Source organism: Gigantopelta aegis, chromosome 1, assembly GCF_016097555.1.
Source record: "Gigantopelta aegis isolate Gae_Host chromosome 1, Gae_host_genome, whole genome shotgun sequence".
NCBI classification, from domain to species: domain Eukaryota; kingdom Metazoa; phylum Mollusca; class Gastropoda; order Neomphalida; family Peltospiridae; genus Gigantopelta; species Gigantopelta aegis.
This window is the reverse complement of record NC_054699.1, coordinates 17,774,664-17,846,752: the sequence shown is the minus strand read 5'-3', so window position 1 is coordinate 17,846,752 and position 72,089 is coordinate 17,774,664. Positions and strand designations below refer to the sequence as shown.

Sequence of the window (72,089 nt, the reverse complement as noted above, 5' to 3'; positions counted from 1 at the left end):
TAAAATTAAACCAAAATTATTCATTGTAACTACTGAATAAACACTTTTAAATTTAGCCTAAAATAGTTTTTAATTGTCTGTAATAATATTTTTAATACGATTATGACAAAATTTCAAAACATTTGATGAAAGTAATGGACTGTGTACGAAGTATAAACGATCATGTGAAACCAGTCTATTTCGTTTCCAGAAACCGGTTCTGTTTGTTGATGAACATTTTAGTCTTGCATGCGTAACCAGTCTAAGGCAGGCGAAGATGGCGGCGAGTTGTTGTGGTGTTAAAAGGCAGAAACTAAACAACTCAATGCCTGCGGTTTGCTGCAACGGGTCGAGTGTCCATTCCAACTATCACAAGAATGGATACACTGTCGCTGTTGCCGATATGTGCTTTTTTTGTTTTGACGTTCTTCACAGCCACTTGTATAGTTACGAACAACCCAAGTCCCCTATTTTTACTAACGAATCATTGTGAGTATGGTCCACCGTATCTTCAATATTTTGCTCATTGTTGTCAAGAGTATTGTTCGGGAAATACACAAACTTACAAGGTTGACGCAGTTATTAAAGTTCATCACATGCGCACTCACAGTATTTATATTTATGTTATAATATTTCGTGTTTTGTGAGTTGCACTTCATTATTCTGCATGCCAATTGGATGAGTCTATTATTTGTGTCAGGGATGACAGCACAGTATATGATTAAATACAAATCTGAATTTTTTATAATACTGCTTACATCCTCATTATAAGATTTCCCACCTTATTAAATATTGATTACTGATGTTTAGATTATTGTAGACTATTATTATTAATAAACATCAATAGACAATTTCAGCCAATTTAGGCGTGGTAGTGTGAAGGGAACAAAAATGTCAATATTGATGCATGTTACAATGATGTTCTCGGATTTCCACCAGCGTTTTCTATGATCAAATCCATATTATTATGGAAACTGGTCACTCCTTTAGTCATATAATTCTGCTATTTTGCTGAGGTTAACTTAATTATTCCATCCCCCATCTTTTTGGTATAACAAACAGGTTTCTTTATTCTGTAAGTTGGTAGTTAAATATAGTTGTGAGGTCATTTGTTGCTAGCCCTACTCAGCTATGAATGACCTACATGTATGAGTTTGTCTGTTTTAGGATATTCACCTGTTGACCTTTTGGACACCACAGGGTTTAACCGGTGGTCACTGCTGTGTTCCTTTGTTAGCTACATATATATACTACTCCATGTTGTTTGTTTTTGTTCCGTTATCACAGACTATGGTTACATTTCAAGTAAACATATATGTGATACACATATAATATTAAACAAAAGGGATAAGGAATAAAATTGTAAATTCACACCTATAATACTGCTGTGAGTGTGTGTATATATATACTGGTCAGTTTATCATTGTGGGGGGGGGGGGTACTTTTATTTTTATAAATATTTCTTAAAACTACATTTACTACATTACTAAAATGTTCTAGAGCAATACAATTTTATTTATTTTAGCAGTTGTGCAAAACTTATTTTTTTTAATGTATTATCTTAAATTTAATGAAACAATATATATATGTAACGCTGATTCATAGTCACTTTATATACCTTAGGTCATTTTTATTTACTAGCCCAACATTGAATATCACTAACCATGGGTGTGGGACTACCATAATCTAGAAGCCCTGATATAGACAGTGAATCGACCATATAATAATTAAAAATATATATATATATATATTTTTACTTTATTTTGACAGTTATTTCCATTTTACCTGACCAGAGCCTTATTTAGTATTTACTACCAACTGCCAACTTATAGGGTTGTTGGTTGTCACTTAAGTCAATCATATAGCAATGCCCAGGGACCAATTTCACAAAACAATGTAAGCCTAGTTTTGCATGTAACCATACATTTACGACTAAACCACATTTCTTATTACTGTTAAAATACAATAGATACAGTTAGAAGTAGACATACTTAGTATTTCATTTTCTTTTGTCCGTAAAATTGTCTATCTTGAAGTAATTTTCTGTGTGAAATAAATGACTTGGTTTATCAAATCAAAACAAAATCTAGAAAAAAGCCAGTTGCAGGTGGTTGTTTGCATCTTATAGATTTAATGTTATTTTGTCAAATACACATTACAATTTTTACCGGCCTCGGTGGCGTCGTGGTAGGCCATCGGTCTACAGGCTGGTAGGTACTGGGTTCGAATCCCAGTCGAGGCATGGGATTTTTAATCCAGATACCGACTCCAAACCCTGAGTGAGTGCTCCGCAAGGCTCATGGGGTAGGTGTAAACCACTTAACCGACCAGTGATCCATAACTGGTTCAACAAAGGCCATGGTTTGTGCTATCCTGCCCGTGGGAAGCGCAAATAAAAGATCCCTTGCTCCTAATCAGAAGAGTAGCTCATGTAGTGGCGACAGCGGGTTTCCTCTCAAAATCTATGTGGTCCTTAACCATATGTCTGACGCCATATAATCGTAAATAAAATGTGTTGAGTGCGTCGTTAAATAAAACATTTCTTTCTTTCTTTCATTACAATTTTTGTTATGGTACAATATGACTTTCAGTTATGGCATGAAATGATCACGGTATGAGATTACTAGGCTACAAAATGACTTTTTGCAATGGTACGAGATAACCAGGGTACAAAATGACCAAATTAGGTATACAATGACTGCGGTATGAAATGACCATAGTGTGAAGTGACTAGCAACCATAAAGCCTAGCATGGCCTGTTAAAAAGTTCCTACTGTATACAAGAAGTTTGTTTTGTTTAACAACACCACTAGAGCACATTTGTTTATTACTGGGTAATCATCTGCTATTGGATGTCAAACATTTGGTAATTTTGACATATATAGTCAGGGCCAGCTCTGGGTAATCAGAAAATTTTGCCAAATCATCTTTAAAATGCAAAATCTATAGCTATTTTTCAACAAAATATTAAGTATTATACACATTTCCCCCCCCCCCCCCCCCCGCATGTGTTCTTAAAATGTGCAGTTGGCGAATTTGGCGAGTACCAGAGCTAGCCCTGATAGTTTTAGAGAGGAAACCTGAGCTATATTTGTCCATTAGTAGCAAGGGATCTTTTATATGCACCATCTCACAAACAAGATAGCACATACCATGACCTTTGATATACCAGTCATGGTGTACAGATTGGAACAAGAAATAACCCAATGGGCCTACCCAGGGCTAATTCTGGCACTCGCCAAATTCATCAATTGCGAATTTTGAAAGTAGTTGGCGAAGTTTATTTTAATTTGGGCGAACTAATTTCATATAAAAATTAAAAGATTTTAGAAGTAAATTTCTGCAATTTTTGAAGTTTAATACACAATTTGGCGAAACATTTCACTCACCCAGAGCTAGCCCTGCCACCGACGGGGATCAATCCCAAACCGACTGTGCATCGGGCGGATTCTTTACCACAGGGCTGTGTCCAGCTACCCCCTTTAAATAAAGAAAATGAAATAACCATGTTGTGAACAGGTTGGAGAACAGCTGCGAAACCTTGATAGCTTTGAAAATAACCCCCAAAATTTAAAGGATGCCCATGGTCCTAAAATAAGGGGGTGACATTTAGCTCACTTGTGAGGCTCAGTTAGTCACCCGTAATGGACTAAGGTTTTTCTCCCATTCCGACCAGTGCCCCACCAACTGGTACATCAAAGGTTGTGGTTTTACCATAGTTTGACGTCCAATAGCTGTTGTATTTTTCGTGCTGGGGTGTCATTAAACGTCTGTTCTATTCAAAGGCTGTGGTATGTACAGTCCTATCTATGGGAAAGTGCATATATAACGTATCCCTTGCTGCTTCATCAGTAGGAGTATTTTATTTGGTGGCAGTGTGTTTAAAAGGTGTTTATGTTAAATAAATCTTCTATTGCATTTCCTGGCCAGGGCAAGATGTAGACCAGTGGTAAAGTGTATGCTTGATGTGCAGTTAGAATTGATCCCCATTGGTGGGCCAGTTTGGCTATTTCTCTTTCTAACCAGTGCACCATGACTGGTATACCAAAGGCTGTGGTAATTAATAGAAGGATTTTGTGCTTGTTTAAATCCAAAATTTTGTGTCAGACGGTACCATTTTTTTAATGGGGGTTATATCTGTGAAAATGTCCTTCACACGTGAATTTGAAAGGAGAGTCTGGCAACCTTGAGCCATATCACTATTGTTTTACACTGTGCCGCCCCTGACAAGCATAAGATTAGGTGATGGAATCCCAAAATATCTATATTTAACAGGGCTTCTAGATTATGGTAGCCCCACTCCCATGGCTAGTGATATTCAATGTTGGGCTAGTAAATAACTACTATCGAAATGCCCGATGGCTAGTGATAAAAAAAGTTGCATTTAAGTCTTATTTTGTAAATATGAATATCCAAATCGAAGGGTTTTTAAACTCTATCTCCCTCTTTAGGTGACATATATCTGATTATTATTAGTAGTAAAATTGTATGGGCTAGTGAATTTTTAATCATGGCTGGTAAATTTTTAAAATCAATGATTCCCATGGCTAGTGGATTTTTATAAAAAATTCTAGAAGCCCTGTATTTAATAATTTTTAGCATAAATGAAATTCCTAAATTTAATGCTTCGTTAATGATATTCCCAACGAAAAACAGGTACCCAAACATGCGTTCCGTTGAAATTTCATGTGTCATATTCAGACGTTTTTTTGAGAATGCTATCGTGCCACACATATTTACTCGTTTTCAGACAATATTGTTGTTATTTTGTGGTGAACACCAATAAACACACACAAACTATTAATACAGGGCTAGCTCTGCGTTAGCAGAAAATTTCGCCAAATTATCTGTGAAAATTGAAAAAAACAGTTATTTTGTATCAAAATATCAATTATTACATATTTTTTTCCCGCCAAATTAAAATAAAATTCGCCAATTGTTTTTGAAATTTGCGAATTTGGCGAGTGCCAGAGCTAGCCCTGTAATGCGAACACTCCAGGTGATAACTCTGGTAATAAGAATCGCCATCTATTAAGTATTTACATCCTCAGGAGGGATAGGGGTTTGGGCATTATGTACAAAGAGAATACTGCGGGAGCAGGGGGGTGGGTCGCTTATAGACAATATCTGCTAAGCTCTTAATTGTATCCAGTGTACTTTTCAGTGTGAAAGAAGGATGTACACCCACAGAGTCTTGTGGTGTTAATAAACATGCAAAAGATGTACATGGGGGGGGTGGGGGGTGGAGAAGCAGCAATATTTCACTAAAACTTCTGTTCTGTTCACAGGTCACCGTCAGTTATGCAAAATCCATTATTCATTCTGAAAGTCACTTTAAAAAAAATTTAATATGCATTTTGAATTTCATGTGAATCGACTTCCAGTTACCTAGGGGCTGGGTGTAGATCAATGGTACAGAGCTTGCTTGCTGTGTGGTCGGTCTGGGATCGATCCCTATCAGTGGGCCCACAGGGCTATTTCTCATTCCAGCCTGTGCACGACTGGTATATCAAATGTCATGGTATGTGCTATCCTGTCTGTGGGATGGTGCATATAAAAGATCCATTGCTGCTAATCGAAAAGAGTAGCCCATGAAGTGGCAACAGTGGGTTTTCTCTCAATATCTGTGTGGGCCGTAACCATATGTCCGATGCCATATAACTGTAAAAAAAAATGTGTTGAGTGCGTCATTAAATAAAACATTTCCTTTCCTTTCTGATTACCTAAGATCTTGAAATATTGTCCCCTGAGAAATTCACAGATTTTGTGCCCGGGTTTCTGGATTATGGTAGCCCCACTCCCATGGCTAGTGATATTCAATGTTGGGCTAGTAAGTAACTAACTACCATTGCCATGCCCGACGGCTAGTGATTTGTTTTTGGGTCAAATGTTGCAGTTAAGTCTATTTAAGCCCTGTGTGCATCCATATTTTATGAATGGCTCCTTACTAGCTAAAACCTAAAAAAAAACTTAGTATATTTTGATATAACTGTTGTTTAGCTTAGTTTAGTAACTGGTTTAACATGTCCATATACCACTAGGGTTTCGAACACGCCTATCCCGAGTCTGGCCTCCGATAGGATCGGGGGTCTGACTCGGGACAGGGATAGTATAACTGTTGTAACACAATCATGCTTTTCTTTCAGTCCTTTGTTTGTGACATGGAAAATCGGCCGGGACCGTCGTTTGAGAGGCTGCATTGGAACTTTCTCTGCAACCAGCCTACACGGAGGCCTTCGGGAGTATGCAGTGACCAGGTGAAGATTCCATCTCTTCAGTTTGTTTTTTAACAAAATAACAGGATTGATGCATTTTGTTTCCCAGTACTGTCAAGGAAAATTGGTAAACTTTATGAATTTTGTTTTCCAGTGCTGTCAAGGAAATTAGTAAAAATTATTAGTTTAGTTTTTGTAATGATGACCAGGAAATTATTTAAATTGTATTTAGTTTTCAAATGCTGTCAATTAAAATTAGTAAAATTGACAAACACATTTTCAAGTACTGTAAATTTAGTTTTTCCAGTGCTGTCAAGGAAAGGAAAAATGAGTAAACTTAAAAAAAAATGTTTTCCAGTGCTATCAAGGAAAAATGATTAAACTTCATGAATTTTGTTTTCCAGTGCTGTCAAAGACAGTCGGTTCAGTCCGATTTTAAAGGAAGAGTTCCACAAACTGCACTGCTCCGTCTCCATCTTAACCCATTTCGAAGAAGCAGGTGACTGCATGGACTGGGAGGTACTCATTTAAATCATAAACTTGTTAATTACCTGCACCCATGACAGGTATTCCGACACCATATAACTATAAATAAAATGTGTTGAGTGTGTCGTTAAATAAAACATTTCCATGACAGGTGTGTACTACAACAGCTTGCTCTGATTGTGCATGTTAAGCCCTATGACCTGACCTGACATGACCTAATTACAGTTATTAGTTGCACCGAGTAACAGGGCTTGAAATAGGACATAAAATAATGGCCAGCTGTTATTATTATTATTATTATTAAGAGAAATATGGCTTTCTAAGAAAAAATTCTAATTCAACACATTTGTAAGAACGAATCTGATTGGATCGCTGCTAAATATTTCAGGTGGTAAAATCACTGATATACCGGTCACAAATTTTCTGGCAGGTTAAGCGAAGAACAGGGTTGTTTTGTAATGACGTCATAAATACAATTTTTGTAGCGTTCATATTATGTACACAAATAGTTAAATACTGTTTTAGTTTTTATGTCAGAAATGAACATCATATTCTTTATTAGCTGTTATCTAATCATGATAGCAGATTAAATATGTCAAATTACACATCTGTGTTCGAGCCACTAACTGTCCGACCACCCATCGTCTGTTAATGGGCTGCCTAATGACATCACCAGCTGGTGACGTTTATAGGCTTATTCTTACTACAAATGTGACAATTTCCTATTTAAAATCAACCAGCAAACAGTTTTATTAGAATAGGGATAACCCTACTGTGTTTTCCGATTTGCGTATGTATATCGGTGGTTTTACAGTAGCAAATTTACCGTTTTATTGGCTCCACTAACGCGTTGCCAATAAAACTAAAGTAACAGTATGGTTATCCCCTAAATATAGCCTTGCAATAAAACAGCACAGATTGAGGGAAGAATTTTCTTTTTCTTTTTTAAATTAGGCTGGGTTTCTGCCAGAGGGTAAAACAGGTATGGTGCCATATCCAATTTGTTGGGGTTTTTTGTTGGTTTTTAAAGTTAACCTTTTGACAAAATTAATTACTCTTATCATTATTGTATGATTTCCTTAACCCTAACACTAAACTTAACCCATTTTCTTTCTGAGGGAGGCCCCTCATACCTCCTGTTGACTGGTTGCATTTAATTCCATAGTGCCAAACCTAAAAATTTCTTTCTGGCAGAAACACTTGTATGTGCTGTCCTGCCACTGAAAAAGATCTGTACTATAATAGGTAGGAAGTGAGTAATCTACAAGTATGTGGCTGCAGTTGGTTTTCTCTTATACTCCAGACCAAGTGTTGAAAAACTAGTATTCCTTTTATTCCTCTGAGATGGGGGCAGGACGCAGCCCAGTGTTACAGCGCTCGCTCGATGCGTGGCCGGTCTAGGATCGATCCCTGTCAGTGGGCCCATCGGACTATTTCTTGCTCCAGCCAGTGCACCATGACTGGTATATCAATTGTCATGGTTTATGCTATCCTGTGTATGGCATGGTGCATATAAAAGATCCCTTGCCGCTAATCAAAAATAGTAGCGACAGAGGGTTTCCTCTCTCATCTGTGTGGTCCTTAACCATATGTCTGACGCCATATAACCGTAAATAAAATGTGTTGAGTGCATCGTTAAATAAAACATTTCATTCCTTCCTCAGAGATGTTTTGAGAGCATTATGGAATTAAAATATAACAGAATCACAAGCTAAATAGCAGCTGAGTTTTTAAAAAGTATGACGACCGGCCTCAGTGGCGTCGTGATTAAGCCATCCGTTTATAGGCTGGTAGGTACTGGGTTCGGATCCCAGTTGAGGCATGGGATTTTTAATCCAGATACCGACTCCAAACCCTGAGTGAGTGCTCCGCAAGGCTCGATGGGTAAACCACTTGCACAGACCAGTGATCCATAACTGGTGCAACAAATGCCATGGTTTGTGCTATCCTGCCTGTGGGAAGTGCAAATAAAAGATCCCTTGCTGCTAATCAGAAAGAGTAGCCCATGTAGTGGTGACAGCAGGTTTCCTCTCAAAATCTGTGTGGTCCTTAACCATATGTCTGATGCCATATAACCGTAAATAAAATGTGTTGAGTGTGTCGTTAAATAAAACATTTCTTTCTTTCTTTAAAAGTATGTTTTTTAGATGATTTAGCCTGTTGGGTCTTACAATGGATTGCTTTTTGGGTTCATTTCTAAAACCTCAGGCATTTCACAAGCTGTAATTTTGAGCCCTGCAGTAGCAACAAATATTAAATCCTTGTTTAATTAAAGTAGTAGTAGTATTCTTAGTTCTATAACAATAAAACTAGTTTAAATTTAAAAGAATTAAAGTTTTTGATAGCATTAGATAAGATTTAAATTTTAGTTTGCAGTTGAAGAGAAATTATTTAATGTTTTAAGAATTTATTACAATCAGGATTTGCTCTTGGTTGCAACATAACATTAACAAATTTCAAATTAAATTAGTTTTAAGAATTTTTTTAAAACTCATTATCTGCACTTGATAGTGATGAAATATATTTAAGTGGAAGGACGACAATTTAGGTTTTAACCTGTTATAGTTATTCTTAGAATGCTCAACTTGACATGTCTTTCACTTCAGGTGGGCATTCATGGCATTAGGATAGAGTTTGTGAATGAAAAAGGTCACAAAAAAACTGCCACATATCTCCCAGAAGTGGCAGTAGAACAAGGTAAGCTAAGTGCTCTCAAGACAAAGAAGGAATTTAATAACAAACTCATCACTGGTTTGGACATTTGGATTTCTTATTGTAGTTGATTCTGTACCTAGAAGTTTTTTAAACAAAATCTACAATTATTTTAATTAATAACATTGTAAAATTATATGATTTCCAGTTTTTAAAAAAAAACAGGCAATTAAATGGACATGGGGGGGGGGGGGGAATCCGAAATTTGTGGACTGTTTCTGAAAAGGTTTTTTGGCACATTTAGAACAATTTAGGTTTTTTTTCTTCTATTTATGGCTTATTAAAAACTGTAAAATTTTCTTTTCAGGTTGGGATCGTATTCAAACGATAGACTCACTTCTGCACAAAGGAGGTTTTAAGGGACCCATAACTCACGAAGTGAGAAAAAGTATACGACTAACACGATATCGTAGTGAAAAAATTACTGTTAGTTATCATGATTACCAGGCAGAGAAACTGAGCAAGCAGCGTGCATGATGACAAGTGTACAGTCCAACATGGCAGCCAATCATCTTTGTTGATTTGTCACAGGCAGAGGTCAGTCCATCTCACTGGCAGGGGGTGTCAGGTTGTCCTGAACCATACACTCGGTCACGTGAGATGGGCCACACTCTATTTTATATATTGCAGGGATTTACATCATCAAACCATTTGTGCCCAATTTTTTCATTCTTATTATTGCTGTCATTTCTTTATGTTTTTTGCACATTTTTTTTTTTAGATTGCCTCTCTAAAAACAAAACGGCTTAACTCACAACTCAGTTTTATGTTTTGTGGGTAAATGGACTGTCCTGAGTTTGCATCCATTGTAACACGTTATTGACTAACAGCGTTTTCTAACAACTAAGATTACGTATTAAATACATTAAATGTCAGTGTGTGTATATTCAAAGTCTGTCTTGTCGTCGTAATGTTTGTAGTGGCCCAAAACTACATTTTACCATCAAATAATTTTGTACATACAAATGTGGAGAAGTAAAATGAGGTAATACAGACATTGGGACAATAAGAAAGACATTTGATATACAAAAACTGATATTCTAACCAATAATCTGTATTCAAGATGAATGTATATTTGTTACAAATGATTTATTATTTGGAAATATGTTACAATGGTTGTAAACTCAGGATCGTCCCTTTAAGCTAGTAACACACATCTCTGTAAATGGTCCATTTATCGAACTGTATCCAGCAATGTTTAACAGAGATTGGCCCACATGCCGACTAGGTTTTGTTTTGTTTCATATGAGTTTGGACACTGTTAAAAATGCTTCACGGACCTTTAAAAGTGTCCTATAAATGAACCATTATACAGAGCGATATGTGTTTAGTGTTAGCCCTGTTTATAATTCTGTTCCAACTATGACAAATACAAATAAAACTTTCTAAGCAGCATTTAAGGTACAATGTATCCCATAATTTTTGTCAAACTAGGCCACCTTTACGTATTTGACTATTTTTATATTTCAGACATTTGAGTTACGTATTTAAGTTGTGGTTTGGTTTGGGGTTGTTTTTGGAGGGTTTTTTTGTTTTGTTTTATTTTTGTTCTTGGTTTGTTTGTTTTTTGTTTTTCTTTGTAGCGCATAGTTTAGAAAAATTAAATTTTTAACTAAATCTGAAAAATGTTTTACAACTTTAATGCTAAACATATATGTAAAAAATAAAATAAAACTGGGTCATTGTGACATATGTGTATCATAGTTTGTTAATTTTAAGTTTATTTATTGTTGACGAGAGACCAATGTGCACAAGTGTTTGAATCCTTTTGTTTTTCATTTTTTGGGGGGTTAGTATTATATACCGCTAGAATGAAAGGGTTACCTCAGGTTGGGGATCTTTTACTCTTTAGGCACATGTGACGGCTTCAGAATATATTTATGGGATGGATAAATTATATGAAATTACATTTTAGGGATACAAGAAGGGTACTGAATATTGATGGAGAAGAGAGGCATTTGTGAATTTTGGGGGTCTTTTCGCTTTTTAGGGATAAAATATGGAGTTACATTGAAATTAAGGACCTTTTGCATTGTAGGAATATGTTTTTAGTGACATGGATGGGGATGAATATAGATGGAAGGGGAGGGGTTATGTGGGGTTAGGGATCATGTATTGGGAGGCATGGATGGGGGTTGAATATAGATGGAACGGGAGAGTTGTGTTGTCTTAAAGATCATGTATTTTGAGTGGGAGGAGGGGAATGGATGGGGAATGGATATAGACATAATGGAGGATAGACTACACAAGATTAGAATCATCACGTTTTAGTGATATGTTGGATTTACAGCCGAGTTTCACAGCATTTATTTGTTAGAGACGTGAACTCAAGAGACTTCAGGGGTGTGTAGTTTGTGAGGAGTATACCATGGATTGTGTGTTAGATGTACGTGGATTGAAGGGAACATTTAGGATTTAGAGACATGAACTTGAGATATTTTAGGTGTCATGGTTTGTGAGGAGCATACCATGGATTGTGTGTTAGATGTACATGGATTGAAGAGGTCATTTAGGTTTTAAAAACATGGGTTGAGTTAGGATCATTTTCTATTTATACTTTTCTTTATAGCCTCATATAGGCTAGTTTTTTGGGAACAGACTGGGCTTTTGAGTGATTGTTATCTACAAGGATTTTTTTCCGGATAACATAATAATAAGGATGTTAATAACAGTTTTCCTTTTTAAAATAAAAACATCAGGTTTTACGTTTAGTGACATGATTGTTGTGTGTTTGATAAATGTTTCTGTTTTTTCATTTGTTTTGAATTTTTATTGTTGTTCTTTTTTCCGGTTAAGCTCCATTTAAATAGTTTATTAACTTTAATTATTGGAAATACGATTGTTTGTAATGTTAGGTAAACAGTCTGGTGGTCTAGCAGGTAACTATTTAATTGAATACTCTTACCTACTGCTCTCTATGGTTGAAAAATACCATATTTAAAGAGGAACTCCGTGTACATGTACAATGTATTTTGATAAAGACTTGAAAACTGGTTTACAAAAATATATATAATCTGATAACTTCATCTTGTAAATGTTTTGAATAATACATTAAAAATTGTTATATTGTGAGTTTTCTTCCTTTTTTTGACTGGGTGGGGGTTGGGAGAGAAGTAAGCATTTTTCTCATCCACATCAGTTCTACTGTTAATATTTCATTTTTTCAAAGTTAAGAACGGCAAAAAAACTGAAGAAATAATTTTACCCCCAATCCAGTTTGTAGTGACACACCTAAACCTGTTTATAGTTAGTGAACATAGACCAATTATCAGTCTTATATCAAAATACAAGTTGTGACATGTTTGTATTTGTGTGAAATCAAATTTTAAAGTCTACTATATATAAATTAGAATTCAAAATGTGGTACAGGGCTATTCATCAATTACATAATGCTTGTAAACTAAGAGTGAGTATGCATTGTATTGCTTTCCTTCAAAATACTTGTTAAGAAGCATTATAGGGATAAGAGGAAGGTAAAAAATTTGCTGAGTTTGCATTATGTAATTGTTAAATGGTTCCTGTATGAATCCCTAGCAATGATTACTGTTCAAACTGATCTCAAAATACAGTTCACATGTGTCAGCTTGATTTCTTTTCAAATTCAGGTACAAGGTTTTTTTGGTAATAATGTTGGATTCACACAAAAAAGTACCTCTTATTATCAGAGGCAATGTTAAAGAAAATTTCACAAAAAAATACCTTTAATCATCAGAGGCAATATTACAGGAAAGTTAACAAAAAAGTACCTCTTATCATCAGAGGCAATATTAAAGGAAATTTAACAAAAACGTACCTCATTATTATCAGAGGCAATATCACAGGAAATTTCAATAATTCATTTTTGTTTGCAGGCACATAGTTGGGTTCTTTTTAAAACAAACTTTGAAACTAAATTAAATAATAGATCAATCAGAAGATATTTGCAATCCATTTGCTTTTGATTGGTCCATTATTTTGAACGTCATAGTTTCTTGTTGAGACTAGTTTTTTAAAAATGTGACGGTAAACAACTTGTTCACACACATACACACACACACAAACACAAACACATGCATACAACTGGATCTGATATTGGTTGGCAATTTTGTTACATTTGCAATCAAAAATAATTAATTTCATGGGTTTATGCCTGAATTTGAATAGACATCACATCAATGGATAATGATCACCATGTTAAAGTATTTGACTATTTCTGTTTCTGTTGTTGGTGTATATCAGGTCGTGCTGTTCACAAAATCATTCAATGTTAAAGCAGAAGTAAAATTGTTTAATGTCAGATTAAAAAAAATTTATGATGCACATTATTGTGAGAAGATAATGGTACATGTAGTAGCATTTAAAACACAAAATACATTTTCCTCGGCATTAAGTTTTCGTCATTGTGCCAAATCAAGGCATGCTAAAGATGTTTCTTCTGAAATATGATTTCAGGTGAGCAGTCACATGAAGCTTCACATAAAATGTATTTAAAATAAGTTTTTCCATTGGGACTAGTTTTCTTGTTATAGCCAGTGCACTACAACTCAAAGGCTGTGGTATGTGCTGTCCTGTCTGTGAGATGGTGCATATAAAATAATCCCTTGCTACTAATGGAAATATGTACCAGGTTTCCTCTCTCAGAACCATTTGTGACACCCAATAGCTGATGTGTATTTCTGTGCTGGGGTGGCGTTAAACATTCATTCATTCATTCCTCTCTAAGACTATATGTAAACATTACCAAATGTTTGACATTCAATAGCTGGTGATTAATAAATCAATATGCTCTAGTGGTGTCATTAAACAAAACAAGTTTTTTTAACTTTTAATTTTGCTGAGACAGTGTGTTGTTTGAAATGCAAGGCCATATATACATACATATATATATATATATATATATATGTATATATATATAGAAGATATACACAACAATAGAAATATTTGATTCAACTTGATTTTAGACAATGTAGCTCATGAGCTCTGTTTTCAAGTATTTGTAAATTGTGCTGTTTTCTTGTAACTTTTGTCTGGTATTGTTAACGTTTTGATGAACAAGACCAATTTGTTTTGTAACAACAAGCTCCACTTTCTGAATATTTAACACTACAAGTAGTATATTCATTTTATATAAAACTTTTGATTCAGAATTTTTCTTATCTGTCAGTTTGATTTGTTCTCCATTTTTTTTTTTTTAAGTTATAAAAGATAGAGATTAAAAAAATGTATGATTATTTTTAACATCGAAAAAAAAAGAAAGAAGGTAAACGGATGATATAGAATTGAAAAGGAACTGTTTGTTTAATACATTTGACAGGGTGATATAGAATATTTACCATATCATACATTGAAAATAAGCATAAGTTAATATATGGAGTACTTACTCTATGACATATGGGGGAAAAAACATCAGTTAAATACATCTTGACAAGTTGATAATATAAACAATGATATAGAATACCTACCATATCATGTTTGGAAATAAAAGAATAGTTAAGAACATCTGACAAGTTAATATATAATACCTACTGTATTGTACATGGTGAAAAAAGAACACTTAAATACATCTGTTAAGTTGATATAGAATACTTACCATATCAGCATGGGAAAAAAACAACAGAAATGTTAAACACATTTGATATGTTTGACATAGAATACCTATCATATTGTACACTGGAAAAAAGAACACTTAAATACATCCATCAAGCTCATATAGAATTCCTACATGTATTTTAAATGGGGGGAAAATAACAAATACATTTGATATTGAATACCTATCATATCATACAAGGGAAAAAAACCCCTAATTAAATACATCTGATAATTTGATATAGAATACCAACCATAGTGTACAATGGGAAAAAATAAATACATCTGACAGATATAGAATACCTACCATAGTGTATAAGGGGAAAAAACCCCAATAAAATACATCTTGACAGTTAGATATAGAATACCTACCGTATTATACATGGAGAGAATTACACACTAGAAACCTCATTGGACATCTGAGGGACCAAGTGATAATATCTATGCAAATGATCTCTGTCTGTGCTTGTCATTACCATGTTGAATGTGTGAGTTGTTCAAACTGTCAAAACTGAAATATAGCTCACTCATGAACAACATTCACAATAGACACAAAACGTGCAAAGAAGCTTTGTCCAGTTAATGACTACAATATTCAGCACAAGAACTGAAAAATCTCGCCTGAAGCTTTGTCCAGTTAAGGATTACAATATTCAGCAAGAGAAGTGGAAAATCTCGCCTGAAGCTTTGTCCAGTTAATGACTGCAATATTCAGCAGAAGAATTGGAAAATCTCACCAGAAGTTTTGTCCAGTTAATGACTACAATATTCAGCAGAAGAATTGGAAAATCTCGCCTGAAGCTTTGTCCAATTAATGACAACAATACTCAGCAGAAGAACTGGAAAAATGTGGCCTGAAGTTTTGTCCAGTTAATGACCACAATATTCAGCAGAAGAAATGGAAAATCTTGCCTGAAGCTTTGTCCAGTTAATGATTACAAAATTCAGCAGAATAACTGGAAGTCTTCCATGAAGTATGTTGTCCATTTACCAACGAAAATATTCAACTCAAGTACTGAGACCTGTTCGTCTGTACTAAAGGATTTTTTATCCAGTGAACGAAAATATTCACATGGATGAGACATACCAAAGTGTTGATAGTAGTGTGCGTACAGTGCTATGCCAGAAATACTTGATGCTGGAAAACCTAGTATGTCATAAATTGGAGAAGATATTTCTCAACCTTAGATTCTCAGCTGACATGTTGTCCAGCTGACTTTAATTTGATTTAATAATTAAAGGAAACAATGATTGTTAAAGCGCACACATCTTGATCATCTGTGACAATCAAAATCATATCTCCCCAAAGCCAAAACAAAAATGTATTAAAACAATTTGTCCCCCCGTTTTGAAGTAAAAATGTTATGATTTGAAAGTTGACCAACTTAAAATAACAACTTTTATTCTACTATGGAGGAAATTTTTAAATAATTGCAAGGTAAAAATACACGTCAATATAGAACCATTTATTGAACTGAATAGCATGACCCTGGGTGCTCTTGTAAATAAAAGTAGGCATTACCAAAGAAGAAGAGGTGATGTAATTCTTCTTGTTTAGATATATATATATATATATTCAACATGTAACATTTGTTTATGACAATGTTTGATTATTAAAAAAATCATTTCATTTGTAATGGGGTTTTATCATTTGAATTACGTATTTAAAAAAGAAAAATGCATTTAGTGTAATTTTAAAATAAAAGAAAGGTAATGGAGATTATTCTGATTAACCCATGAAGCCATCTTCTGCAGCATAATTTTCATCAAGCCGATATGTCTCACTACTTCTGTAGGCCTATATTATACAATGAAAATTGTTCCACTGAAGCCATCCTATTTTCAAATATTTGGATATGAAATTTAAATACAATAGTTAAAATTGAATAATTGATTGTCCAGTTTTTAATGTTTATTCCATTAAACATATTCTTTCCATATATTGATTGATGAGATGTAGAGTGTCGAAGGCATGTCAGTATTCGAAGTATTTCATAATAGAAATTGTTCAAAATGGATTGTGAAATATCATTTCAAGGAAAAACGTTTGCCCTGTAATCTCTAGCCTATTGTCCGAACCAAATTGTTAACAACTACAAAAAATTACTCTCCTGCCTTTAATTGCCGTTAGATTTCCTCCAAACTCACTACAAATATACAGATTCCACACACGAGACTGCAACGATGTCGCCGATATCATCTTTGTTGAGATTGCATAGGGAAAAATACATGCAGTTTTCTGCCGTCTGCCATGTTTCTTGTTTATGGAATACTCTTCAAGAGGGGTGAAAGCCTCCAAAGTATGTGACACAATTAATATGAAATTAATGATCTCTAGTGGTATCATTAATTTTTTTTTAATAATAATAATAATAAAAAATAATAATAAATAACATGACGTCATCACGTTTGCTTTTATATCATAACATGTTATGACGTCATTAGATTAAGTCCTATCCTTTCACCCCTCTTGAAGAATATTCCATAAAAAGTCAAAATGGCAGCTGGCACAAAATGACATGCTGTTTGCCCTATGCGCTCTCGGCGAAGTCGATATAGGTGACATAGTTATCATCTGGTATGTGGAATCCATGTCATTGTAATGGGTTTTTTCAAGATTTCTGTCTGGACAAACTTTGGAGGAAATCAAACAGTAATTAAAGGTAGGAGAGTAATATTTTGTAGTTGTTAACAATTTGGTTCGGACAATAGTATTTTTAAAAGTTAATATTATACTTTTCTGTTTATTTTGTTAATCATAAGATGAGCACTTAAAAGTTAAAAATTAATATTTTTAAAATTGTTTCTTTCATCAAAAGACATTTGTCTTTTTTAAGCTGCAATCTCTGTACTATAACATTTACTAATGCACACCATAAACACAATTACAGTTTTGTTAAACATGTAGTAAGTTGTTTTTTTGTTAAAGGACTCTACAGTTTGCAGCCATCATACAGTGTTATTTAATAGAATTACAAAATGTTTGAATTAATAATTTTTTGACAGCTAATTATTTTCCTCAAGTGAGTATATAAACAAAACAAAGTTAACTTTAACAATGTTTAAAGGGACATACCCTTGTTTTTAAACACTACAACATATTTTTCACTATTAAAGCCGTTTTTGATAAGTTAAATTACAAGTACTCACATTTCATTAGTTAGAATATTAACTTACATACACCTGAAGTGTTCTGGTCATCCAGGTTTTTGCAACATCCTAAAATGCATTTTTCATAATTATAAAAATGCACGTTCGCCAAGCTATAGGTATTTTTAGACAGTATTTCCCTGTTTAAACACCACAGATTTTAGCTTCTCTCTGCTATAACCGTATCCAAATGTATGTTGCAGGTTTGTAGATTAAATAAACTTAGTGTCCATTTTTACGTGCTAAAACTAGGGTACACGTCTTTTAAATGTTCGAGATTGCAGCATTAAAATGAATATTTTTCAAACTGTTTCATAAAAGAACGTTTTTTCTCTCTTAATTTTCTTTTTCCAAAAACAAATTCTTAACCCATGTTGCCTTTAGTACTGAACTAGAGCTGAGTTTGTTCTAAATAAAGTGTGAAAGGTTTAATGTCGAGTAAATGAAGCTCACAAGATTGAACTAACCAACATATTATATATATATATTGAATGCTATATTCCCATCAACTATTTGTAAGTGTGGAATGCTCATCACTTGGAATATGTAAATGACCATTTCTGCCATGGAAGACTGTACCATGTGTAAACATTGTTTAAATGATGTGTATGTAGAATTTGATGATGCATTTTCTTTTTGCACCTCTGTATGGAAACTTTTATCAGTTTTAGTCATTATTATTATACCACAGATATTGTTTTGTAGTCTTAGTAGACCATTTTAAGTAGGTCATGTTCTTAACCTCAATGTCAGTTTTTCTTTGCTCCTGGTTCACTTCCACATTTCCTACCAGTGGTTATCTCCCCTGATTGACAAAACCTGGCTAGATTTAACAAGGTAAAAAAACATTGGTTGAAATTGTATCAACGGCAAAACAATTTAATTTTTTTAAAGATAAAATAAAAGAATTTGTTTTAAAGGTGGTTTTAGATTTCTGTTCAATAAATAGGTCACTAAAATAATTTACAAAACTGTTGTGTAATAAGCTTGTCTTTGACATTTACATCAGGCAATAATTTTCAAGATTCCAAAATATGGTACATGTTTTGGTATTAGTATTAATATATTAATGATTTACAGTATTTTGACATGGAAAGTTCACAATAATATAACCACTAAATTTCATCACAGATGTAGTCCAAATAAAATGCTGAAAAAATAAAAACAATTTTGACCTATAGTCCGTCCCATCCTTCTATAAAAATGTTTTTTGTAAATAATTTCAGTTTGGTTTTATGTAAGAAGAAAAGTAAAAGTGTTTTGGAAATAACAAAAACATACTATTTTTGTGTGCAATTTACAAATTAGTCAGCTCAGAATTAAATAACTTGCAGTAAATTCTATAGCATGAAAAAAGACGTTCTCTGTGGAATGGACTATAAATATGTGTATGTATTTAGATTTTAATTAATAAAAGGAGCTCTCTTGACGTAAGACAGCCTTATGAATATGGAGTAGCAATATCCTGTTTTAAGGTACATGTATTTTGTTTCACCACTAATAAAGGGGCCCAGCAAAGGTGCTTATCACAGGGTAGAAAGTGTGTGATTGTAGCAGATAGGAAATGTGGAAGTGCAACCCTGGAGAGAAGAATATATTACTGTTGTTATACATTATAACTAAAATAAATATATCTATATATCTATGACTGTTCCCCGTTATATGTTTAACTGTGGCAATAGCTCATTGGTAAACATACCAAATACAGTTTTGGTCAGCAACTAATTTCTTTTCTGTTTTTCTGTTTTATAGATTTGCTTGAACACATTTTATTGATATAAGCACATTAATTGCAGGTGTTCATCCCCCATTTTGTTTAATGTGTGATTTTTAAAAATTGCAGTTTTTAAGGATGATTTTAGGCGATAAATATTTTTTAAAGGCATCAAGTGCACTAAATATCTTGTTAAAAAAAAAACGAATTAACAAATAATAGTGTTTGTATGTCAGTATTAGCTTAGTTGGTAATGAGCATTGAACATCATCTAGAAATTTCAGTTGAAGTTTAGTATTGAATGTACCAATCTAATTAAAATTAGATCCACTATTACATGTGGATCTAACACCAGCCAGTTGGAGCTCATGTCCACCAATCAAAACCTTACTTGCAGAATCCTGCCACTGATTTAAAACTAACAACACTGCATAGTCCCCAATGTCCAGGTAACATTTCGTCTGTAAATAATAATTTAAATATTGACCAATCACACTTCGCCTTTTATAACGTTATTTGGGAGCATACAAATTCTAAAAATATCGGGCGAGTCTATTTTAGTGGCCGCAGTACAGCGAACCATACCAATATGTACGGGATGGGTTATCAGTCTTCAGTTTTACATTACAAATTATTTATTTTATAAAATAAAACATGTTTTAAGACATTCGTAATTCACACGAAACATGTCGTATACCCTCAGGATAATTCGGAATGTTTTCAAATTATTTTTAAATCACTGACAGGATTCTGCAAGTAAGGTTTTGATTGGTGGACATGAGCTCCAACTGGCTGGTGTTAGATCCACATGTAATTGTGGAGCTAATTTTAATTAGATTGTGAATGTACTGGCTGATTTCATTCATTTCAACTTATTTTCGTGCTTATATCCAATTAAGGTTCAAGCAGACTGTCCTGGGCACACACCTCAGCTATCTGGGTTGTCTGTCCAGGACAGTGGGTTAGTTGTTAGCTGGTTAGTGGTTAGTGAGAGAGAAGAGGGTGTAGTGGCCTTACACCTACCCATTGAGCCCTTAAGAACTCACTCTGGGTTGGAGCCAGTACCGGGCTACAAACCCTTTCAGACCTGTCAACCTTTAGTCAAGAGAAAGCAGGAGGTGTGTGTTGAAAAAGCAGGAGATTTTGTCAAAAAGCAGGAGATTTTTTAAATTCACACAATTTAACCCAAAATCGCAAGATTTAAAAAAAAATGTATTACAATAAGTTATATGAATACTATATAATGTCATATATACTTCTTAACCTTAGATCTTGGCATTAAAAAAAAAAAAAAAAAAAATTTAAAACATTTTTTTTTTTTTAAAGTTTAAATATTATTATGATTTAATACATATTTTAAAAAATAATATTATTTTATCCAAAAATGTTAAGAACATGAACAAGAAATAAATTTTTTATTTAGTACATTTACGGTATTACACTTACAGCCTTACAGGTTGCGTTACATTATCATTTGTGGTTAGTGTAAGTACCAAAGACAAATTTATATAAATCTTATAAATTAATATTCAGTTTTTACTATAATGAGGAACGGTGGCGTGGTACTTATTTAAAATCATTATAATGATGCAATAAACATTGTATTTTCATTAAATTGATTAATCATAAGTAAAACCTCATTACGGACATCGTGTGAAATATACCGGAATTATACCCATTTCCGTGCGTAACTTTATGTCAATGTCAAACACAACATTTTTTAATTGTACAAAAATAATTTCTTGAAGAGTACCCTTATAACCAACATTTTACTGCACAAACATACAAAATTAACTGACACAAGTATGTTTATACAGCTAGTTGGTCTTTTCGTTGTCTTGCTGTGACGTGTGATTTTAACATGCATCGTCACGATCGTGTGTATCGCTGTCAACTCGGGAGTCTGGCAGTTCAGATTCGTCATAGTTGCATTATGTAATCCAGTGGGAAGACATTTTACAATTCAGAGGTGTTATTAGTGGATAGTTTTTTGTTTTTGTTTATGCAACACTGAATGTCAATACACAGCCTGTTGAATTAGCGGCAACACGCTTCGTAGCCATTACGATGACAACAAACATTATAATAACACATCATTTTATAAACTCCATGTGCTTTTTTAACAATATAAATAGGCTATCCCACAAATCTCACTTCGGCAAAGGTTAAACAGTCGGGACAATTCGGCCTGTTACATTCTCAGAAAACAAAAGTAGTCGACATTTTCCGAATGAGAAAAAAAAGGTAGAGTTACTTCCCTTATGTTATTTTGACAAAAGAGGATCGATTTTTTTTTTATGCTTACAAAAATGTCATTTAACAGGAGAAACTGTCTCCCGCACAGGAGAAAGGAGATTTGATCAAATACCGGGAGACTCCCGCGGAATCCGGGAGGGTTGACAGGTCTGAACCCTTTACCTACCAGCCTATAGTCCAATGGCTTAACCACTGCGCCACCGAGGCTGGTACTGGCTGGTTATGTGGTTTACAAGCATGAGCTATTGCCACACAGTTGTTTGTTTTCAGGTGTGGATGTTTATAGATTTTGTATTTTAACACATGTTAGTCGTTAGAAGAGGTAACTCTGGTGTAGGGGAGATCACTCTCATTAGATAATATTTTCTATACAACAAAGCATGATATGTGTAGCAGTGTAGCAGCTGTTCTCATCATTACTGCTCTTGTGTTTGCCTTTGGTCAGTCTGGTTTTTGTGTTGGGTTTAGAAGTATCTACTATTTCTCAGTGTTCTGTATTTTTCTCACACTTAAGTGGAGTGCCTTTCTCTGTAATTTACCATAGTTTGACAATAGCCGATGTATTTTTCGTCCTGGTGTGTCGTTAAACATTCTCTGTAATCAGTATTTGATACAAAAAAATTCATCTATCTCTATTAGCATAGTTAAGCAGAATTTGATATCACAAATTCATCTGTATCCATTAGCATATTTAAGCAGAATTTGATATCACAAATTCATCTGTAGCCATTAGCATATTTGAGCCAAGCTAACATGTCATATCTAACCGAACAACAAAAGAAATGCATTTTTGTTGTTGTTTGGTACAGTTGACCTTTCATTCAACCAATCATTTTTGTTGTTGTTTGGTACAGTTGACCTTTCATTCAACCAATCATTTTTGTTGTTGTTTGGTATAGTTGACCTTTCATTCAACCAATCATTTTTGTTGTTGTTTGGTATAGTTGACCTTTCATTCAACCAATCATTTTTGTTGTTGTTTGGTATAGTTGACCTTTCATTCAACCAATCATAATGCTGTTGTCATAAATCTACATTTAGGTCAAGGCAAAGTAACTGTTTATAATGAAAGGTCTTATGGACATATTTGAAAACTAAAACATTGGTTCTGGTCATTTAAAAAAAATGAGAAAAAAAAACCTAAATATATTTGACAATTGGTTTAACTTGTTTTCATAATAAAAAAAAAAGTGTAATCATGACATGTTTTAACTGAAGTTTATTAATCCAGAAATAATGAACCTTTCACTTTCTGTGTTGTTGCGTTATGATGTCATCGTTATTTTGATACATTCTGAAATAGAACAACTTCTCAAACACCTAACTGCCATATATTTTGATCTGATCAAACACTGATGCATTTCTTTTTTTTTACAACAAAACCCAGTATTGACTAGATGCTCTATGCTCAGGGGTGGAAATTAAGCACGAGTATTTTTAGTGAGTTCAGCTGTATACACTATTAGCATGTTCAGGGTGAGTGTTGGCATGTGCTCATAATCGACTCGGTACATTTTGTATTGAATTTATTATAATTGCTAGCGGCCATCTTGAACATGCAACATATCATGTGCTTGTTTAGCCATAAACCAATCCTTAAAAGTACATTATCTTCTAAAAACAAAGTATGGTATCTCTTGTTGAACTTTCCAGTTTGTTGCTTAGAATATTTATTTCTAAACATCCGATGTCTATAGAAACACAAGACATTGTCTTGATGTAACCATTGGGTGATTGTGAAAATTTTTATGATACAGAGTTGTCACTACCTTTTAAAAATACATCCTAATTAGTTAATTGCCAAGATGTTTGAAAATTCTGAAAATTTTGTCTCATAACATAAGCATTTACTAATCTCTAGAAAAGATTTTAAATTTTGTGCAGTGTTGGACATGTATAACTTTTGCGGATGATTAAACAATTGGAAAAGTTATTGAAATTTTGGATGTTGAAGTATCAGACATACAAATTTTGTGGGTGATTATATAATTAAAAATAAATGTTACATAACTAGATGTGATACAATAATTTCAAGTAAAAAAAAAAAAAATCACAAACAACCATTAATTTTTACTGATCTCCAGATTTTTTTTTAAATTTTGGATTGTGAAGTGTCTGAAATAAATATTACATAACTAGATGTCATACAAATTACAATAATTTTAAGCAAAAAGCTGAGTTTTAATCACAAATATAGCCATTAATTTTTACTAATTTTCAGAAAATATTTAAAATTTGGGATTATGAAGTTTTGGACATTTAAACTTTGTGGAAATAAATATTACGTGACTAAATGTCATAAAAATTACAATAATTTCAAGCAAGAAACTTTTAGAAAGTTTTAGAAGTCTTACTGTACACTGTTCAGAGAAGACTGTGTACCAGTTTTGACCATCATGTAAGGATAATCTCAAATGTTCTATATATTAAGTGGTCAGGGTTATGAATGACCTTAATGTTGTCATCTTCCATCAGTGTAAGTGTTTCCTGTACGTATGTGACTTTCACGATTTAAACATTGTGTGATTTAAAGACGTGAACATCAGACATCTATGTAATATTTTATTTTTATCTTTCATCTATATAAAAGCCATTGTGTGAGTATGGTGCTGTGGAAAAAAGAAAAGAAAAAGAAAAAAAAAAAAACGAAAGAAAAAACAACATACATTGCCCTTATAACTGGAAGTCAAAACATGATGCATCAATGGAAATATATGTAATACCTGTTTTTATCCTAGTCCAGCTTCCTTTTTAAGATACACGTGTGGATCTATGGGCTATGTGTCCCCTCTACTGGAATTCAAATGGCCCCCTAAATCCAGTGTTTAATGGATGAATATGACGAATCTGTTTATTTTTACGGAGGAGATGTAATATTAGGATACTTTTTAATAATACAGGTGTCCTTTTTTAAAGTTAAAACCCTTCTCTAAAAATCTTTGCTACAATTGCTCATTGGTTAGGTCAGGCAGGGCATTTTCGAAGTTATGAAATGGTAAAACTATCGAAGGTTGTGATGCCACTACAGTACACACCATAGTGACGTCATAGCTTACGATGGTTTTACGAGTTCATAGGCTAAGATTGCTTCGAAAAAATGGGCCTAGAACTGTAAGAGAGTCGGGTTATTAAAAATGCCAGCTAGTGATAATTGTAACATCACAAAATGATTATCTCTTTTAAAAATCTTTAGAATATCTTGTTATCTGGAGATTATGACTATGAGGGTGGGTGTGTTTACCTATAAGCACCTGTAGGCACCAGTGTTCAGTGATTATGCATAATTCTTACATTTGCATATCACTGAACCAAGTACAAATCTTACATACAATGCATGTTGGTGTACTTGCAATTCTGTAGGTGCCACCCCCTTTTTAAAACAAAAATCACCCCCCCCCCCCCCCTAGAAAGTCCACCATCCACCCCTAGATGGATTTATTTTAGTAAACTGCAGTTTGTGTATAGGCTGCTCCCAAAATCTTGAGAGTGACAGACAAATTATAAAAAATGTTGATGTTAATGTCGAGACTTCTTGGTTATACTGGAGTTGTTTGGTTTGAAGTGATCTGTTGTCCCGGACTACACCACAGAACTAGATGATTCATTGTGTGTTGTGTTTCAATGTATCTATGTGATAGAACGGCAATATAAACATGTATGAATGAATTCAGACTTTTCTTTCTGTTTTTTTCATCATTGGGGTTGAGGTGTACCATGTCTCAGTGGTAAAGGGATCGACTGAGAACCAATTAGTCATATGGTTCATACGTTTTATCAGTGAATGAGGTTTTCATCCCTATTTCAAACAGTGCTCCACATAGAGAAGATCAAAGGCGATGGTATCATATATACAAGCTGCAAGACACTATAGTCTATTTTACCGGCATCGTGGTTAGGCCATCCGTCTACAGGCTGGTAGGTACTGGGTTCGGATCCCAGTCGAGGCATGGTATTTTTAATCCAGATACCGACTCCAAATCCTGAGTGAGTGCCCTGCAAGGCTCAATGGGTAGGTGTAAACCACTTGCACTGACCAGTGATCCATAACTGGTTCAACAAAGGCCATGGTTTGTGCTATCCTGCCTGTGGGAAGTGCAAATAAAAGATCCCTTGCTGCCTGTCGTAAAAGAGTAGCCTATGTGGCGACAGCGGGTTTCCTCTAAAAACAGTGTCAGAATGACCATATGTTTGACGTCCAACAGCTGATGATAAGATAAAAAAATCAATGTGCTCTAGTGGCGTCGTTAAATAAAACAAACTTTACTTTACTATAGTCTATTTTAGGATGTATGCTGGGATTCCACTTTGACAGGGGTGGGACGTAGCCCAGTGGTAAAGCGCTTTCCTGTCAGTCTGGGATCGATCCCTGTTGGTGACCCTAGCTCCAGCCAGTGCATCATGACTGGTATATCCAAGCCATGGGATGGTGCATACAAAAGATCCATTGCTGCATTAGGAAAAATGTAGTGGGTTTCATCTGATGACTACGTGCTGGAATTACCAAATGTTTAACATCCAATAGCCAATCAATGTGCTCTAGTGGTGTCGTTAAACAAAACAAACTTCTTTTTCATTCGGTGGCCCAACGGACTATTTCTCGTTCCATCCAGTGCACCATGACTGGTATATCAAAGGCTGTGTTATGTGCTCTCCTGTCTGTGGGATGGTATATATAAAAGATCCCTTGCTACTAATGGACTGTCAGAATTACCAAATGTTTGATATCCAATAGCCATTGATTAATAAATGAATTTTCTCTAGTGGTGGTGTTAAGCAAAGCAAATTTTTCCTCTCTGCCAACATAAAATGTATAATGCTAGTATTATCTAAAATAAGATACTATCTGCAATACACTATAGTTCATTTTGAGATGGGCTTAGCCAAGTGATAAACTTTTCACATGATATGCGGTCAGGCTGGGATCAATCTCCATTGGAGGGCCCATTGGGCAATTTCTTGTTCCAGCCCATGCTCCGCAATTTGTGTAACAAAGGATGGCATACATTTATGTACTATCCTGTATGTATTTAATGACATATGGCACATTTTAATTATGGTTACATCAAATTGTGCATATTGGTTATACGGGCTACACAGATAAAAGGAAACCCACAACCATGACCTATTCTTAGAAAATTTATTTCTAATTTTCATTATTATTCATACTTACCTAGTACTAGCACAACAACCATTCTATACAACCTGAATTATCTCCTCCACTTTAATGGAGGACTGCAGAATTGAGAACAATGGTCTGCCCATGCACAGTTATGGATATACATCCGGCAAGGGAAGACAATTCTGCAGTGGAGGAGATGACTCAGGTTGTATAGCATTGTTGTTGTGCTAATACAGTAAGTTGAATAAGACTATTTTCGATTAGCAGCAAGGACTTTTTTTTTCTTCTTTTTTTTCCCTTTTTTATATATACATGTATATTCATTTCCCTCCTGACAAGATAGTACATACCATGACCTTTGTTACAGGCTGGGATCAATAGTTGTGGTGCAATGGTGGGGAGTTTTGAATGCTGAGATGTCAAGAACACACAAAGCATATATCTAGCTCTCTTCGATCATAAAAGGGGAAAATCCTAAAATAAAACAGCAACGTAAAGTTTGTTTTGTTTAACGACACCACTAGAGCACATTGATTTATTAATCATTGGCTACTGGATGTCAAACATTTGGTAATACTGACATTGTCTTAGAGGAGAAACCTAAATTTTTTCCATTAATGGCAAGGGATCTTTTACAGTATATGCACCATCCCATAAACAGGATAGCACATGCCACAGCCTTTGATATACCAGTCGAAACAAGAAATAGCCCAATGGACCCATCGACGGGGATCGATCCTAGACAGATCGCGTGCATCTGGCGAGTGTTTTACCACTGGGCTAGGTCCCGCCCCCCAAAACAGCAATGTCTTTGTAAAGCAAAACTCTAGAAACCACAGATTGTTTTGTTCCCTGTTTATTGCTTGCATTTATACAATTAGACGTAACATGATAATAACTGGATGTGTTTGTATGTATAAAAAGCAAATAAAAACAACAAAATTACTGAAATAATAATGCTGGAAATATGCAAAATGTATAAAACTAGTATTCTGTCTTAAGTAAAATAAAAAGGCAATGATTTCATAAAGCAAAACCACAAATTTAATGCAACTGTTTAATGGTTCCATTTATAAAAATACAGTGAAACCCCTAAAAACCTGACCCTCTGTAAACCAGAATTCCCTCAAAACTGGATGTTTATCAATGTCCCTCTTTGAATATTGGTACAGAAGAGAACCTCTCTAAACTGAATACCTCTTAAACTGGACTTTTTACTTGGTGTCCGGTTTAGAGGGGTTTCATTGTACAGTGAAACCTCTCAAAACCGGATCCTCTATAAACCGGAATTCCCTCAATACCGGAGGTTTTTCATAGTCCCTTTTTAAATATCTGTGCAGAAGAGAACCTCTCTAAACTGGATACTCCTTAAACTGGACTTTTTGCTAGGTATTCTGGGTGTCCAGTTTAGAGACGTTTCACTGTATAAGCTAACATAATGACAAAACTAGATATGCACCATGTTTTTATCAAGACAAAAATTAAAACAATCATAACAAAGAAAATGAATGTAAACTAATACTGAAAGAAATATTTTGACCAATACATGCTGGAATTCTACTTTGACAACACAAAATGTACGTATCATGCTAATATTCTAAGACCCGCTTTCCATTAATGCTTTACTTTACTGGTACAATATTAATACTACAAATACTCTACGCAAATATCACATATATTCTAATACAAGGAAACTTTGCCATTACAATATTTATTCCTGAAGGACATATTACAATTATACACTGACATCACAATAAATGGTAAAATATTTCTTTTAAATTGTATGTAAAGTAAAATTTATTGTACATGTATACCCAATCAAGTTGAGCTTTGGGCTTTTATTTGCCCTAAATCTGTATTGTATAACTGTCATGATTATATTTAACAAAATCAAGCTGAGCTTAAGGGTCTAAAGCTTCAAACTTTATTGTGCTTTAAATCTGTATAATGATATAACTGTCATGCTTACATTCAACAAAATCAAGCTGAGCTTGAGGGTCTAAATAAAGCTTTAACCTTTTTGCATCCTAAATCTGTATAATGGTATGACTGTCCTGCTTACATTTAACTAATCAAGTTGAGCTTGGAGGTCTCAAGCTTGAAACTTTTTTGTTCCCTAAATCTGTATAATGGTATAACCAGACCTGTCAACCCTCCCGGATTCCGCGGGAGTCTCCCGGTATTTGATCAAATCTCCTTTCTCCTGTGCGGGAGACAGTTTCTCCTGTTAAATGACATTTTTGTAAGCATAAAAAAAAAATCGATCCTCTTTTGTCAAAATAACATAAGGGAAGTAACTCTACCTTTTTTTTCTCATTCGGAAAATGTCGACTACTTTTGTTTTCTGAGAATGTAACAGGCCGAATTGTCCCGACTGTTTAACCTTTGCCGAAGTGAGATTTGTGGGATAGCCTATTTATATTGTTAAAAAAGCACATGGAGTTTATAAAATGATGTGTTATTATAATGTTTGTTGTCATCGTAATGGCTACGAAGCGTGTTGCCGCTAATTCAACAGGCTGTGTATTGACATTCAGTGTTGCATAAACAAAAACAAAAAAACTATCCAATTTAGTTCTAATAACACCTCTGAATTGTAAAATGTCTTCCCACTGGATTACATAATGCAACTATGACGAATCTGAACTGCCAGACTCCCGAGTTGACAGCGATACACACGATCGTGACGATGCATGTTAAAATCACACGTCACAGCAAGACAACGAAAAGACCAACTAGCTGTATAAACATACTTGTGTCAGTTAATTTTGTATGTTTGTGCAGTAAAATGTTGGTTATAAGGGTACTCTTCAAGAAATTATTTTTGTACAATTAAAAAATGTTGTGTTTGACATTGACATAAAGTTACGCACGGAAATGGGTATAATTCCGGTATATTTCACACGATGTCCGTAATGAGGTTTTACTTATGATTAATCAATTTAATGAAAATACAATGTTTATTGCATCATTATAATGATTTTTAAATAAGTACCACGCCACCGTTCCTCATTATAGTAAAAACTGAATATTAATTTATAAGATTTATATAAATTTGTCTTTGGTACTTACACTAACCACAAATGTAATGTAACGCAACCTGTAAGGCTGTAAGTGTAATACCGTAAATGTACTAAATAAAAAATTTATTTCTTGTTCATGTTCTTAACATTTTTGGATAAAATAATATTATTTTTTAAAATATGTATTAAATCATAATAATATTTAAACTTTAAAAAAAAAAAAATGTTTTAAATTTTTTTTTTTTTTTTTTTTAATGCCAAGATCTAAGGTTAAGAAGTATATATGACATTATATAGTATTCATATAACTTATTGTAATACATTTTTTTTTAAATCTTGCGATTTTGGGTTAAATTGTGTGAATTTAAAAAATCTCCTGCTTTTTGACAAAATCTCCTGCTTTTTCAACACACACCTCCTGCTTTCTCTTGACTAAAGGTTGACAGGTCTGGGTATAACTGTCATGTTTACATTTAACAAAATCAAGTTGAACTTATGCCTTAGTATCAGTGTTAAGTTCTAAGATCACTACCCATCTGACACCATCAGACAACCAAAGAGACCAAGTGAAAAACTGATTTTATTTCTAACTACAGCAATATATAAAACAAGCAAAGAAAAACAGTATGCAAATTAATGTGTGCTGACAAGGTTAGCCCTTCCTCCCTGGTGCCAACAATTAAACATAAACGCTCTTATCTCAGCACTGAGAGAGACACGGGTTTGCTAATTACACACATCCGGACCAGTATCTCCCCTCCCAAGTAGAAACTATTTTATATGGCTTAATTTACCCCCTTGAACTTGAACTACGAATTTAAAGTTAACCCCATATATTCTAACAATGATTAACCCCATATATCCTAACACCTCCACCAATAAAACGTAAACTTCTCTTCAGAAGTTAACGCCAATAAAATGTACCTTTATTTTTAAGTAAATTGGTACTCACCCTATAATCATTTTATAGAATTACACTTACTTATCCATTGTCTAATACTTATCCAATTGAAAATATTGTTTATCACTGTTCATTATTTTCCTTTTCACATGCTAGACTGTCAAACATTTCACATGCTGGATAGTTAACACTTTTCACATGCGGGATAGTCAACACTTTTCACAACTAGTAGATTCTTGACAGACTGTCTGCATTTCCATTATCAGTTCCTTTCTTGTATTCTATGATGAACTCGTATGCTTGCAGGATCAGTGACCATCTTAACAAGCGCCGATTCTTCGCCTTCAAGTTGTTTAACCACACAAGCGGATTGTGGTCAGTTTGGATGGTAAATGGTGTTCCCGCCAAGTAGTATGATAGGGATTCTACTCCCCATACAATTGCCAAACACTCCTTCTCAATTGTGGCGTAGTTTCGCTCTCGTGGCAATAACTTCCTGGACATAAATGCCACTGGGTGTTCATCACCTGCTTGGATTTGACACAATACAACTCCAAGAGCATGATCACTTGCATCAGTCTGCAACACAAATTTCTTACTGAAGTCTGGATTGATCAACACAGGTGCATTGGTCAATGCGTCTTTCAGTGCTCTGAAATCTTGTACACTTTTATCAGTCCAATGAACTTTGTTTGGGCAATTCTTTCTCAACAAATCGGTCAAACTAGCGGAAAAATTTCGGCGAAGTTTTTGATGAATTTCCGGTAGTAGGATGTCATTCCCAAAAACCTTCTGATATCTTTCTTTGTGATGGGCAGTGGATATTCTTTCATGACACTAACCTTGTCAGGATTTGGCTTTACCTGACCTTGTCCAACAATATGTCCAAGTACCTTAGTTTCGGATGCTCCCAGCTCACATTTTGATGGTCTAACTGTCAGCTTAGCTTTCCGAAGGTTATGGAAAACCTCCCGAAGGCTTTCCACATGGTCATTCCACTCCATACTGTGGATTATGACATCATCGAAATACGTTTCTACATCTCTCACCGATCCCAATGCCAATTTCATCAATCGAGCAAAACATGCTGGTGCTGTTTTCATTCCAAAAGGCATAACAGTAAACTCGTAGAGCCCAAATGGTGTAGTAAATGCACTCTTCTCCCGTGCTGATTTGGAGAGAGGTATTTGATAGTACCCCTTGGTCAGATCAAGTCGGCTGATGAAGTTGGATCTCCCCACAGCTTCGATTGTTTCATCAATCCTTGGCATGGGGTAACTGTCAAATACTGTAATGTCATTTAGTTTCTTGTAATTGATACAAATTCTTAGTGTCTTGTCAGGCTTTCGCACAAGAACGACTGGAAACGAATATGGACTTCTTGACACTTTGATCAGCCCTTGCTTTAGTAGATCGTCAATGGCATTCTTGACTTCACCCAACTTAGAATGGGGAATTCTGTAAGGCGCTTGACAGATAGTGGTATCAGATATTAACTTGATATCATGTTCTATCAAGTCTGTACAGCCAGGCTTTGAAGTCAATACATCTGAGAATTCTTCACAGATTGCTCGCAGTTGTTCTTTTTGTTCTTGTGACAGCACCGGATTGATTCTGACATCTCGGTAAGACTCAGTGTCATCAGGAAAGATAAATCCACTCGATTCCTCTTCTTCAGTATCATTATGTGCACCAACATACATGATAGTTCTGGGATGATATTTTCTCAACAAATTGATGTGATATACAACACATACTCGACGACCGCCAACTTGAACTGAATAATTGACATCAGACACTTGCTTTACCACTCTGAACGGACCCTGCCATTGTGCAAGCATCTTCTTTGAACTGGACGGCAACAAAACCAGTACCTGGTCACCAGGCCAAAACTTCCGTTCCTTGGCCTGTTTTTTTCTGTCATACCATGCCTTGGTATACTACTCATGTCGTCTTGTCAAGTTTTTCTCAACTACACTGGTAACTAGTGCCAGGCGTTCCCTGACCTTAGTAATGTGATCCAACAATGTCTGACCATTTTCAGACTGTCCCGTCATGGCTTCATATACAAGATCCAGAGGTCCACGAACAGGCCATCCATACAAAAGCTCAAATGGTGCAAAACCCGGTCTCCTGATGTGGTACCTCTCTGTACGCAAATAATGTATATGGCAACAGAACATCCCAGTCATCACTGCCACTCATGGATAACTTTTTCAGCATTGCTTTTAAAGTTCCATTAAAACGTTCAACAACACCATTCGCCTTGGGATTATACGGCGATGTTGTCACACCCTTGACTCCAAGAATCTCATATAACTGCTTCATCAATGTACTTGTGAAGTTCGAGCCTTGGTCCGTCAAGATTACCTCAGGTACACCTGTCCTGCTAAACATTTCAATCAGTTTATCAGCAATCACCTCTGCTTCAATTGACTTCAGAGCAAAGGCCTCTGGATAACGTGTGGCTTCATCTACAATGGTTAAAATAAACTTGTTACCTTTCTTTGTTCTGGCCAGTGGACCGACAATATCCATGGATATTTTTCTGAAAGGTTCAGTGACTTTTGGTACTGTCCGCATTGGTGCGATTTCGCCTGGTTTCTTTTTGGCAAACTTCTGGCAGACGTCGCACGTTTTACAGTGTCCAGCAACCTCTTTGAGTACTCCAGGCCAATAGAACCTTGCCATGATTCTCTGTTTGGTTTTTTCAACACTAAGATGTCCAGCTAGTGGTCTGTCATGAGCCAGTTCTAATATCTTCTTTCTCATAGACTGTGGAACAACTAATTGCTTTCCTTCTTTGGAATCATCTTTGGTTCTCCAGTGACGATAAAGAATTGAGTCTTCCCAGAAGAAAGCACTGGATTCAGATCTTGCTTCTTCTTCTGTCTTCAGAGCAGTTTCTCGAATCTTGTTCAGTGTTTCATCTTCCCGTTGTTGGGTCGCTAATGTCTCAGCATTTGGCAGGATATTCTCATTTATTTCTGATGTTTCAGCCATTTGTTTTTGTACCTGAGGGAATTCAAGTATTTCTTCTGCTTGAGCTTGGGCTCTTGTCACTGCATTAACTTTGGCTTTTCTGTCAATGATATCGATTCCAAGTAAAGCATCTTCAACCAAACCCGGCACAACACCAACCTGTACATGTCCAGAGTAAAATGGAGTGTCTATCTCCACAACAGCAAGTTTGGCATTGAATGGTTGCCCTACTGCTGTATACAGCACTGTGCTCTGTCCCTCTAGAATGCAGCTTGGGGGAACAAACTTTGCCTTTATTAAAGTTAGTTCACATCCTGTGTCCTTAACAAATGAAATGTTTTTTCCATTCACCTTTCCAGGTAGGTAGATTAGCTTATTTGTCTGGTGATTTTGGATAAAGAAAGTCGCTTGATTTCGGCTGTCACCGTATCGTTTTCTACAGTGGCGTGCCAGATGACCCTGTTTGTGACATATAAAACACTTGATATCTGGTTTTATTTGTCTTGAATGATTCCTTCCATCATGCTGATCTCGGTTTTCTCTGATTGTAGTGTCTGATTCTACGTAATCTTCCGCCGCTTCCACTACACTGCCTGAACCTTTGTTTCTCACAATCCACTGTGCTTGTGCTGGAGGTAACGCTTTTAGAAAGAAAGCTTCACACAGCTGGTCAGTTGGATCTTTATCATCGAGAAACCTCTCCACGTACATCCGTATACGAGAGTTCAATCCCCTGTATGTCTCTTTCCCCTTCCGCTTGATTTGATCAAGCAAAACAAAGTAGTCCGCCGGTCGCCGTCCAAACCTGGTAACCAACGCCCTCTTCAGACCCTTAAAGTCCTGGCTTGATTCGCGTGCTACTTCTCGTGCAACACCGGGTAATAAGGTTCTTAGCTGCAGCACTTTAACCTTATCATCCCACCCGGCTTGTTGGGCCACAGCCTCAAACTCGGATAGATATGTTAAAATATCTTCCTTTTCCACATCAAACGGTTGCATTTTCACTTTCATGGACAAACTCGAACATTTTAACTCCTGTGTATCTTTTGATTTCTGTAATTCCACTTCCAAAGTTTTAATTTGTTTAGCATTGTCTAATTCAAGTTCTTTTATCCTAAAATTCATTTCTTCCTTCTCTCTTTCTCTTTCCATTCTTAACTTCTCCATTTCCAGTTGAAATTTCATTCGAGCCATTTCTACTTCTTTGTCATGTACTTTCTGTAATTGTTTCTTTGTTAGTTTTTGTTTGTCCATTTCCAAAAGTTCAACCAATTCTTGATCAGGCTGCATTTCTTCAGCACCAACATCTGACATCTTGCACAACGTAGTTCTTAGAATTTAACGGGTGAGTTTTCACTATACAATCCCGGACGAGCCCCCAGTTGTTAAGTTCTAAGATCACTACCCATCTGACACCATCAGACAACCAAAGAGACCAAGTGAAAAACTGATTTTATTTCTAACTACAGCAATATATAAAACAAGCAAAGAAAAACAGTATGCAAATTAATGTGTGCTGACAAGGTTAGCCCTTCCTCCCTGGTGCCAACAATTAAACATAAACGCTCTTATCTCAGCACTGAGAGAGACACGGGTTTGCTAATTACACACATCCGGACCAGTATCTCCCCTCCCAAGTAGAAACTATTTTATATGGCTTAATTTACCCCCTTGAACTTGAACTACGAATTTAAAGTTAACCCCATATATTCTAACAATGATTAACCCCATATATCCTAACAATCAGGCCTAGCTCTGGGTCAGCAGAACATTTCGCAAATTATCAACCATACTTCAAAAACTGCAGAAACCCAGTTCTTTTGTATCAAATTATCAACCATACTTCAAAAACTGCAGAAACCCAGTTCTTTTGTATCAAATTATCAACCACACTTCAAAAACTGCAGAAACCCAGTTCTTTTGTATCAAATTATCAACCATACTTCAAAAACTGCAGAAACTCATTTATTTCATAAAATTATTTTGCAAATTAAAATAAAATTTGCCAATTGTTTTTTAAATTTGCAATTTGCGAAATGGCGAAAGCCAGAGCTAGCCCTGCATTACATCTGTATAATAGTATAACTGCCATGTTTACAGATAGACAGTTTATTAAAGTTTCACCTCACTGCAACAGAATAAAATTCAGCATATACGTACAAGCAACATAAATTATAAATATATAATGGTATAACTGCCATGTTTACAGATAGACAGTTTATTAAAGTTTCACCTCACTGCAACAGAATAAAATTCAGCATATACGTACAAGCAACATAAATTATAAATATATAATGGTATAACTGCCATGTTTACAGATAGACAGTTTATTAAAGTTTCACCTCACTGCAACAGAATAAAATTCAGCATATACGTACAAGCAACATAAATTATAAATATATAATGGTATAACTGCCATGTTTACAGATAGACAGTTTATTAAAGTTTCACCTCACTGCAACAGAATAAAATTCAGCATATACGTACAAGCAACATAAATTATAAAAATATATAATGGTATAACTGCCATGTTTACAGATAGACAGTTTATTAAAGTTTCACCTCACTGCAACAGAATAAAATTCAGCATATATGTACAAGCAACATAAATTATAAATATATAATGGTATAACTGCTATGTTTACAGATAGACAGTTTATTAAAGTTTCACCTCACTGCAACAGAATAAAATTCAGCATATACATACAAGCAATATAAATTATAAATATATAATGGTATAACTGTTATGCTTTAATTTAACTAATCAAGTTGAGCTTGAGATTTAAAAATTTAACCTTAACCTTTATTTAGGATCTAAACTTGTATAACTTATATGGGCCAGTTTCCATGTGTGATTTTAACAAAAACTGCACCCCGCATATGGAAATGCTGCTATTTATAATCAATTTTTTTTTTTTTTTTTATGGGCAGACACAGCTGCTATATATGCAGTCTGTCCAGAATATAAGCTTAGTGGTTACCTGTAAGTGATAAAGAAGTCCACAAACAATAACACACAGGAAGACCTTGATATATATGGTTGTTATCATTGGTGTAATGTTGTAAGAACAAGGTTTAGACTGATGCCCATAAAATATCAGCAATTTGGCAAATTTGTTTTAAAAAATCAGTTACATAATTTAAGTTTCATTTAGCCAAACAGTACAAATGTCGGCATATCTATAAACAATAGACCATTTTCTATCTACAACTAATAGACCATTTTCTATCTATAAACAATAGACCATTTTCTATCTATACACAATAGACCATTTTTTATCTATAAACAATAGACCATTTTCTATCAGCTTTTTGGCGAATTGATAATGAAATATATTATCCAAATTCAATTTTTGCCCATTTGGCAAGAGACAGCTTAAACCCTATAAGAAGGGAAGATATTTAAAAGCATATACCTAGCCAAATTAGCTGGCACAAATTCAGCAATAAATTAACAATTACTCAAAACCACCCGCCTGTACATCTCTCGGACGGAAGAGCAACCTTTAAGCACTCGACCAAACAAGCACTCCAACCCGGGGATCAACGGCGGGATGGTAGCGAATGATTTAATAACCGCTAGATATGACAATGCTTGAATCATGACATCTGTGACCCCCTTGGTGGAACATCCACCCTACGCACTCGAACAGACCACGTATTCCAACCCGGGGGGAGAACGGTGAAACGACAAAAGTAAAAGCATATACTCAACCAAATTAGCTGGCATAAATTTAGCAATATAAATTAACAATTACTCAAAACTACCCGCCTGTACATCCCTTGGATGGAAGAGCGACCTTAAGCACTCGACCAGGCACTCCAACCTGGGGCTTAACGGCGGGACGGTAGCGAGTGATTAATAACCACTAGATATGCCAATGCCATCCAGACCTAACCACGATAACCATATTATTCTACTGTAAATATATATTTTTTTTCTTTCTTTCTTTCTTTCTTTCTTTCTTTCTCACTAAGACAGGATCGAAGTTGCAGTAACCCAATTGGCTAATTAACCAGCCAATCAACATCGTTAGATAATCAACCAAGATAGGACACCACTAATTATCGCCTATTTTTTTGCAGCACTCTCATTGGTCCAATCCAGCCAATCACGGATCAAGAACCCCACTACACCTAACTGTAAATAAACTGCACGAATTTGTCTTTGCACCCGCACCATTTTTTAAATTTTTTTTATTACTGATGCATTCCATCCTAGCTAATTAAGGTAAGTCAACTAGGGTTCCAGAAGCAAAGACATGCAGGAAAACCGATACCCAACTATCCAGATAGTCTGAAGACAAACCAAGTAAGCCTACTAAAATCCTATATTTAGGGGGCGGGAATCAAAATTCTTCAAACTAAGTACCTAGATCGGTGCATATATGTATACAATTGCTATTTGCCACCGTTAGTTTCGTTTTATTGAATTGGTAATAAAGTTAAGTATACCAAGCACTAGGCTTTTAAAGCAATACCTACACTATAAGGGTTTAACCCTTCAAATTAGATAGCTAGGCTAGTTTAACTCCCCCTCCGTCATTGTATTCAATGCTATACAAGGACGGAGGGGGATGGGTGGTCATGAATGACCGTTGAACTCACTAGAATAGGGACTTAAGACAATAGGTACAACCGTAACGCAAAACTAGGATTCACAAACAGACTACACGCTCACTGCATCAGTACACAAGGTGCATTGACTAATGATAACAATGCACCCGCACCCATTTAATGGTCCAGCACGTACTCAAATAAGGAACCGGACAAAAGAATACCGTTCCGAGTACACAATTGCAATGCACCCGGGGGAAGCTGAACAAAATAAGGTATAATATCCGCCCGGTCCCCTCCATTATTATTTTTAGTTAGGGTTAGGGTTAGGGTTAGGGTTAGGGTTAGGGTTAAGGTTTGGGTTAGGGTTAGGGTTGGGGTTATGGCTGAGGTTAGGACTGGGGTTGGGGTTGGGGCTGGGGTTGGGGTTGGGGCTGGAGTTGGGGTTAGGGTTGGAGTTAAGGTTAGGGGAAGGGGGGACCGGGCGGATATTTTTCCTCGACCAGAAGCGGTCAAGCCCTTTATAAGGGCCCTATGGGCAACCTAGGAGACACCACAGCATCGTAAAGGTCTAAAATGAACGAGCTACTCTCGATTCACTAATATCAAAACCTATATTAGCTCGTCCATATACCTTTCGACCGACCGTTCAAAATTGTGCCAAATTCCCTCAATCAAAATTGCGCACCCTTTTCTCTTTGGCATTTAACTGCTCCATTCAAATTCCATAGCACCACCACCACCCCCACCCGCCTGCTACAGATTTGATCGGGCTGCTGGTGCTCACTTGCACCTGCCAGTACAGGCGGTCCCTCCTCTCCCCCCCCCCCCCCCCCCCCCACCTTTCCTGTCATGGACGGAGGAGCCGGCCAAGGCCGGCTCTTGTGCCCATGACAGGCGTGCACTACAACAGCTTGTTCTGAATGTGCACGTAAAACCCTATGACATGACATGACGAAGGCATATTGTCACAGACCACTGACCTATTACATGGCTTAACAAAGTATTACTTAAAATATATATATATATATTCGATTTTCCCCTAAATGTACTTTATTCAACCATCTACGTAATCACCATACTCCACTTATTAATGATATTTTGTAGAAATAATTGAATTATGGCAATGGTCCATAATTCAAAAACTAACATTGCTGAGAGGGTTGACATGGATTTCACTCCATCATGGTGTAGTTAAAGTGATGCAATAGCTAGATTTGGTCTGTAAAAATTAATGTAATTTTGATTTATTATTCATTTTTAGAGAAATAAGGTCCTTAAATCTTTGACAGTATGCCTTTAACATGGAAGGCACCAAATATTTACCAAAACAGATTTAATTAATGGATCTATTTTGTCTGATTATGACAATGGTTAAAAATATTTGAATATCTTCTCCTTTTTTTGTGGCAGAAGAAGAAAAGTTGGGAGGGTGCTGTCAGGTTTGTTTGGTATTTTAATTATTTGGGGGGGGGGGGGGGGGACGAAGGAGGGTAGAGGATATTGTTAAACCGAGCTCATACACATCTGCCAGACATAAATACATTCATTTATTCTACAACAGCTGTTTGGTGTATAAAAAAGGGCACAATATTTCACGTTAACCGTTGTTTTGTTCGCATACCATTTATGCAAACTGGCAATCGGTTATGTGATGAACAGCTGGGTTGTAAAAGTATGAATTTTAAAAATCAAAAATATACAGGTCATTTTAAAACAGTAAACCAAATTAAATGTAAACATTAATAAAATATGGTAAAAATATTAAAAACATCTTTGATCTTTGATATTGGATTTCTGTCTTGCTATGAAAATGTCATGAGTTTCTTATTCCTCAATATTTTTATTTTTTTATTCCCCCAACCCCTTAAATATTGTTGTTAAGGTTTGCTAAACTGGTTTTTACGCTAAACAGTAAACCCAATGACCACTTTGGGAAGGGAACCAGTTCGCAAACGCTAGCGAAAAATGGCTGGCTGAACTTGGGGCTGGCATTTTGTGTGCTCCTGGATCTATAAACACTGTAATACCTATCAACTAGAAATGTGCTAAGCCTAAGGTATTGTTTAAAACCTTTTTCTCTCATGGCTTATAAAATCGGGGAACATTTTACAGTTCATTACACATTACAGTTAATTACTTTACAGTTCATCACACATTACAGTTAATTACTTTACAGTTCATCACACATTACAGTTAATTACTTTACAGTTCATTACACATTACAGTTCATTACACATTACAGTTCATCACACATTACAGTTAATTACTTTACAGTTCATCACACATTACAGTTAATTACATTACAGTTCATTACACATTACAGTTCATTACACATTACAGTTCATCACGTAGGCGTAAGAGATTGCAACACAATTCTAAAACATTAAATACATGTGGCTTTTGCTAGACGATATTTTAAAAACAAAATATTTTTTGAAAATACAAATACAACTATAAATGAAGTCATAACAGATACGAATCAGCAAAATTTAGGCACAACTCAAATTGTAGCCATCTGTTCCACAAGTACTTGTATGATCTACTGGATTTTTGTTTTGTTTAGAGACACCACTATCATCGGCTATTGGATGTCAAACATTTGGTAATTTTGACTTGGAGAGGAAACTGCTACATTTTTCCATTAGTAGAAAGGGATCTTTTATATGCACCAGCCCACAGACAGGATAGCACATACCACAGCCTTTGATGTACCAGTCGTGGTGCACTGGCTGGAATGAGTCCATTAGTAAAAGGGATCTTTTATATGCACCACCCCACAGACAGGATAACATATAGCACAAACCTTGATATACCAGCCATAATACACTGTCAGGAATTAATTCACAGATGTAATCAATAAACCAAGTTTTATTGATGTAGGACTTATAGTTTGGAGCTTCATGTAAAGGTGAAATTTTGAAACATTGGCTGTTGGCACTGGATAAGTAGTGTCTATGGCATGAGTTTGACCCGTACCCCCTTTCAATGGTTAGTGTTACTGTTTAAAAGTTTAAAGTTAGGCTTAGGGTTAGTCTTAGAGACTGATATAGAGGGGTACGGGTCGAACTCTTTCTGTATCTATATCCTTTTTACTTGATAAAGGCAAGACAAAAACCCACAATGATATTGAGGAATATACATTATTACATCTTGTACATAAGAAAACATTCCTACATATTAAAAATGATTTTTTCATTTTAAAATAAACCAAATTAAATGTAAACATTAATAAAATATGGTAAAAATATTAACACATCTTTGATCACTGCTATTTAATAATTTAAAGCTGGTTAATATGTCCCTCTAAAATTGTGATAAGGACATTTGACAAATATATATATATATATATATTGGCTATTACTTTTTTAAATAAACATAGTTAATGATTATAACAACAGCAACAACAACAAGAAGCAAAAAACAACAAATAAACATAGGTACACATGTACCATAAACGTTACACATGTACATAAACAATTATGGCACTATGATGACAGCGCATAAAAAACCCCAAATATTGATCTCGGCATTCTGCCTTGGTCAATATTAATTAATCCGTAAATCATCATATCAATTTCTTCAGCTCATCAGTGCTATAACTATAAAAAAAAACGAAAAAAAAAACAAACAAATTTTTTTTCTCAGTCTCAGCAATTTACAGAACTCAAACATGAACGACAGCACTGATGGTAAATGCCGTCGTTGATATATAAATTGCCGTAAGTCAGAAGCACAAAAATGCTGTCTGTAAAGCTTCTTAATAATCGCAAAATGTATACATATGGTGTATATTATCTGCCAGTATGTAACATTTATACATTATACAAATATGTTTAAATTTAGCAAACTAATCTTTCAGTCATGTTTATTTGCTGTAAAAGTTACTTTTAAAAAAACCTGCCATAGGCAGAGTCAAAAATTGACATCGGTGGGTCATTTCAATCATGGCAATTAAAAAAGAAATTGTCGTGACAGACAAATTATTAATTTCGAGCCCTGCATTTAAAATGTTTTAAATATGGCTTATCATCATTTCTTCACTTTCAAACACACTCAGCAGACAAGGAACATTAAATACATTGTCTTGTTCAGAAAACCTGTCTGCATATTTCTTACACACCAGTTGGTGAGAACAATGTTTGTTATTTTTAATAAAAACATACTATTAACACATATGTGTTTGAAAACATTTTAAAAACACACAACTGGCTGCTCCTAGGTGTTGACCAGGTCACCAATGCCATGCCATCAATTGAAAAAAAAAAAAGACTATCAAAATCGTACACAGCAACATACAGTTAAGCTAACATTGCATTGTGTGTGATACATAAGTTAGCTACAAGCACAACGACCGTAAATGACTTATGGTCGGAAAAGACCTTTAAATTTACCTGGTTTTTCAGAATATAAGTCGGAAAAGACCTTTAAATTTACCTGGTTTTTCAGAATATAAGTCGGAAAAGACCTTTAAATTTACCTGGTTTTCCAGAATCGGTAAGAAAAAGATACCAATGTTGCTTAAAAACATCCAGCTTGCTTTCCATCATAAAAATATATGTTTTAAAACACATGTTGTAAGACAAATGGTATCTAATGTAGTATTCTCAATTAACATAAGGAGCCGTTTAAATATTACATATTAACACTATGTTTGTCAAAATTGGACAACATCCCTCCCCCCCAGTAATGCTTCGTAAAACGCTAGACCATACACCCCCAAAAAGATTAAGTAATGCTTGGAGACACACCCACTCCCATTCACAAACAAGTCATGCGATGGGTTTAATATAATTTTAACATACTGTTTTGCCATTTGGGAAAGCACAGATACACATTTCAACTCGATTTACAATCCTTATATATTGTATGTATACGCCTAGTCATAACTACCTACGTTAAACATAGTCGCTGTGACAGAACATTTATGAAAAACACATAACAAAATAACAGATTTTAGTAATAAAAAATTTAAAAAGTGTGTGACGGAATGCTGTTAAATACACCCATGCACTCACTCCCACTATATAACGTTTGGACCTACATCCACCCATTCACCCCCCGTAACGCTATATAACGTTTAAACCTACACCCACCCATTCACACCCCGTAACGCTATATAACGTTTGGACCTACACCCATTCACCACCCCACCCCACCACCCCGTAATGCTATATAACGTTTGGACCTACACCCACCCATTCACCACCACCCCCCGTAATGCTATATAACGTTTGGACCTACACCCACCCATTCACCCCCCGTAACACTATATAACGTTTGGACCTACACCCACCCATTCACCCCCCCTCCCGTAACGCTATATAACATTTGGACCTACACCCATTCAACCCCGTAACGCTATATAATGTTTGGACCTACACCTACCCATTCACCCCCCGTAACACTATATAACGTTTGGACCTACACCCATTCAACCCCGTAACGCTATATAACGTTTGGACCTACACCTACCCATTCACCCCCGTAATGCTATATAATGTTTGGACCTACACCCACCCATTCACCCCCTCATAACGCTATATAACATTTGGACCTACACCCACCCATTCACCCCCGTAACGCTATATAACGTTTGGACCTACACCCACCCATTCACCCCCGTAACGCTATATGTTTGGACCTACACCCACCCATTCAACCCTTGTAACGCTATATAACGTTTGGACCTACACCCACCCATTCACCCCCCGTAACACTATATAACATTTGGACCTACACCCACCCATTCACCCCCCCTCCCGTAACGCTATATAACATTTGGACCTACACCCATTCAACCCCGTAACGCTATATAACGTTTGGACCTACACCTACCCATTCACCCCCCCTCCCGTAACGCTATATAACATTTGGACCTACACCCATTCAACCCCGTAACGCTATATAACGTTTGGACCTACACCCACCCATTCACCCCCCCTCCCGTAACGCTATATAACATTTGGACCTACACCTACCCATTCACCCCCGTAACGCTATATAATGTTTGGACCTACACCCACCCATTCACCCCCTCATAACGCTATATAACATTTGGACCTACACCCACCCATTCACCCCCTCATAACGCTATATAACATTTGGACCTACACCCACCCATTCACCCCCGTAACGCTATATAACGTTTGGACCTACACCCACCCATTCACCCCCGTAACGCTATATAATGTTTGGACCTACACCCACCCATTCAACCCTTGTAACGCTATATAACGTTTGGACCTACACCCACCCATTCACCCCCCGTAACGCTATATAACGTTTGGACCTACACCCACCCATTCACCCCCCGTAACGCTATATAACGTTTGGACCTACACCCACCCATTCACCCCCCGTAACCCTATATAACGTTTGGACCTACACCCACCCACCCCCCGTAATGCTATATAACATTTGGACCTACACCCACCCATTAACGCTATATAACGTTTGGACCTACACCCACCTATTCACGCCCCGTAACGCTATATAATGTTTGGACCTACACCCACCCACCGCACGTAATATCTGAATGGCCCCTAACAGTATTGCACTTCGCAAAAGTGAGACAGATCTGCAGATCATATTGCACTGTTCTGGTTTTTCAAACCAATAACTCATGATATTGCACTCTTCTGGTCCAAAGCTAGGAAACCCCTTTATGAAGAAGGAAGGAAATGTTTTATTTAACGACGCACTCAACATATTTTATTTACGGTTATATGGCGTCAGACGTGGTTAAGGACCATATAGATATTTAGAAAGGAAACCCGCTGTCGCCACTTCATGGGCTACTTTTTTCGATTAGCAGCAAGGGATCTTTTATATGCACCATCCTACAAACAGGGTAGTACATACCATGGCCTCTGATAAACCAGTCGTGGTGCACTGGCTGGAATGAGAAATAGCACAATGTGGCCACCGACGGGGACTGATCTCACACCGACTGCATATATCTAGTGAGCGCTGTACCACTGGGCTACATATCGCCCCAGACAATGGTGACATTTACCATCGCAGAACAGTGATTCAAAATGTGTTGAAGATTATTTCTCCAGCAGTTCCGTTGGAGCAGTCAACTGAGTCATTTCTACACCGACGGGTTTCTTCTCTGATTTCAGTCTTTTTTCGCTCCATATTCTGATGAGAGGTTCGAGCATGACTATGACGGCTCCTAACACAGTGAGGATACCGATCACTATAAACGACATGTTCCACGAGTTTGTCAGATCACGCAGAGCACCTGAAACAAATAAAAAAATTAAATAGAAGAAAAGGAAGGAAGCCAAACAGCACATCTATAAACAATAGACCATTTTCTATCTATAAACAATAGACCATTTTCTATCTATAAACAATAGACCATTTTCTATCTATAAACAACAGACCATTTTCTATCTATAAACAGACCATTTTCTATCTATAAACAATAGACCATTTTCTATCTATAAACAGACCATTTTCTATCTATAAACAACAGACCATTTTCTATCTATAAACAACAGACCATTTTCTATCTTAAACAATAGACCATTTTCTATCTATAAACAATAGACCATTTTCTATCTATAAACAGACCATTTTCTATCTATAAACAACAGACCATTTCCTATCTATAAACAACAGACCATTTTCTATCAGCTTTTTGGCGATTTAATAATGAAATATATTATTCAAATTCAACTTTTGGCCATTTGGCAAGAGACAGCTTAAACCGTATAAAAAGGGAAGGAAGGAAGGAAATTTTTATTTAATGACGCACTCAACACATTTTATTTACGGTTGTATGGCATCGGACATATGGTTAAGGACCACACAGATATTGAGAAAGGATTCCCACTGTTGCCACTTCATGGGCTACTCTTTTTCGATTAGCAGGAAGTGATCTTTTATATACACCATCCCACAGACAGGATAGCACATACTGGACACAGCCTTTGATGTACCCGTCATGGAGACTGACCGCGAGTGCATTACCACCGGGTTACATCCCGCCCCTTAAATAGAGGATAACTATTTAATGAAGTCGGATACCTGCTTTATCCTGTGATGGTAAGAATGGGAAATTTCTCATTCGCCCTGAACAGGATAAAGCTAGTTATTATCTCTATCCTGCAGACCATAAAAAATTACAGGAGAAAGCTATTATTTCTGTTATTTCAGCCACACTGTACGATAACCTATACTCCGTCCACGACAAGTTATTTATTTCTGAGCCGACTGATTTGTAAATTGCACACAAAAATAGTGGGGTTTTTGGTTATTTCCAAAACACTTTTAATTTTCAGCTTACGTCAAACCAAACTGAAGTTAATTACAAAAACATTTTATAGAGGTCAAATGAGTGATTTTTTAATATATAGTTATGCATGTGACATCAAAAGTGATATCCTGCTACTATACGGATATGACTTTGCTTTATCCGTCATCATATTCTGTCAATAGAAACCGTGGTTGCAAGATAAATTAAATTATACACCTACAAGACGGGGAGCAAATCTTCAAATTCAGGAGATGATGGTGACATTCAGGCAAAATGAGCTGGCCTCAAAGCTTTTCACCACATATATTTCCATCATTCTACTCACAAAATTAATAGTAATCCATAAAAAAAATGTGTTGTGATTCATTTGCAACTCGTCAAATTGCGAATTTTAGGAACAATTGGCGAATTTTATTTTGATTTGGCAAAAAAAATTCCTGTACTAATTGGTTTTTTGTTGTTGAAAATAACAGTGATTTAGCATTTTTTAAAGATGATTTGGCAGAATGTTTTGGTAGATGTGCTAATATGAACAAATATTGTTATCTAGATTTTTGTCTAATTCAGGCAAAAATTAGCCTGTCCCCGCTCCCCCCTACTCCCAAAAAAGGAGTCTGTAAGCCCATACCGGCCTCGGTGGCGTAGTGGTTAAGCCATCGGACTACAGGCTGGTAGGTACAGGTTCGCAGACCGGTACCGGCTCCAACCCAGAGCGAGTTCTTAAGGGCTCAATGGGTAGGTGTAAGGCCACTACACCCTCTTCTCTCTCACTAACTACTAACCAAATAACAATTAACCTACTGTCCTGGACAGACAGCCCAGATAGCTGAGGTGTGTGCCCAGGACAGTGTGCTTGAACCTTAATTGGATATAAGCACGGAAATAAGTTGAAATGAAATGAAATGTAAGCCCATGATTGAAATATACCAACACTGTTGGGATATCAACAGCAGTAAGACACCATTCATCCCTTCATAACATTTTATATTAGGTAGTTGCCATGTTAACATTATATACTCTTCAAAAAAAGTAGGGGAACTCTAATAAGAATTTACAATTGCCAAAATTGTAAAGTATATTAGCTGTGGGGAATGGTTATATGATAATAGTGAATTAATTGGGCAAACATTACAACCAGTAGTTCAGTATTACAGTAGGTTTTATGACCACCAAAGATCTTGAAGGACGATTGGGGTCAAAAGTGAATGTTGAAAGTTGACGTTTTTTATCAGTAAATCGCAAATTCAAACAATAAAAATGACTAAAAACAAAACAATAACAACTGTATGACCAACAGAATGAAAAAGCTTGACAGAAATAATGTTCCACAGTAATTACTGGACCTTCCTGGAAATTGTACGGGGCAACTGTGTGATGCATGTGCAAACTATGGAATGTGTTTCGGTGTGTTGATAAACAGACCTGAACATTCTTTACTAGGATGTTTGTGGTCAAAACGTATGTTCTATTTTTGAAGAGTATATAAACCATATTTGGCAAACTTAGGGCTGAGGGGGGCGGGGATTAGTAAAACATAAACATGATACAGAAAGATAGCCTTTTTCATCTTCACAAAAAGTGCATGTTTAAGCTAAAAAGATATTTCTGAACTAAAATAGAAATGTGTTTTGTGTTGGGTAGAAGCTACCCCTCTCCCCTAGATCTGGCCCTGGAGATACCTACCTACAAGAGGCGGTCCACCACCAAGTCCGACCGACATGGCAACCGTCATCCAGCCAAAGGCACTGGACAGCATTTCCACCCCGAGAACATCGACCAGCATCACTGCAATGAGGGCGATGTATGCCCCGGCGAAGAATCCAAATGAACTACAGAAGAAGTAGAGCATTTCCTTCGTATTCACGCATGAAAGAAGAATGTCTAGTACGCCGCTGATTGCCATACTGCCAAGAAAGATGTAATGTCGCCGGATGATCTTCAGATCTGAAAACCATCCCATGAAAAGACGTCCAATCAAATCGGACAATCCGACTATTGACACGAGGAAGGCTGCAGTCTGTTTGTCGATGTTGTATTCCACTTCCGCGTACGATGGTAACATCATGAAGACGTTCGGGTAGCCACAGTTGGCGAACATCACAGAGAAAATGTAAACTAAAAACAACGGGTTTAGTAAGAGAGAGAAGTTGAAGAGAGGAATGCTGGATTTCGTTTTTCCAGATTTTTTTGACAAACGGAAACAAGAACAACAAAGGCTTTGCGACTTCTCGTCTTCTACCAATTTGGTAGAATCGGTTTCGGGGATATTTTGAAAAGAAGCAAGAATTAAGTCGCCGGTGCTGGCATATAAAGATGTTTCACTTTTTGACTCGGTTTGTGAGAGTAATCGCACACAGTGATGCTGTAAAGGCGAGTCTGATCCTGGAGGGAGATTATTCTCCACTGAATAATACTTCTGTAAACGTTTCTTCTTCTCAATTGATGAATCACTATTAGACAAATTGGTACAATCCTGAGAAAAATATCTCCTTTTTGTCGCAAGCAGAATAGATTTCTCAGGAACATGCCGACATAGTTTCTTGGAATCAACATCAGCATTGATAATATGAGCCGTGTTTTTGACGACTTTATCTTCTCGAGAGTGTTGTTTGAGATTTTTTGATGTTTTCTTGTAACTAGATAAAGGACGGAACAGACAGGCACACACACAGATGTTTAACATGAGACCACCAATGATGATGAGTGAGCCAAAAAGACCGTAGTAATCCAGCAAGAACCGCATTAAATTCGGAAGTGCGAAACTCCCAACTCCACTGCCAGAAGTGGAAATACCATTGGCCAATGATCGTCTCTTTTTAAAATGATGGCCAACCATTACCACACAAGGGGCATAGCTCAGGCTAAATCCAATTCCTGGAAGGTAAAAAAATAAAAAGAGAGAGAGAGAAATGAAGGATGGTTAATTAGAGGTATACAGGGCTAGCTCTGGCACATGCCAAATTCACCCATTGTGATTTTTTTTCACAACAATTTTAAGAACAATTAGCAAATTTTACTTTAATTTGGTGAAAACAATTTGTGTAATAAATGATATTTTGTTGGAAACATGCTATAGTTTTTGCATTTTTGAGATAATTTGGCAAACATTTCTGATCACCCAGAGCTAGCCCTGTGTACAGCATTAAGTGTCACCAGAAATTTTTGATAGGGTTGTTTTTGTAACGCAGGGTTTCTGCCAGAGTACTCAAATATTTTTGCATATTTTTTTTTTTTTTTAAGTTAACTGTTTGACAAAATTAATTACTCTTATCAATACTGTAGGATTTTCTTAACCCTAACCCATGTTCTTTCTGGGGGAGGCCCCCCATTAGAGCAAGAGCCCGGGGTCATTTATCTGACGGAAGTGACCATTTGTTTGGTGGTTGTTTTTGGAAAGAGTATACCTAGGCCAATCAGAAAAGTCAATTCTTAAGTGTACCCAGCGGTGGATAAGGTCACGAGGCAAGGTCAAAGGTCAAATCAGTGCATTTTACAAAAAAAATCAAAAATGATTTTCATTAACCATATTACCCACCCAAACTAATATAGTCATTTTATTACACAATAAATGAGTAATCAGACTTCCTATATTTGATTTAACAGTAAAATATGAAGAATATCTGACACAAAATTGCGAATATCTCATAAACCGATAGACTTTTGCAAAAGTTGGAGTTATTTTACTGATACTTAAAAGATGAGATTTTATCATGCATATTATGTTGCTAAACTTCCTTTTTCAGGTATTGACCCATAATGGCTGAGCCAGAGTGTGTCCTCTGTACAGATGATCCATGCCTTACAGATGAACATGTAAAGACATTTGACCTTGAAAAATGGAACAGGGTGAAATAGTCAGCTGAGCGAAGGCTTCAACGCCCACAAGGATTGCAGTCGAAATACTTGGCTGTATGTACACGATTACCCAACGAACTCTCTGATAAATGCGGCTACCACAGTACTTGCTACAACAAATTCAATGCTTTCCCCAAAAATACACCCACAGATGAACAATGTGGGCTAAAAGCTCTTCTTAGGAGTCAGGCTAAATCCCTGGAAACAACGTCATCCACTGGTAATCTTCCTCCTGTGTGTATATTTTGCACAAAAGCTAGGAAAAAGTGGAGGGGTGTGGAGGTACCCCTCACTAACTGTGAACTTGACTGCGCAGAGGAAAACATTAAAGATGCTGCCAACATTCTAAACGATAGACTGATGCTTGCAAAGCTTGGGAATGTTGGTTTCCATTCAAAAGAGGCGAAGTATCATAGCATTTGTAAAAGAGACTACCTTAATCGGGCACGTTCTGCTGCGACAGAACAGATGAAATCAAAGGTGAAAGCAAGTGAGCATAATATGCAAGAAATGGCTTTTGGACTTTTGGTTTCCTACATTCAGTCATCAGTTATTGACAATAATCGACCAGAATACCTAGTTTCACTTCACGGTCAGTATTGTCAATTTGTAGATAGGATCGCCAGTGATGAAAATGTAGACATTGTCAGGTCAGCCACCAAAACTCTTAGTGAGAAAATCTTAAAAACCTTTGGTGACAAGGTCATGTTAGAAATGAATAGTAGAAAGCAAGGTCTGGTCTTGTACAATAGCAACATGAGCAAGGATGAGGCTTTGAAAATGGCTGTACACAATAGCTCGTCCGATGTGTTCAAGGTGCTAGATTCAGCCCGTATCCTGCATTCATCCTTACTTGGGATAATGAAGTCAAGCCCTGATCTTCCAGCCTCGTTGTCCTTGGATGATTTTAGGAGGGGACAAGCTGAGCCTCCTGATCTTTTGCTAAGGTTCTTTCAAGTCCTGATTTGTGGTTCTCAGAATGAGGTTTCAGAAAAGGTGAACAGACAGGCTATATCTTTAGCACAGGATGCACTTTATTGTGCAACAAAAGGTAGAGTTAAACCTTCAAAGCATCTCTGCACTGGAGTAGGCATGAAAAGTCTCACGGGCAGTAGGAAGGTTGTTGATATTCTGAATAGGTTTGGGCACTCAGTGAGTTATCATGTAGCAGAAGGCATTGAAACTGAGATAGCATCCTCAATCACAGAAAAAGATAGGGTTCTACCTGATATGCTCCTTCAACTTTCAGGCTTGTGCACAGGAACTGCATTTGATAACTATGACGAACTAACAGAAACCCTCTCTGGGAAGGACACACTCCATGACACTGTTGGCATCTGCTATCAAAACAAATTAACAATGCCACGTGAACAGGGTAACTTCACTGAGACTCAGAACGTCCCACAGAAAAGATGACTGCAAGACGAAAGTTTATGGATCCCCTCCAAACGAAGAAGGCGACAATATGACCCACCAGGCAAGAATATTGAGCCATACAAGAGGAAACCATCCATGTCAGCATTTTTCTTCGAGGTGTATGAGGTTAATCCCCCAGAAAACCTCAGGAAGATTCAGAAAATGAACCATATATGGATGTTGTCCTGTTTCTTACAATGGAATTCCCTTGTTCACCATGATAGCCTCCCACAGCAGGTAATAGGATATATGGAAAATATAGACCTACCACCAACCAGACTGGATGTCGTGCAAGAAACACTTCGCATAGCACAGAAGGTAGCATATGAGTGTGGAGACCCTTATGCCATTGTTAGTTATGATCTGGCCATCGCTAAGCCAGCCCTACAGATTCAGGCACAAGAGTCTCCCAAATATGATAATGTCTTCATTTGCTTTGGGACATTTCATATCACAATGGCATATTTCGGTTCATTAGGTTATCTCCTTGACTCATCAGGTGCCTCTGAGATATTGTGCAATGTTGACGTCCTAACCTCTGGTTCTGTGCGTGGCTTTCTTAGCGAAAAGCATTTCAATCGTTGTAAACGTCGGCATCCACTTCTTGCCACAGCTCTGCAGATCCTGCATTTCCGTCGGTTTACTGAACTGCATGGAGTTGTATCTGATGAGGTAAAGACTGTGCTGGATTCCTTTGCTGAGAATCCATCAGAAGCGAGTCTGTCAGAGGTCCTTCAGTCTGATGCTTGCAACAATTTGTTAGACAGATATAACAAGTACACTGGCACCAGCTCGAGGAATACCAGATGCCTGATCAACATATCAGAACTTGCCCAGAAACTAACACCACCTGTGTGTTCTGCACTCCCAGCCTTTCACGCCTTCTCTGGATGTGACTACACGGCCGCATTCCTTCGTAAAGCAAAGGCAAGACCCTATGGACTGATGATCAAGAATGCAGAATACATATCAGCATTCGCTGAACTAGGATCAAGTGAAAATGTTGAGCCCCAGGTTTCTGCAAATCTTGAGCAATTTGTTTGATGTATGTATGGGATCTACAAAGCGACAGATGTGAATGACACTCGGTTTGTCCTCTTCAAGAAGTCATATGCTCCAAGGAATGAAGACAGGCCAATGGAGAAGATCAAATCTACTGACCCTTGTTGCCTACCACCATGCAAAGATGTTCTTCAACAAAAGATAAAGAGGGCAAACTATGTTGCACATCTATGGAAAAATGCCAGACAATCCAATCCAATCAAATTTCCAGCACATGGCCATGGATGGAGACTCACAGACAATAACAAACTGGAATTTGTTTGGTTTGAGGGCCCACAGAGTCCAAGTAAACTTTGCACAGAACTGGCAGAAGATGCTTCATTCAACGATCATGAGGAAGAAGAAGAGGATGATGAAAATCTCACCTACAGTGTCTCTTCTGATGAAGAAGACGATGACGAAGAGGATTGAGTAGGTTCTTTGGCCATTCAAGTATATGATTTGACCTTGTTTCATTAGCTTGTCCACCATTGGCTAATCGTCAAGATTGACCTTTTCCATAGTCCAAAGTTTGCACCGGAAGTCACCTATATTCTTTGAAAAACTGCATTGACTAGTGTTCTACGTGTTGACAGCATTGAATATAAATATATGCATGCTAAAGTAGCATCTTGTAAGTATCAGTAAAATAACTCCCTCTTTTGCAAAAGTCAACCGGTTTACGAGATATTCACACTTTTCTGTCAGATTTTCTTCACATTTTAAGGTTAAATTAAAGGTACGGAGTCTTATTACTAATTTATTTGTGCATAAAATGACTCTTTGTTACTTTGGGTGGATAATATGGTTACTGAAAAACATTTCTCAAAACATTTTGTAAAATGCACTTATTTGACCTTTGACCTTACCCTGTGACCTTATCCACCGCTGGGTACACTTAAGGATTAACTTTTCTGATAGCCCAAGGTATACTCTTTCCAAAATTAGCCACCAAACAAATGGTCATTTTCATCAGATAAATGACCCTGGGCTCTTGGACTACATAACCCCTGTTGACAGTGGTTGCATTCAATTCCATAGCGTCATACCTAAAAATTTCTTTCTAGCAGAAACACTAACAAATTAGTAAAGTTTTTGGATAATATATCTTTTTTTTAAAGCAAGAAACCAGTATAGATTTTGGATAATACTATTTGTTTACTAACTGTAAAAAAATAAACCCACCAAAACAATGCACATCATTAAAAGATGATTCATTCACACCCTCTGAATCCCCACCCCCACCAACGTTAACACGTACAAAAATCAGTTCATTTAATATATCCACTGGTTGTTGAAACCTTTTACTCATTTTCTGCCCCCCACTTAAAACTGAATCATAGTTTGAATGGAAACTGACAAACTTAAAGGGACAGATTGTAGTTTTTAAGCACTATGGCATGTTTTTCACTATTAGAGCCGTTTATGATCACTGAAATCAAACATTACTTACATTTTATTTTTCAGATTATCCATTTCCTTACAACCGAAGTGTTTCTGGTCATCCTGGTGTTTCTTATATCACATAACGCATTTTTCATAATTTTAAAAACGCACGTGCGTCTGAAAAGTAATGGCTATGGAGTCTCGTTTTGGTTATTTTTACTGGTATTTCAACGTCACGGACTCTTGTTTCACTCTATTGTATCCAAATTTGTTACAGGTTTGTAAATTAGCCAAACTTAGTGTCCATTATCACGGGTTGAAACTAGAGTCGAGGTGAAAAATATGCCTTAGTGTTTAAAAACTAGGATCTGTCACTTTAAACATTTATATCTAGTGTCCTGTGATAAAAATTACAAAAGAAGTACAAAAGAACAGGCAATCTGTTCAGCCAAGGACATCTAATGCCTTCCATCTTCAACATTTCTAACTTGGTGTTTGATAACTCAAGTGACTTCTATCTAGCCCCCACCCCCTCCTTCTTTGTTTACTTGAGCTAGGTGTTTGAATGTTAATCGCTGTAAATGTATGATGCAAGCTTCAGGTCTTTTGGAACATGCCAACCACTGATGACTAGACTGGTCCCTGTTTGCACTGTCGGTTTTTGAGAATCAGTCTATCCAGGAGTTTAGATATTATCATCTTTAAACACTGAGAGTGATAGTAATTGATTTTTCTATGAATTTTCCAGAAATCTATTCCTATATCCATATCTATTTTTTTTCATGGAAAGCAAGACAGAAAATGCTATAATGACACAATTTAAACTTTATGCTACCTACCTCCATCTTCCTGCATCAAAGTTTTTTTTATTTTGCAAAGAGCTCCATTGTACAGTTTGTATACTTGTGAACAGGGCTTAAACTTAAAGTTACCTTTTGGCAATGTTGAAATGTTTTTGTCATAGGTAAAATTCTGGTCAACTTTAAACCAATAACTGTTGTGACAGATATAAAAGCCAAAAAGTATCCCTTCAACTGACTGCAATAAAAAAAACTTTTTTGTTTAACGACACCACTGGAGCACATTGATTAATTAATCATCGGCTGTTGGATGTCAAACATTTGGTAATTCTGACATGTAGTCATCAAAGGAAACCGGCTACATTGTTCCTAATGCAGCAAGGGATCTTCTATATGTGCCATCCCACAGACAGGATATCACATACCACAGCTTTTGACCAGTTGTGGTGCACTGGCTGGAATGAGATCAGTTGAATGGATCCTCCGTGGTGGTTAGATCCTGCGACGCAAGCACCTCAAACGAGCACCCAACTGACTGAGCTAAATCCCCCGCCCCCAGCCATCAATAATAGAATAGAGCAGAGCAGAGCAGAGCAGAGCAGAGCAGAGCAGAGCAGAGCAGAGCAGAGCAGAGCAGATGTTTAACGACACCCCAGCATGATAAACAGTCATCAATAAAGCCCCCGACCTAGAGTAATTCATAATGCAACTACAGCCATTGTTTGAGCCATGAAATAAATTGTACTTTGATGACTTACCACACATTAGCCCGTACGTGACAAACAGCCACTCAAAGGAAGGAATGAACGCAGAACACACGAAACCTGCACAGGTTAGAATACCACCACACAACACCACGGTTCTACAGGAGTACTTCGTCGCAAGAGCATTAGACACCGGACCTGGAAATAAACAAACATGTTGAGAGTAGTGCTAAAGAAATACATGTATCGTACTGTACCCAACCACAAGGCCCCACAGATTTTCATAACACCTAAATTTAAGGGCCTTAACTCCAGTCAAAATTGGGTAAATCCCCATGAAATTCAAACTTAATCTGTAATCGGCCTTGGTGGTGTCGTGGTTAAGTCATCGGACATGAGGATGGTAGGTACAGGGTTCGCAGCCCGGTACCAGTTCCCACCCAAAGCAAGTTCTAACGACTCAGTGGATAGGTGTAAGACCACTACACCTTCTTCTCTCTCACTAACAACTAACCAACTGTCCTGGATAAACAGCCCAGATAGCTGAGGTATGTGCCAGGAGAGTGTGCTTGAACCTTAATTGGAAATAAGCACAAAAATAAGTTGAAATGAAATGAAAAAAATCTGTCAATGATAAAGCTATATAAAAAATTTCAGCTCAATATTTTGAAGCTTTGCATACAAAGAACCTCCGGATAGAAATGAAACCCATAGCCCCTCCTGTTGGACAGGAAGGGAATTAATGATACCCTCCAACTTAGACATGATGTAGGCAAATAAGAAATATGTCAAATGTTACATTAAAAAAATATGTTAACCGCACAAAATATTACGTGAGTGGTTACAGTATAAGTACCCGTTTTACCCTCTGGCAGAAACCCTGCTTGCAGCTAATCGAAAAAGGCTGTGGTATGTACTACCCTGTCTGTGGGATAGTGCATATAACAGATCCCTTGCTGCTAATCGAAAAGAGTAGCCCATGAAGTGGCGACAGCGTGTTTCCTTTCTCAATATCTGTGTTGTCTTTAACCATAAGTCTGACGCCATATAACCGTAAATAAAATGTGTTGAGTGCGTCGTTAAATAATACAATTTCTTCCTTCCTTCTGTGTGACCCACCTAATCCCAACATGAGTGATGCGGAAACTGCCTGGACACCGGCTAAAGCCTTGGACGACGTCTTGTACTTGTTTTGAAACTCAACAAACAGAACTCCAAACGACTTGACCCCCCCAACAGCGAGGATGTGCATCCCAAAACAACCTGCAAGTAGAGAAAAAAAATCTGCATACTAGGTCATCTGTCGAAAATACAGTCAAATCCGCTTAATTGCATGTCAAATTTATGCCAATAACCGGTATAACCGATTATTCGATAGAGCCTCACTTCCAGATTATAACCAATGGTAAACTTTACAAATGCCTTGTGGACAGTCTATCTTACTCTTAACTGCAGAACATTGTCTGTATGCGTTTCATTTGTATTTTATATCTGTACAAAACAGAGCTAAAGGGATGTTTTGAATAAGTTGTGACTCCTACCATGAAGCAAAGTCATGTTCATTGTTTATAAGTGGACCGGACGGATGGATGGATGGATGAAGAAATGGATGGGATGGGATGGATGGATGGATGGATGGATGGATGGATGGATGGATGGATGGAACATGAATGGATGGATGGATGGATGGGGATGGGGATGGGGATGGGATGGGATGGGATGGGAGGGGAGGGGATGGGAATGGGATGATGATAGAATGGGATGGGATGGGATAGGATGGGATGGATGAATGAATACTATATGGAAAGATAATTGGATGGAAAGTTGAAATGGGTTTGGATGCATATGAAATTTAATGGACGGATGGATGGATAAAAATGGGTTTGGGTGGATGGATGGATGGATGGATGGATGGATGGATGAATGGGATGGGATGGGATGGGATGGGATGGGATGGGATGGGATGGGATGTATGGATGGATGAATGAATACTATGATACAGATAATTGAATGGAAAGATGGAAATGGGTTTGGATGGATGGGAAAGTTAATGGATGGATGCAGATTTATGGATGGATGGATGGATGGATGGATGGATGGATAAAAATGGGTTTGGATGGATGGATGGATGGATGGATGGACACATGGAACATGAATGGATGGACGGATGGACGGATGGAAGGATGGATGGATGAATGGATGGATGGATGGATGGATGGGTAGGTTTCTTTGGAAGGGTGAATGGGTATGGATGAATGGATGGATGGATGGATAAATGGATGGATAAATGGATGGATGAAAGAATGGATAGTTTTATAGATAACTGAATGGATGGATGGGTAGATAGATAGATAGATGAGTGTATATGTAACTACTGACCTACAACAATCATCCAGGCCCAGCCCTTGTCGACCGGTAGACAGATAGACACATGGATGAACTGAGTGTATATGTAAATACTGACCTACAACAATCATCCAGGCCCAAACCTTGTCGACCGGGTAGATAGATAGACACATGAATGAACTGAGTGTGTAAATGTAAATACTGACCTACAACAATCATCCAGGCCCAGCCCTTGTCGACCAGGTAGATAGATAGACACATGAATGAACTGAGTGTAAATGTAAATACTGACCTACAACAATCATCCAGGCCCAGCCCTTGTCGACCGGTAGATAGACAGACACATGGATGAACTGAGTGTGTAAATGTAAATACTGACCTACAACAATCATCCAGGCCCAGCTCTTGTCGACCGGGTAGACAGATAGACACATGGATGAACTGAGTGTGTAAATGTAAATATTGACCTACAACAATCATCCAGGCCCAGCCCTTGTCGACCGGGTAGATAGACAGACACATGGATAAACTGAGTGTGTAAATGTAAATACTGACCTACAACAATCATCCAGGCCCAGCCCTTGTCGACCGGGTAGATAGACAGACACATGGATAAACTGAGTGTGTAAATGTAAATACTGACCTACAACAATCATCCAGGCCCAGCCCTTGTCGACCGGGTACTGCTCATCAGTCCCAGCATCATCCACAGCATCGTTCACAACATGGTCGGCTCCACTTACTTCCGTCGCCGGCACAGCAGCATCTACTGCAGTCTCATGAGAGTTACTTCTCCTAGTGTCTTCCTTCAAAAACAAGGCTGTAATTAGGTGTGGACAAAACGAACACTCACCCACTACCGAACCTGGTCGAGCAGCTTGTGCTCCCATGCACATGACAGCGCTGGGACCCTCTCTCCCATAAAACTTTTCCCATCCTGGATGGAGGAGCCAGTGAAAGTGGACACTTGCGCCTGTGTGCTACAACAGCTTATTCTGAATGTGCACATTAAAACCATGACAGGCGTGTGCTACAACAGCTTATTCTGAATGTGCACGTTAAAACCTATGAGCTGACTTGACCTAGGTGTGGACAATTATTATGGTATTAACAATGAAGATGTGTGCTACAGCAGCTTATTCTGAATGTGCACGTTAAAACCTATGAGCTGACTTGACCTAGGTGTGGACAATTATTATGGTATTAACAATGAAGATGTGTGCTACAACAGCTTATTCTGAATGTGCATGTTAAAACCTATGAGCTGACTTGACCTAGGTGTGGACAATTATTATGGTATTAACAATGAAGATGTGTGCTACAACAGCTTATTCTGAATGTGCACGTTAAAACCTATGAGCTGACTTGACCTAGGTGTGGACAATTATTATGGTATTAACAATGAAGATGTGTGCTACAACAGCTTATTCTGAATGTGCACGTTAAAACCTATGAGCTGACTTGACCTAGGTGTGGACAATTATTATGGTATTAACAATGAAGATGTGTGCTACAACAGCTTATTCTGAATGTGCACGTTAAAACCTATGAGCTGACTTGACCTAGGTGTGGACAATTATTATGGTATTAACAATGAAGATGTGTGCTACAACAGCTTATTCTGAATGTGCACGTTAAAACCTATGAGCTGACTTGACCTAGGTGTGGACAATTATTATGGTATTAACAATGAAGATGTGTGCTACAACAGCTTATTCTGAATGTGCACGTTAAAACCTATGAGCTGACTTGACCTAGGTGTGGACAATTATTATGGTATTAACAATGAAGATGTGTGCTACAACAGCTTATTCTGAATGTGCACGTTAAAACCTATGAGCTGACTTGACCTAGGTGTGGACAATTATTATGGTATTAACAATGAAGATGTGTGCTACAACAGCTTATTCTGAATGTGCACGTTAAAACCTATGAGCTGACTTGACCTAGGTGTGGACAATTATTATGGTATTAACAATGAAGATGTGTGCTACAACAGCTTATTCTGAATGTGCATGTTAAAACCTATGAGCTGACTTGACCTAGGTGTGGACAATTATTATGGTATTAACAATGAAGATGTGTGCTACAACAGCTTATTCTGAATGTGCACGTTAAAACCTATGAGCTGACTTGACCTAGGTGTGGACAATTATTATGGTATTAACAATGAAGATGTGTGCTACAACAGCTTATTCTGAATGTGCACGTTAAAACCTATGAGCTGACTTGACCTAGGTGTGGACAATTATTATGGTATTAACAATGAAGATGTGTGCTACAACAGCTTATTCTGAATGTGCACGTTAAAACCTATGAGCTGACTTGACCTAGGTGTGGACAATTATTATGGTATTAACAATGAAGATGTGTGCTACAACAGCTTATTCTGAATGTGCACGTTAAAACCTATGAGCTGACTTGACCTAGGTGTGGACAATTATTATGGTATTAACAATGAAGATGTGTGCTACAACAGCTTATTCTGAATGTGCACGTTAAAACCTATGAGCTGACTTGACCTAGGTGTGGACAATTATTATGGTATTAACAATGAAGATGTGTGCTACAACAGCTTATTCTGAATGTGCACGTTAAAACCTATGAGCTGACTTGACCTAGGTGTGGACAATTATTATGGTATTAACAATGAAGATGTGTGCTACAACAGCTTATTCTGAATGTGCACGTTAAAACCTATGAGCTGACTTGACCTAGGTGTGGACAATTATTATGGTATTAACAATGAAGATGTGTGACAAAATAATACAGAGAATGAATATCACTTTAAGGATCATTTACAATAATCAACATTTTCATCTGTACAAGTGCTACCGGTATGAATGTCGGTGTCTGTCTCTCTGTCTGTCTGTCTGTCTCTGTCTGTCTGTCTGTTTGTTTGTCTCTGTCCATCTGTCTCTCTCTCTGTCTGTCTCTCTCTCTGTTTGTAAAGTGCTCTGGTAAAGTGCTCACTTGATGCACAGTCGGTCTAGGATTGATCCCTGTCGTTGGGCCTATTGGGCTATTTCTCGTCCCAGCCAGTGCATCACGACTGGTATATCAAAGGCTGTGGTATGTGCTCCCTGTCTGTGGGATGGTTCATATAAAAGATCCCTTGTTTCTAATAGAAAAATGTAGTGGGTTTCCTCTCTAAGATTATATGTCTGAATTACCAAATGTCTGACATCCAGTAGCTGATGATTACTAAATCAATGTGCTCTAGAGGTACTGTTAAACAAAACAAACATTAACTGAAGACTATGTATCAGAATTACCAAATTTTTTACATCCAATAGCCGATGATTAATTAATCAATATATAAGGGTGTTGCTAAAAAAAAAAAAAAAAAAAAAAAAAATTCTTTTCCTGTACACCAACCTCATTTGACTGTAGTGTCTTGCACTCTGTACTGACATCTCCCTCCTCACAGCTAGTGTCATGTCTGGACGATCCAATGTTGGTGCTATCCAGTAATTTCTTCTCCTCATCCTTGACGTCTGCTTGCCTGTCTGCCCGTGTTTCAACTCTTGTAGATCTTTCTCCAGACGTGAGACAGCTGTGACCTTCTTCCATCTTACTCTACCAGTACAGTACTGATTATACGTAGTTAGCTGCAAATATACATTGTTTAAATAATTAAAGCCGCACTCACAATTTTTTTTTTTTATTTAATAACTATATAGATGTTGAAAATGGTTGGGGGCACGAACAACTTCCCTCCACCACTACCACCACCAACAACTTTGAAGGGTATGCACTGCCCCCCCCCCCCCCCCCCCCCCCCCCCCCCCCACACACACCCCAGTTGCATTAACAGATCATTAAAAAGTTTGTTAAAGTTTTTGTGTGTAACAACACCACTAGAGATCGTTGATTTATTAATCAACGGCCGTTGGGATGTCAAATATATGATAATTCTGATATATAGTCTTAGACAGGAAACCTGCAATATTTTCCCATTAGTAGCAAGGGATCTTTTATATGCACTATTCCACATACAGGACAGCACATACCACAGCCTGTAATATACCAGTTGTGTAGAGAGAAGAAACCCAGCACTACAACAGTTATTAAGTATTAGCAGTTATTATGGACAGCACATACCACAGCCTTTAATATATATATATGAGCCATCACACGCAAAAACCTACAACTTAGAATGCCGTCAGAAACTGAATAAACGTGGCTCAAAGTTTGACATCCCATGTAAATGCGGAAGTAAAAGTTGACATGTTGTTTGCATTGTTTGTTTTGAAGAATTTAGAAGATGACATCTTCTTTACATGAAAATCAGTTTGAAGTAAACATATATCTGTATGTACAATAGTGGTTGGTTACTATTTTGTATTTTGTACTTGAGAACATCAGTCGAGATTGTTAGCGATACCATCAGTACTTTGATACACATTTACAAGCATAGGGAGAAGTCCTATATATCGATATGGTATGCAAGTATCATACGTTTTCATAACGTACATGATTATACATAACATAAAGTTCAACAACTTTTCCAGAAGTTAAATACAATAGTCATAAGTTAGACCAAACATCAAATTAGGGTTGCATGGGTCTACCACTCGGTTAGGCCTACCTATTCTGTCAACTACAATCAACACCACTATTTCTACTCCTATTTCTATTTATACTCTAAATACTGAAACTAAATCATTTCCTACAAAAAAATTTTTTATATCTGTAACAATACTACATTTTTAGTTCTTTATTTTACCATCGTTTGCAAACAAATTTACTGTCGTCTGCACACACATTGCTGAACAGTAACAGAAACGTTTCATTTATATACCTTTATTATACGTCATGATGTCAATGCATAAGCTGGCCTAGAGATTAACATGCGGAGGTATAGTAGATCAATTCTTGAAAGGTTGTTTCTCCCTCAACCAATTTTATTATTATTATTATTATTATTATTATTATTACTGTGTGTGTATGTGCGTGCATGTGTGATATTTATTAAATTATTACAATAATTTTAAACATACATATTATAAAGCGTTATAAGGAGCATAGTAAAACATTGCTACTTGATATTTTTTTAACGACATTCTGTGCATATTATCTGTTGTTATAAACTAAAGGGGTGTGGGTGGGGCATAGCCCTGTGGTATACCACTCGCCTGATATGCAGTCGGTCTAGGATCGATTCCTGTAAGTGGGCCCATTTCTCGTTACAGCCACGAGTCGCGGATTCAATGCAAAAAATGTTTTGTTTTAAATAAATAAAATTATTATAAAAATATAATCAGATAGATCAGACTGGTAGTTGCATTTTTAACTCATCCATCAGAATTTTTACTCGCATTTGGTGAGTGGGCGAGTATTTTCTGCACCCCTGATACATATTATTTTAATATAAGCTATTTTGAATACAGTGTTCGTGATTAAAAATTTTGGCCAGTATCCCAGTTGGATACTAACATTTCAAAATCTGGTATCCCACCTGAGAATTTAGTATTATATGGCATCCCGGTGGGATACTGGGTTCTTGAAGTCTGGTATCCAAAATTAAATTCTGGTATCCCCGGGATATCAGGATACCGTTAATCTCGAACACTGGAATAGACATTTTTATCTTCAATATTTAAAGATCTACAGTTGACTTCAACTGTACAAGTATATGAAAATGTTGGTAATATCAGTCATTGTGTTCTTGAACTGGACCATATACATATTATAATATATATTACCAAGGGGGGATCCAGAATTGTTTTGGAAGGGTGCAAGGTTTAAAAAGGGCAGCTATAGTACTCATAGTGTGGATACAATGTAGAAAGAGCACCCAACAAAGTCAAAATTACATTGATTAACATAATAAACCGCTGCAAAAATATCCAGTAAACCAAGGTATTACCCCCACATTTTTTTTCTATATAACCTATCTTTTAAACACTAAACAGTCGATTTTCCAGGCATTTTAAAATGGGGGGAGGGGACACCCCTACAAAAGCCTTCCCCTGAATCTGTGGTTGATTATTATATATGTCTTATGCATAAGTCCAACTGATTTAATTAATTTAGAAAACTTATTAAAATGGATATATTGGTACTGAATTCATGTAGGCTACCATATACTTGAGGCAAGTGAATGGTCCTTATCTGGCATTGGAAAAAACATTTGGGGTAATTTTAATGACAATTTAGTGGAAATATTTACATGGTAAATGCTAATAAAGATATTTTAATCCAAAATAAGGCTTACATTTTAAAACATTTCACTGTGCCAATCGGGGCTGGATGTAGCCCAATGGTTTAGGATCGATCCCCATCAGTGGGCCCATTAGGCTATTTCTCATTCAAGCCAGTGCACCACAACTGGTATATCAAAGGCCATGGTATGTGTTATCCTGTCTGTCGGATAGTGCATATAAAAGATCCCTTGCTACTAATGGAAAAATGTAGCGGGTTTTCTCTCAAAGACATGTCACAGTTATCGAATGTTTGACATCCAATAGGCGATGATTAATAAATCAATGTCGTTAAACAAAAGAAAATTTCACTGTTTCAAATGTTTAGGTCTCACTACACAGATCACTTCTGGGTGAGTGTTCATTCATCGCGGTCCACTATAGTTCTTAATTGTGACATATTATGTTGTGGTTCACATATTCACTTCTAGGAATTGGGGAAGAATTAAAACAATATGTTTGTTTAATGGTAAGCCTTCTGACTGTATTTTGCCCATGTTATTTTGTAATATTGTGCACTGACCTTTTGGGACATTGGTGTATAGCGCAAAAGACAGCCGGAGTGAACTAGTTAATGAACCACCTGTTCGGACTGGTACTACAGCCAGATGCAGTCATATAGTAAAAAACTGAGACGGAAATGTTCTCAATTTTGGAGTGAAAATAAATGCTTATGTTCGCAATGGTGTATGTTGTTAGTGCCAACGAGAACCCATTCTATTGGCAATCTTCGTTTGAAGTTGGGCAATTTAACATGGGTTTCAATGGCAGATGACATCTGTATAGTGAGACCATAATGTCAAACATGAAATTACTGTTTATCCTCAGAAATATAAGTTTAGCAAGCCAAAATGAGAATGTACTAGTGTAACATCCTTATAAAAGGTAATTTAATCGATGTGGATTTTACACAAGCTTATTATTATTTTATTTTTATTTTGTTTGTTTAGGGGGTGTCAAAATGTATATGCTAGTGTTCTTATATGTAATATATAAATTGATCTGAGTGTCGAACATTGAGTTTCTCATTGTAAAAGGTCAAAATTCAAGGTCATATGGTCAATATCCAAATTCAGCCTAATTTTTGTCATTTTGTGAATAATGATTTTTTTTCGAATGTAGTCATAGTGACAAACAGTTTTGATGGTATTGTGAATATATAACATAGCATTCTACTATAAAAGTAGAATTTGTATCTGCCATTAATAATGTGTGGATCTTCATGCTGAAATATACAGAAAACCCCCCAGGATTTCAACACTTCACTATGAAATAACTGTTGCCCGTAGCAACCATTAATGAAAACTAATATTTTTAATGAACTAATTAGATAATTAGCTACTGTGTATGATCCTTATATCAACACTACCAAAAGGTCATACATTACCATATAGTGGCTGTTTGTTTGATAGCCATCTATTGCGTGGATGACCAAGGATGTGAAGTTTTATTGGATGGTATGGTGCATCTATCTTTTGGTGTATTGTTTAAGAGTTCATAAGTTACACTGGTCTAGTATTGCTTTTCCTGGTGTAAATGACCCAAATTATCACTCTGACATCAAACCAAGTTTGACAAAATCTGTTAATAGAAATTAAGGTCTCACTACACAGATCACTTCCGGGTGAGTGTTCACTCATCAAGGTCCACTATAGTTCCTAATTGTGACATATGTTGTGGTTCACATATTCACTTCTAGGAATTGTGTAAGAAATAAAATAATATGTTTGGTAAGCCTTCTGGTTGTATTTTGCCAGTTATTTTGTGATATTGTGCATTGACCTTTTGGGACATTGGTGTATAGTGCAAGAGACAGCTGGAGTGAATCAGTTAATGAACCACCTGTTCGGACCGGTATTACAGCCAGATGCGGTCATCTAGCTAAAAACTGAGACGGAAATGTTCTAAATTTTGGAGTGAAAATAAATGCTTATATAAATGTATGTTCGCAATGGTGTATATTGTTAGTGCCAACGAGAACCCGTTCTATCAGCAATCTTCATTTGAAGATAGGCAATTTAACATGGATTTCAATGGCAGATGACATCTGTGTAGTGAGACCTTAGGTCTTCTGTCACTTTTTTCTAAACAGTTATTTCCCCTTAAAAAATTTCATTTTTGGGGGTTAGGGTTAACTTAATTTTTTTTTTTTTTTTATGGGAAAATAGTTTTTAAATGTATACCATCAGTACAGCTAAAAATCGTTATCATTGTTGTCATATTTAGAAAATGTCCGCGGTCCCTATCATTACGTTAATGACTCAATGCGTTCAAAAGAAATGCTGCCGAATCATATTTTGTGAAATTAACAATCATTACAATGTCGGCGTTTTTGACTGTATGTCCTTCGTAGGAAGTATACAATCCCCTGCATGTACATGCACTTATTTCAATCATACCCATTCCAGATGTATTCCACCTCGATGAACAAACAGACAAGCATGAATGGCCACTTATTGGAACTACAGGTACGGCATTGTATCTACTGCCGGTATGTAAATAAATAGTCTCGATCCCATCGATATGCTTGTCACATTAAATGCTTGTCTGTTGTTGGACGATATATTTTTAAAGCTGCAATATCGAATGTTATATTGTTATTTTCTTAGACACCCGTTGGTGAGAACACCATGCGTTATTTTTAATAACACATGGTTGTTTACACACGTACTGTGTTAATTTCAAGACATACGACTGGCTGCTCCTAGGTGATGACCAGGTCACCAAGAAAGGAAATGTTTTATTTAACGACGCACTAAACACATTTTATTTACGGTTATATGGCGTCAGACATATACTGAGAGAGGAAATCCGCTGTAGCCACTTCATGGGCTACTCTTTTCGATTAGCAGCAAGGGATTTTTTAATATGCACCATCCCACAGACAGGATAGCACATACCACGGCCTTTGATGTACCAGTCGTGGTGCACTGGATGGAGCGAGAAATAGCCCAATGGATCCACTGACGGGGATCGATCCCAGACAGACCGCGCATCAAGCGAGCGCTTTACCACTGGGCTACGTTCAGTCCCACCAGGTCACCAATGCCATACGTCCAATAAAAAATTTAAAAACCAGCACGGTGGAAATCGATTACACTGTAACGTATAGTTAACCTGACAATCATATTTATGTGACGGATACGTCAGCTACAAGTGCAAAGGGTTGTAAATATCTTAGTCGATAAACATGTTAATTTTTTTTTTTAAACCTGGCTTTTGAGGATTTCATCTCGTTTAAAACTTATCAAACTCGCTTTCGCTCGTTAGATACATTTTAAAACAACTCGTTGTAAGATTAATGGTATCTAACGGCCACTCGTGTATTCTCTATATAAAAAAGAACTCGCAGTCCACTCTTCAATACCATTTGATCATAGCAGGCGGGTAGGAGGTAACGGGAGAGTTGGAGTCCACCCCCACCCTCCTTCGAACCAAATGAATTTTTTTTTTTTTTTTTTAAATGTATTTTCCGGGGAAGCATGACCCGACCCCCCTCCCTAAAAACTTCGTTCGTCAGTCTAGACTCCCCAGCACAATTCCGTTCACTCGCACGTTCATACTAAATCATGTATAAATTTTACCACTCTCGCTAGAAATTATACCCCCACCCCTTCAAATATCGTTCCTACGCGGATGGAGAATGACTTGATAGCACTGAAAACACGATTTTAAATAATAGAGCTAAAAAAAACACCCCATCATTCTGTTAATTTAATATAGGCCTATACATACATTTTTGCTACATATTCATTAATTTAGTAAACGTAGATGTCCAGTGCTTGGTCTTAGATTTAAAAAAAATAACAATACGGTTCAAGTAATTTAATTAAAGGGACATACCCTAGTTTTTAAACACTAAGGCATATTTTAAAAATATTAGAGACGTTTTTTTACAACTGAAATCATACTTTACTTAGAGTTTACTGTTTAGATTATCCATTTCCGTACATTCGAAGTGTTTTTGGTCATCCTGGTGTTTCTAATATCACAAAATGTATTTCTCATATTTTGTTTTTAAAAAGCACGTGCGTCTGAGAAGTAACAGTTATGGAGTCTAGTTTTAGTCTATTTTTAAGAGGGTATTTCACCATTTCAAAGTCACAGACTCATGTTTCACTCAATTATAACTTTATTCAAATGTGTTGACGGATTTGTAGATTAACTAAACTGTGTTAATTGTCATGGGTTGAAACGAAACTAAGGTCTGTCCCTTTAAAGATCTCTATCCAAACATGGTTCAGGCACGTTTATCCTATGCCCAATCTCTGGCAACGCCAGTAGCTGAACATCGGACAAAAGGTACTTTGTTAGGAGGTCAATTTCGAATTTATTATAATAGGAGAATGGGGAAAATCTTTGATGGCGTTCTAACCCAAATCTGTAGTAATAGAGCCTAATTAAATTAATAATATTTGACGCACTTCTTCGTTCAATAATTTTAGATACATTTAGACATAATGATTAAATATATACCTCGATCGTTTTTAATATATCTATCAATAAAATAATGGTGAATGACTAGATAGGACTGAAAACACAATTTTAAATAATACAAACAAAATAAAATTACACAATGTCATTCTGATGAATTAATACATGTCAGGCGCGGATTTAGTGGGGGGCCCAAGGGGCCCGCCCCCCCCCCCCTATTTTTGGGGTCAAGTTTTTTTTTTTTTTTAACTATAGCATACACTAGAGTGGAATTACACAAAAATGCACTTATTTCCCAATTTTGAAGATAACAAAAACAGTATGACAATACCAAAAACATACGTTAATATAGCTATTTTGTTACTCAGATGCGAGGAAATCGCGTTTCAGGCCACTTAAATTTCAAAATTTCGCGGGGGAGCATGCCCCCGGACCCTCCTAGGAATCTCGGGCGCTTCGCGCCCTCGGGCCCCCCCCCTATTTAAAAATCCTGGATCCGCGCCTGCATGTGTATACAAGCATTTTCCCTAATTAAACCGGCCTCGGTGGCGTCGTGGCAGGCCATCGGTCTACAGGCTGGTAGGTACTGGGTTCGGATCCCAGTCGAGGCATGGGATTTTTAATCCAGATACCGACTCCAAACCCTGAGTGAGTGCTCCGCAAGGCTCAATGGGTAGGTGTAAACCACTTGCACCGACCAGTGATCCATAACTGGTTCAACAAAGGCCATGGTTTGTGCTATCCTGCCTGTGGGAAGCGCAAATAAAAGATCCCTTGCTGCTAATCGGAAGAGTAGCCCATGTAGTGGCGACAGCGGGTTTCCTCTCAAAATCTGTGTGGTCCTTAACCATATGTCTGACGCCATATAACCTTAAATAAAATGTGTTGAGTGCGTCGTTAAATAAAACATTTCTTTCTTTTCCCTAATTATTGTATAGAAAAACCCCACCAGTCTAACAATCGATAAAACAAAACATGTCATTTGTATTATAAAATATTATCAATTACACTTTGAAAGAATTCAAAGAAAACAATAAAATTAACAACCTGTAGTACTCTGGGGGAAAGGAACAGTTATTTTACAAAGGAAGATTGAAAATGGTTATATCAAGTGATTACGGTTGCATGGTACCAAAGAAGAGAGTTCCTTGTCAAATGCTATTGTCCACTGGCAATAAAAAGAAAGAAATGTTTTATTTAACGACGCACTCAACACATTTTATTTACGGTTATATGGCGTCAGACATATGGTTAAGGACCACACAGATTTTGAGAGGAAACCCGCTGTCGCCACATAGGCTACTCTCCACTGGCAATAAAAAATAAAAATAAAGTTTTATTTAACGACGCACTCAACACATTTTATTTACGGTTATATGGCGTCAGACATATGGTTAAGGACCACACAGATTTTTTTAGAGGAAACCCGCTGTCGCCACATAGGCTACTCTTTTACGACAGGCAGCAAGGGATCTTTTATTTGCGCTTCCCACAGGCAGGATAGCACAAACCATGGCCTTTGTTGAACCAGTTATGGATCACTGGTCGGTGCAAGTGGTTTACACCTACCCATTGAGCCTTGCGGAGAACACACTCAGGGTTTGGAGTCAGTATCTGGATTAAAAATCCCATGCCTCGACTGGGATCCGAACCCAGTACCTACCAGCCTGTAGACCGATGGCCTAACCACTACGCCACCGAGGCCGGTCCACTGGCAATAAATACATACACTTTTATTTGTTATACAGTAGGCCCGTAGCCAAGATTTTGAGAGTGTGGGTGTGTGTGGGGTCATTTAGGCTTATAGTGAGGCACGAACAAAAAGTCACCGGTAAGGGAGGGGTTGTTATGCAGTTTACACCAGAGGTTGAAACTAGTGCAGGGTACCACCAACAATGGTACTTTTCCAAGGCGCCAAGTGAATGGAGTCAGCTCTATGTTCCCTCAGGGTTAGGGTTAGCTAAGGGAACCAGAGGCGAATCTAGGGGGCCCAGGGGACCGCCCTCCCCCCATCCCCTAAATTTTGCGACGGTTATAATTTTATATTATATATTAATTTTCATTTTTTTACGATCTCCTCCAAACCTCCCCCAAAGTTCCATTGGCATTCCACTTCATGTCATTGCCCCCCGCCCCTTAATGGATTTTCTGGATCCGCCACTGGGAACATAGAGCTGAGGGAACACAGACATGATCCCTCATAAAGTCCCAGTTCAAGGCGGGAAAATCGAGTTACTTGTGACCCTCCCCAGGTCATCCGCACTTATATTCAACTCAACAACTCTTGCCTCCTTTACCAGCAACATCACTAGTTGGTAAAACCCTAGGCCGGCATGAACAGGGTTTTTTTATTCAGTCTATTGTACCATCCTACAAATAAAGACATCAATATATCAGTTCATTAATAATATATATATATATATATATATATATATATATATATAATTGTGTATCGTCCGTGGAACTGTTTCGATGAGTGACTTGTTTCGGTGGGTGTGTCGTTTGTACGCAACAGAACGCACATTTGGAGATTTCTGGTATCGCTGACTTTTTACATGAGGAAAGTAAACAAACGTCTGTCGCATTCATAAAACTATTCGTAACAGGTTAAAACGAGCAAAGAAATCAAGATTGAACCTACCCCATTCATAAATATGGCGCATTTCTTAGTACCCCTTTTCTATTATTTTCAAAGACTGTAATTTGAAAGAAAACTTTATTTTAGAACTTATTTTTGTCTGTCATCAGCTGTACTGCTATATAGTTTATGAAGTCACATGATTGTCACGATGTCTGCTAACAAAACCCTCATCACAGATACTTGCCAAAAATATATATTCCTGATAGTTTTAACATAAAACTATTTTTGGATGTCTGTTTATATATTTATTAAAACTCTGAATGCATCTTATATTTTTAATCAAACAATTTTACCGTCATAACCATTCATTTTCTCAACGTATAACACAATTG

General features: G+C 36.8%; 3 protein-coding genes across 3 annotated transcripts; 1 reads left to right on the top strand and 2 right to left on the bottom strand.

Moving 5' to 3' along the window:
- The first annotated feature begins 242 nt into the window (after positions 1-242).
- LOC121391624 (AMME syndrome candidate gene 1 protein homolog) lies at positions 243-10,986 on the top strand. Its single transcript, XM_041523210.1, has 5 exons — positions 243-468; positions 6,126-6,236; positions 6,599-6,713; positions 9,287-9,377; positions 9,700-10,986. The coding sequence occupies exons 1-5, from the start codon at positions 257-259 to the stop codon at positions 9,867-9,869; spliced, it is 699 nt and encodes a 232-aa protein (XP_041379144.1). The 5' UTR covers positions 243-256; the 3' UTR covers positions 9,870-10,986.
- A 22,243-nt stretch (positions 10,987-33,229) lies between these two features.
- On the bottom strand, positions 33,230-35,416 carry LOC121369504. Its single transcript, XM_041494635.1, has one exon. The coding sequence runs from the start codon at positions 35,414-35,416 to the stop codon at positions 33,230-33,232; it is 2,187 nt and encodes a 728-aa protein (XP_041350569.1).
- A 10,074-nt stretch (positions 35,417-45,490) lies between these two features.
- Positions 45,491-67,178, bottom strand: LOC121391516 (monocarboxylate transporter 12-like). The gene is made up of 7 exons (XM_041523138.1): positions 67,082-67,178; positions 61,855-62,087; positions 59,120-59,282; positions 57,250-57,393; positions 56,185-56,328; positions 48,612-49,802; positions 45,491-45,908 (listed from the first exon to the last, which is right to left on the bottom strand). Exons 2-7 carry the CDS (start codon positions 62,047-62,049, stop codon positions 45,712-45,714), a joined length of 2,034 nt encoding a protein of 677 aa, XP_041379072.1. The 5' UTR covers positions 62,050-62,087; positions 67,082-67,178; the 3' UTR covers positions 45,491-45,711.
- Between the last annotated feature and the right edge of the window lie 4,911 nt (positions 67,179-72,089).

Coding starts and splice junctions, on each gene's coding strand:
- LOC121369504 (XM_041494635.1), bottom strand. CDS start 35,416: ATGTCAGATGTTGGTGCTGAAGAAATGCAGCCTGATCAAGAATTGGTT.
- LOC121391624 (XM_041523210.1), top strand. CDS start 257: ATGGCGGCGAGTTGTTGTGGTGTTAAAAGGCAGAAACTAAACAACTCA. Junction 469..6,125: donor ATTTTTACTAACGAATCATT/GTGAGTATGGTC, acceptor CTTTTCTTTCAG/TCCTTTGTTTGTGACATGGA. Junction 6,714..9,286: donor GTGACTGCATGGACTGGGAG/GTACTCATTTAA, acceptor CTTTCACTTCAG/GTGGGCATTCATGGCATTAG.
- LOC121391516 (XM_041523138.1), bottom strand. CDS start 62,049: ATGGAAGAAGGTCACAGCTGTCTCACGTCTGGAGAAAGATCTACAAGA. Junction 56,329..57,249: donor ATCACTCATGTTGGGATTAG/GTGGGTCACACA, acceptor GTTTATTTCCAG/GTCCGGTGTCTAATGCTCTT. Junction 45,909..48,611: donor TGGTGGACCGCCTCTTGTAG/GTAGGTATCTCC, acceptor TATTTGTTTCAG/GTGCTCTGCGTGATCTGACA.